Source organism: Dendrobates tinctorius, unplaced genomic scaffold, assembly GCF_039654945.1.
Source record: "Dendrobates tinctorius isolate UK_male_01 unplaced genomic scaffold, ASM3965494v1 ptg000032l, whole genome shotgun sequence".
In the NCBI taxonomy this organism is placed as follows: domain Eukaryota; kingdom Metazoa; phylum Chordata; class Amphibia; order Anura; family Dendrobatidae; genus Dendrobates; species Dendrobates tinctorius.
In genome coordinates this window covers 27,632,320-27,685,000 of record NW_027361700.1, presented here as the reverse complement: position 1 = coordinate 27,685,000, position 52,681 = coordinate 27,632,320, and the positions used below count along the sequence as shown (strand labels likewise).

The window sequence follows — 52,681 nt, the reverse complement described above, 5'->3', positions numbered from 1 at the left end:
GCTAGGAAGCATTCCTCATATACGGTCGTCAATAGTGTTCCCCATATACAGTGGCAGGAAGCATTCCCCATTTACAGCAGTCAACAGCATTCCCCATATACAGTGTCAGGAAGCATTCATCATATACACACATTAAAAAACATGAATTATAAAATAAAACTGATATATGTTAGAGGAATCAAAGAGGGAAATTAATCAAGTATGAGGAGGTGGAAAAGTGGGATAAGGTCAAGTTGCAAGTACTAATAGCATATATATATATATATATATATATATATATATATATAAACCCTACATACCATGGATGCAAAAATGGTAAATAGTTGCATATAAGTATAAGCAGAGTTTAGTAGGTCTACATGGGGAGGGATACAGTGTGCAGCTTACCTATAGTAACGCTCAAGGAGAAAGCGGATCGGCGAAACGCGCGTTGGGGCATTCATGGCATTGTGGGCAGTTGACTAACTGTACTATGGGTATGCTTGACCTCTTCATACATGATTAATTTCCCTCTTTGATCCCTCTAACATGTATCAGTTTTATTTTTTGATTCATGTTTTTTAATGTGTGTTAATTTGTATTAAAATATATACTTTATTTTAATATTCTATACCTCTTTGAGTGGTGATTTTTGGATACTTTGCATCCTTCTATTGGCTGCATTTACTTGTAACTCACCCAGCTACTCATTTGTCTATGATGGGGATACTTATTACATTCATATACGGTATCTATAACTCCTATCATTATGATGTTATGTTTTTGGATATCTTTTTAGCACTCTTTATACACTATACAGCACCAGTCAGTATGCTCTGTGTTAAAAAAAAAAAATTCACAGAAAAGTTTCACCATCTTGACATCAGTTTTGCATAGAGTGTAGTCAGTGACTGACCCAGTGACCACCCAATACAGATTCCAGCTGTATAAATGAATACTACCAGACAAGAAGTTTTCTATAATCTCACTGTTGTGAATTTGCTTTCTGACTTCTGCTTACTGCTGAAGGTGGTGGAGTTGGTCAAGTTGATGGAGAGATTGCGAGTTCTCTCTCTGGGCTCCCTCTGGTGGTTACTGGAGGTAATGGAGCTGATCTGATTAACAGAGGCTTGCCACCTGATAATGAGGATGACAATTGGAGATCTGGGGTTTCAGACTGGATTTAAGACAGCCGTCTCTCTCTATCCCTGCTGGTGATTATTTCCTGCCTCCTGAGGTCTTAGTTTCCAGCTCAGTCCCTGCATGCTCAGCTAAGTGTTCTTTTGCTATTCTATTCACATTTGATCTGGTTTTTTCTATTTCAGTTTTGTGTGGGTCAGCCAGCTCCGGCTGGGGCTGTGCTAAATCACCATCCATATGTTGCTGCTTGTGCCAGTTTGTTTTTGTCCCTTAATAGATTGGCCTCTTTTTGCTCTGCTTTCAGAATATACCAGAGTGCTGATATAGTGGGCGAAGTCATGCGACTTCAGTATTTTTGCATCAGACGTGTTGGACCTTTTTGCAGGGTTTTTTGCGTGATTGCAGACAGTGTCTTTCCTTTCCTGTCCTGTCTAGTCAGTGTGGGCCCCATCGTTTGCTCAGCCTATTTTCCTGCCTGCGTTTGTGTTTTCATCTTGTCTCACCAACAATATATGTTTGGGGGCTATCTATTCCTTTGGGGTCTGCTCTGGGGCAGTTTAGATTTCCTCCTTCTTGCTTTAGGCTTAGTTAGCTCTCTGGCTGTGCCGAGGTGTCTAGGATCATCGTAGGCACGCTCCACGGCTACTGCTAGTTGTGTGGATAGGATCAGGATCTGCAATCCGCTTAGTTACCAACCTCTCTGGTTTTCTGTGGCTTAGCTTGGGCTTGCTCTCCTCCTCGGTGACCCAATCATAACATCTCACTATAGATAGAGTAGATTCTATGACCACTATTCAAATGTTGAATCAAACGGCATATTCATCTGTGTCTATTATTGTACAATTCTGACACTTTTCACCAGGATCTATATTACTGGTATCAACTTTACAGCAATTAGGATCATAGTTTTAGAGGTATAAAGTCATAACAGGATTTTTTCCTTCAATACGACTTGAGACTTGACTTTTATCGCACGCCGGCTTGCTTGATATACATACAGTTTATGCATATAAAGCTATTACATGTGGTCCAGGGTTGCCAACCGTCATAGAAGTAGGTGACTTTTGGGACTTATGGCTTGTCCTGTGCTCTACTACAACTTCACAAGGCATGAGTCACGGAGCAGGCCTCATAGTCCCTCCATTGTGCGGTGATTAAGAATGTTTTAGGTCAACATCACAGTATGGTATACCTGAAGACCCATAGGTTGGAGAGGAGTGGACATCCATCTGAAATACAAACTACTACCCAGGAGCCATGTATCTAAGAAATTAAGGACTTTTAGACTTTAGATTAGAAAACTCAAAATTATCCAATAACCACCCACTTCAATAAATAAATTATGCAATCATCTCAAGCTAATCTGAGGCTGAGGACAATTAAAGGTGGTATCAACGCAGGCACACGCTTTCAGAAAGGAACTGCTGCTGTATCGTGATCAGGGAAATGTCATGGGTCTGGCGCCCAACATCCCTGACAAAAAACTGACATCCCTCCCCGCCATCCATATGCATTAATAAGGCATATAGATAATGACTATAATTTACCAGTTGTCACTTAATTGATTACTCTCTATGGAGAATATCTAACTTTGACATATCTGCCGTATGTGTTGAGAGCATCTCTAGGGTTATGAACTCACAGTCTTTGCCTCTAGTGATATCTACAGTATATTCTTTTCTTCGGAATTACACAGCTGTCAGTGGGCCAGATCTATTCAGATAAGACACTCTCACATATACAATGGCCATAAATAATGAACTAGTGTTTTTGAAGTCATAAATATAATTGCTATCATTAACATTGATGATATTTGTTCTAAATGCAATTAAAGCATAAGGCAACAATGATTATTCGATTTTTTATGATCTATGTTCTGGTGATGGGTGGTTTGGCTTCTTTTCCAGGACTTGGCAACACTAAGATCAATGAGTTGGAGACCTCTAGGCACTCCCTGGTTTATCAGGCACAAATAATACCCCTAAACATTATTATTAAGGGATGCCCAACCAGCTTACTTTTATTTCACAGTCACAATGGGCAATCTGGGCAGAGGGGCAATGCCCCCTGGGCTGCTCACCCAACAGCTCTACAGGGCACTTGCTGCATGATGTGAGTATACCAGACATGGCCGTGTTCCACGAACTACACTGTGTCTGCTGTACTATGATGAGGCTGGTGCGGCACACTGAAGTGCTGTATACAAGTACAGCAGACACGGCCCTGGACGAATGGGGGACCACTCGATGTCAGGGACACCGGCACGGTGTGGGTTCCTCCCCCTCAAATGCTCACTTCTCCTGCATGAGAAATGCACTTTTAATCTTTTATGCTATTGATATCTTCCAGGCCCCGGGGCGTGCAGTGCCTGGAAGAAATCCCTGCCTCCTCTCTTCATTACAATACCACCCCCCTGCTATGCCCGTCACACTGCCCTGTGATGTACAGTTGTGGCGCCATAATCCAACGCATGTGCCTTGCACTCGTGCTATTATCCGTACCTTAACCTTCTATGGGCAGTGTCTTCATCCTGCATCTGGACAGGTGCCGACAAAATACTGCTAATGCTCTCTTGGCCTCCACCATTTTCATTTTCCGAGTGCTAGGCAGATGCTTAGAAGAACCAATGGCTGCTGTTTTTTGCACAAGGTTAAAGGAGGCTGGGTTTTTATAAAGCTGGAAAATTTGCATTACCTGGCCTTTACTGAGAGTTATAGGGAACAAGCCATAACCGTAACAGGCTTATTAAGATCTGAAACCTTGGTCAAAGTTATCTGAGCACACAAATCTCCAAGGGTTCCCAATCTTTTTGCACTGGTCCATTTCCTGTGTCACCTGAAATACAAAGGAAATGTGTCATCTTTAACTTTAGGCCTTTTAGAGATCATTTCATCTTCCACTTGCTGCACTGTTCACAATAACAGTAATTTTGACCAGGGGTGCCTAAACGTTTACATGCCATTGTATATACAAAAGTCTCCTTCTCTAACAGATAGTCTTCTGGCCTATAAAAACCAATCAGTATCACTTCTTAGAAGATAGGAGTTCCATGAAAAGTTAATTGCTTTGTAGTATAAAGGCCCCGTCACACACGCGAGATCGCTGATTTTGTGACGCTGTGTGTGACGGGGATCAGCGACCGGCCCCCCCTGCCGGTTATCGCTGATCATGCAGCATCGGCCAGGGCCGTTTTTCGATCGCTGGTCTTCCACTGGCCAGTGCGCATCGCTGCGTGTGGCAGCGAGAGACCAATGATCAGCGATGCTGGACGCTGGCTTCTAATGTAAACGTCGGGTATCCAGGAGCCGAGGCTCCTGGATACCCGACGTTTACATTAGAAACCAGCGTCGCTGATCCTGATCGCTGGGGCTGTCTATGTGACAACTCACCAGCGATCAACCTAACGATGTCCCAGCGATCCCATCATGTCGTATCGTTGGTGGGATGGCTGGGACATCGTTATGTGTAACGGGGGCTTAAGGGTTCATCAAGCAAGTAACAATCTCTGTTTGGGTGAAGCAATATTCCTTCACAGACAAGTTGGGATAATATAGTGGTCCTTTTTACTTGAAAATATCCTGATAATAGTAATCACCTCTGACTAATGAGTGTGACAAGCGTGTGACAACAGAGCTTCTTTATTCAGGAATAAACAGGAACAATATACACTGCTCAAACAAATAAAGGGGACACTCAAATAACACATCCTAGATCTGAATGAATGAAATATTCTCATTGAATACTTTGTTCTGTACAAAGTTGAATGTGCTGACAACAAAATCACACAAAAAATCATCAATGGAAATCAAATTTATTAACCAATGGATGCCTGGATTTGGAGTCACACACAAAATTAAAGTGGAATTTAATGTCCTTAAAACAAGTCAAAATGAGACTCAGTATTGTGTGTGGCCTCCACGTGCCTGTATGACTTCCTACTGTATAACGCCTGGGCATGCACCTGATGAGGCGGCGGATGGTCTCCTGAGGGATCTCCTCCCAGACCTTGACTAATGCATCCACCAACTCCTGGACAGTCTGTGGTGCAACGTGACGTTGGTGGATGAAGCGAGACATGATGTCCCAGGTGTGGTCAATCGGATTCAGGTCTGGGGAACGGGCGGACCAGTCCATAGCTTCAATGCCTTCATCTTGCAGGAACTGCTGACACACTCCAGCTACATGAGGTCTGGCATTGTCCTGCATTAGGAGGAACCCAGGGCCAACCGCACGAGCATATGGTCTCACAAGGGGTCTGAGGATCTCATCTTGGTACCTAATAGCAATCAGGCTACCTCTGGCGAGCACATGGAGGGCTGTGCAGCCCTCCAAAGAAATGTCACCCCACACCATTACTGACCCACTGCCAAACCGGTCATGCTGAAGGATGTTGCAGGCAGCAGATTGCTCTCCATGGCGTCTACAGACTCTGTCACATCTGTCACGTGCTCAGTGTGAACCTGCTTTCATCTGTGAAGAGTACAGGGCGCCAGAGGCGAATTTGCCATTCCTGGTGTTCTATGGCATATGCCAAGCGTCCTTCCCGTTGTTGGGCTGTGAGCACAACACCCATCTGTGGATGTCGGGCCCTCAGACCATCCTCATGGAGTCGGTTTCTAACCGTTTGTGCAGACATATGCACATTTGTGGCCTTCTGGAGGTCATTTTGCAGGGTTCTGGCAGTGCTCCTCCTGTTCCTCCTTGCACAAAGGCGGAGGTAGTGGTCCTCCTGCTGGGTTGTTGCCCTCCTATGGCCCCCTCCACATCTCCTGGTGTACTGGCCTATCTCCTGGTAGCGCCTCTGGACACTACGCTGACAGACACAGCAAACCATCTTGCCACAGCTCACATTGATGTGCCATCCTGGATGAGCTGCACTACCTGAGCCACTTGTGTGGGTTGTAGAGTCCGTCTTATGCTACTACGAGTGTGAAAGCACAACCAACATTCAAAAGTGACCAAAATATCAGCCAGAAAGCATTGGTACTGAGATGTAGTCTGTGGTCCCCACCTGCAGAACCACTCCTTTATTGAGTGTGTCTTGATAATTGCCAATAATTTCCATCTGTTGTCTATTCCATTTGCACAACAGCATGTGAAATTGATTGTCAATCAGTGTTGCTTCCTAAGTGGACAGTTTGATTTCACAGAAGTTTGATTTACTTGGAGTTATATTCTGTTGTTTAAGTGTTCCCATTATTTTTTGAGCAGAGTATAATAAGCTTAAAAGATCAGAAATAAATCAGTTGTGTGTCTCTATCTGTGCAGCATCTACAGCAGACTGCTTCTCTCATACACAGACACAGGAAAAACAGGAACTAAAGTCACATGCTATCCCTGTGTGAGCCTCTGGGAGTTTATTTTTTGTTCTAAGTTTATGAACAGCATACAAATCTAGCAACTAAACACTCATAGACAGGAATGGAGTTTTTGCACCAAACATATTCCAACAGATTCTCTAGTATATTGATAGTGGTAAGTCCATGATAGTATCGAGATAGAGTTGTATGGAGATAAATTACTTGGTTTCAGTCTGAGTTCACTACAAATTGCAGATACTCCATACATGCAGTATTGATTCCCTCGTGAGACCTCTCACCAACTTTCCTGATCCGTCAGATACAACCTTATACGGACTTCCCCCTATACTTTGAATTAGACTGATATGGGCTTTCCCTTCTTCTTGCCATCGCTGCCTTTTTCTGCTGCTTGTCATCTGCTTTCTTTTCCTGCTGCTGTCATTGTCTTTTCCATTTTCCTCTTGCTTCCTGCCTCTTTTTCTGGCGGCAAGGTCACTTTCCTGCACTTTCAATTTGCCACTACTCTCTCTTAGAAAAATGCAGGGATCAAAATCTCCAAAGTCCAATAAACAGTCAATTATCCTGCCAGAGTCCAACCCCATCAAAGGTTTCCCTTGCATCCAACCTCAAAATGGCCTCTGAGACAGCAGCCAACTGCCACTTAGCAGCTTCTTCTTCCTATGTCCTCTCATTGATGCTTTGAACTGGTGCAAATAAAATGTCTTCATTTAGATATATGGGCCAATGTGCTCCACTTATTTTTAAAAGGGTATGTGTCATCAGAAAATAACCTATTGTAATCAGGTATTATTATTAAATTTATTTTTATGTATTTTTTTCAGACCACAATCTGTATTTAAAAAAAAAGAAATCTTGCAATTTTTGCACTGTTCACTGGGGCTATTTTTAAACTCATGCTGCCTATTCTTTTCAGAACACTTTTCAGAAGTCTCATTATCATCACAAGCAGGTTTACAGGTAACAAAGGTAACACATAATCCATAGTGATGAGCGAGTATACTTGTTACTCGAGATTTCCCAAGCATGCTTGGGTGAGTATTTTGGCGTGCTCGGAGATTTAGTTTCTGTCGCCGTAGCTGCATGATTTGTACAGTTGTGGACAAAAGTATTGACACCCCTGCAATTCTGTCAGCTAATACTCAGTTTCTTCCTGAAAATGATTGCAAACACAAATTCTTTGGTATTATCTTCATTTAATTTGTCTTAAATTAAAAAACACAAAAGAGAATGAAGCAAAAAGCTAAACATTGATCATTTCACACAAAACTCCAAAAATGGGCCAGACAAAAGTATTGACACCCTCAGCCTAATACTTGGTTGCACAACCTTTAGCCAAAATAACTGCGACCAACCACTTCCGGTAACCATCAATGAGTTTCTTACAATGCTCTGCTGGAATTTTAGACCATTCTTCTTTGGCAAACTGCTCCAGGTCCCTGATATTAGATGGGTGCCTTCTCCAAACTGCCACTTTTAGATCTCTCCACAGGTGTTCTATGGGATTCAGGTCTGGACTCATTGCTGGCCACCTTAGAAGTCTTCAGTGCTTTCTCTCAAACCATTTTCTAGTGCTTTTTGAAGTGTGTTTTGGGTCATTGTCCTGCTGGAAGACCCATGACCTCTGAGGGAGACCTAGCTTTCTCACACTGTGCCCAAAACTATGCTGCAAAATTTGTTAGTAGTCTTCTGACTTCATAATGCCATGCACACGGTCAAGCAGTCCAGTGCCAGAGGCAGCAAAGCAACCACAAAACATCAGGGAACCTCCGTCATGTTTGACTGTAGGGACCGTGTTCTTTTCTTTGAATGCCTCTTTTTTCTCCTGTAAACTCTATGTTGATGCCTTTGCCTAAAAAGCTCTACTTTTGTCTCATCTGACCAGAGAACATTCTTCCAAAATGTTTTAGGCTTTTTCAGGTAAGTTTTGGAAACTCCAGCCTGGCTTTTTTATGTCTCGGGGTAAGAAGTGGGGTCTTCCTGGGTCTCCTACCATACAGTCCCTTTTCATTCAGACGCCGACGGATAGTACGGGTTGACACTGTTGTAACCTCGGACTGCAGGGCAGCTTGAACTTGTTTGGATGTTTGTCGAGGCTCTTTATCCAACATCCGCACAATCTTGCGTTGAAATCTCTTGTCAATTTTTCTTTTCCATCCACATCTAGGGAGGTTAGCCACAGTGCCATGGGCTTTAAACTTCTTGATGACACTGCGCACGGTAGTCACAGAAACATTCAGGTCTTTGGAGATGGACTTGTAGCCTTGAGATTGCTTATGCTTCCTCACAATTTGTTTTCTCAAGTCCTCAGACAGTTCTTTGGTCTTCTTTCTTTTCTCCATGCTCAATGTGGTACACACAAGGACACAGGACAGAGGTTGAGTCAACTTTAATCCATGTCAACTGGCTGCAAGTGTGATTTAGTTATTGCCAACACCTGTTAGGTGCCACAGGTAAGTTACAGGTGCTGTTAATTACACAAATTAGAGAAGCATCACATGATTTTTCGAACAGTGCCAATACTTTTGTCCACCCTCTTTTTTATGTTTGGTGTGGAATTATATCCAATTTGGCTTTAGGACAATTCTTTTTGTGTTTTTTCATTTAAGACAAATTAAGTGACGATAATAATACCAAAGAATTTGTGTTTGCAATCATTTTCAGGAAGAAAATTGTAGGGGTGTCAATACTTTTGGCCACAACTGTAGCTGTTAGACAGCCTGAACACATGTGGGGATTGCCTGTTTGTTAGGAATTCCACACATCTATTCAGGCTGTCTAGCAGCCGCAAATCATGCAGCTATGGCGACAGAAGCTAAATCTCCGAGCACATCCAAATACTCGGAGATCACCCGAGCATGCTCGGGAAATCTAGAGTGACGAGTATACTCGCTAATCACTAATAATCATTCACAGTTCCCCCCTACCTTAGCATTGACTTTTGCACATGCCTTTTGGATGCTACAATACAAAAGATAGGGTCTGACTCAGTCTACTGCTGCTAATGTATATGTGGATTTCCAGAAAGAACATGAAGTAAGAGTGTAGACTAGCCCCAGTGGTGAGTGGGAAAATTGCAAGATTTCTTTTATCAATACATGAAAAAAAATGTTAAAAATACTTAAAAATCCGACTTAAACATTATGTGAATTTCTGATGACATATTCCTTTTATGTCCATTGTCTGGGCTCGCGTTACTGTATGATGATCTCTGTTCCTAATACTGGATGTGGTGTGGGCAGCTGGGAGCAGCTTGTTTCCGCTCTCTGGAAATTATGTGTAATAAAATGTTTTCTATTAACTAAAGAATCTGTTAGCTTAAAGTGAACCTGTCAGCAGGATTCTGCACAGTAACCTAAGACAGTGTCAGGTTGGCGTTATGCTGAATAAAATGATACCTTGGGTGATGAAATCCATCTTGTGGTTGTTGTTTAATCTTTATCTTCAGTTTTGAGTTAATGATATGCTCGTGCTCTGGGGCGGCCTGTGGGGGGTTTTCATGTCGTGCTCCGATTAGGTGCTCATCAGTATGGCTTCTGACAGGTCACTGATCCCTCACTGACCTGTCCCCTATTTTACATAATAAATATTATATTTATACAGTATATTGCAGCATGATTACATATCTAATGTGCAGTTCATTGGTTTTTTTATGGTATCCATAAATTCCCCCCCAAAAAAAATAATCAGTTTGAAAATGGCGCCGGCTGTGCCTGCGCAGAAGCAGTTATTGTTGATCTGATACATGCTCCTGCTCCGGGACGGCCTGTGAGGGGGAAGGCCTCATGTGGTGCTCTCCTTACTTATTCATTATACAGACTGCTGACTGGTCATTGTTCCTTCACTGACCTGCCCCTCAGTTTACATATTGAATATTATATGTTTATATATCTTGAGAAAAAAAATCCCCTTCTGCAGGCAGTTGCAGGCCATGGCCCCTGCGCTGTAGCATGATCGCATATGTAATGTGCATGTAATTCATTTCTTTTCTGTTATCTTTCAATTCATAAAAAAGTCTGTTTGAAAATGGCGCCAGTGATGCAATAGCTGCTATTGCACAGGTGGTGGCACCATCTAGTTAGAGAAAAAAATCCCTCCTCCAAGATGGCTCTGGTACCGCCGGAATTTTTTTTTCCGCTGATATACTGTGTAGGCGCCATCTCATAGAAGGACATTTTTTTCTCTATCAAGATGGTGCTGCCGACACCTGTGCAGTAGCAGCTATCGCATCATCATTTTCAAACTGATTTTAATTTCGTGAATTTAAGAATAACATGAAAGAAATGAATTACATACACATTACATATGCGATCATGCGGCAGCGCTGGGATCAGTGACCTGTCAGAAGCCATACAGATGAATACCTAATCAGGGCACCACATGAAGACCCCCACAGGCCGCCCTGGAGCACGAGCATATCATTAACTCAAAACTGAAAATAAATATTAAACAACAACCACAATATGGATTTCATCACCCAAGGTGTCAATGTAATCAGTATAACAGCGCCGACCTGACACTGTCTGTAGGTTACTCAGCACAATCCTACTGACAGGTTCTCTTTAACACATGAATTTGTGGCATTTAGATTTTTTCTATGGTAAAAATAAATATTAGGTCTTTGATTTTTGTTTTTATGCTACCCTGAAGGATCCCCCTTCCTTTGGCTCATTTCCCTCACTGAACGTACTGTACGTCAGTTCCCTGATAATCTTTTTTTCTCACTTCTGATTTATTTATCTATACCATTTTATCATAGATGTAAATGTAAAAACTCAGCATAGAACTAGATGAGCAATAAAGATGATTTATTAATATATTCCAAAAAAAGTGATGACATTTCAATCCTTTGCCTGGACCTTCATCAGATTAAAAGGCTTATTGAAATGAGGACATGGATGTGCCAGGTGTGGATAGCGCAATGGTAAGATGGTAAGATACTCATAAAAATGCATGTTACTCTTACCATTGCACTATCCACAACTTTCCATTCTGGCACATCGTTTCCTTCTGTGCAATCCGCCTTTTTTCTGATGAATGTCCAGACCAGGCCCGGATTGGCAATATAACCAACCGGGCATTTTCCCGCTGGGCCGCTGTCACGTGGGCCGCAGCGCCCGATCATCTGGCCGCTTGCCAGCTGCTGCGGCCACTGTTGCTCCTGCCGCCGGCCCTCTGCGGGCACAGCGGTGATAGTTTCCAAGCTCCTCCCACACTGCAGGGAGATAAGCCGCCACGCCCCCCATCCTCGCCGTAGCATGAGACCCCCCCCCCGCAGCCACTCACAGCGTCGCACTCGCTTGCCTGCTCGCTCTGTTCGCAGGACCTGTGATGAGGTCACAGGAGGGGAGGAGTCAGGGGGTCACATGATCAGGAGCCTTTGTCCAGACCCCCGATCATGTCACCCCTGACTCCGCCCCTCCTGTGACCTCATCACAGGTCCTGTGCGCTCAGCCTTGCCTCTACCGTCTGCAAGACTCTGCTACTTTGCTGTTGTCATGGTGCTGGTTGAGGTAAGTATGTGTGGGGTCAGGATTTACAGTGTGGATGTAGCAGAGCTGTGTGTGTACGAGGTGTACGGAGCGGAGCCGTGTGTGTACGAGGTGTACGGAGCGGAGCCGTGTGTGTACGAGGTGTACAGAGCGGAGCCGTGTGTGTACGAGGTGTACGGAGCGGAGCCGTGTGTGTACGAGGTGTACGGAGCAGAGCCGCGTGTGTACGAGGTGTACGGAGAGGAGCAGTGTGTACGAGGAGTACGGAGAGGAGCCGTGTGTACGAGGTGTACGGAGCGGAGCAGTGTGTGTATGAGGTGTACGGAGCGGAGCAGTGTGTACGAGGTGTACGGAGCGGAGCCGTGTGTGTACGAGGTGTACGGAGCGGAGCAGTGTGTGTACGAGGTGTACGGAGCGGAGCCATGTGTGTACGAGGTGTACGGAGCGGAGCAGTGTGTGCACGAGGTGTACGGAGCGGAGCCGTGTGTACGAGGTGTACGGAGCGGAGCCGTGTGTGTACGAGGTGTACGGAGCGGAGCAGTGTGTGTACGAGGTGTACGGAGCGGAGCCATGTGTGTACGAGGTGTACGGAGCGGAGCAGTGTGTGCACGAGGTGTACGGAGCGGAGCCGTGTGTACGAGGTGTACGGAGCGGAGCCGCATGTGTATGAGGTGTACGGAGAGGAGCAGTGTGTGTACGAGGTGTACGGAGCGGAGCCGTGTGTGTACGAGGTGTACGGAGCGGAGCCGTGTGTGTACGAGGTGTACGGAGAGGAGCAGTGTGTGTACGAGGTGTACGGAGCGGAGCCGCGTGTGTACGAGGTGTACGGAGAGGAGCAGTGTGTGTACGAGGTGTACGGAGCGGAGCCGTGTGTACGAGGTGTACGGAGCGGAGCCGTGTGTGTACGAGGTGTATGGAGCAGAGCCGTGTGTGTACGAGGTGTACGGAGCAGAGCCGCGTGTGTACGAGGTGTACGGAGCAGAGCCGCGTGTGTACGAGGTGTACGGAGCGGAGCAGTGTGTGTACGAGGTGTACGGAGCGGAGCCGTGTGTGTACGAGGTGTACGGAGCAGAGCCGCGTGTGTACGAGGTGTACGGAGAGGAGCAGTGTGTGTACGAGGTGTACGGAGCGGAGCCGTGTGTACGAGGTGTACGGAGCGGAGCCGTGTGTGTACGAGGTGTACGGAGCGGAGCCGTGTGTGTACGAGGTGTACGGAGAGGAGCAGTGTGTACAAGGTGTACGGAGAGGAGCCGCGTGTGTACGAGGTGTACGGAGAGGAGCAGTGTGTACAAGGTGTACGGAGCGGAGCCGCGTGTGTACGAGGTGTACGGAGCGGAGCCGCGTGTGTACGAGGTGTACGGAGCGGAGCCGCATGTGTACGAGGTGTACGGAGAGGAGCAGTGTGTACGAGGAGTACGGAGCGGAGCAGTGTGTACGAGGTGTACGGAGCAGAGCCGTGTGTGTATGAGGTGTACGGAGCGGAGCAGTGTGTACGAGGTGTACTGAGCGGAGCCGTGTGTGTACGAGGTGTACGGAGCGGAGCCGTGTGTGTACGAGGTGTACGGAGTGGAGCAGTGTGTGTACGAGGTGTACGGAGCGGAGCAGTGTGTGTACGAGGTGTACGGAGCGGAGCCGCGTGTACGAGGAGTACGGAGCGGAGCAGTGTGTACGAGGTGTACGGAGAGGAGCAGTGTGTGTACGAGGTGTACGGAGCGGAGCCGTGTGTGTACGAGGTGTACGGAGCGGAGCCGTGTGTGTACGAGGTGTACGGAGCGGAGCCGTGTGTACGAGGTGTACGGAGAGGAGCCGTGTGTACGAGGCGGAGCCGCGTGTGTACGAGGTGTACGGAGCGGAGCCGCGCGTGTACGAGGTGTACGGAGCGGAGCCGCGTGTGTACGAGGTGTACGGAGCAGAGCCGCGTGTGTACAAGGTGTACGGAGCAGAGCCGCGTGTGTACGAGGTGTACGGAGAGGAGCAGCGTGTGTACGAGGTGTACGGAGCGGAGCCGTGTGTGTACGAGGTGTACGGAGCGGAGCCGTGTGTGTACGAGGTGTACGGAGAGGAGCAGTGTGTACAAGGTGTACGGAGAGGAGCCGCGTGTGTACGAGGTGTACGGAGAGGAGCAGTGTGTACAAGGTGTACGGAGCGGAGCCGCGTGTGTACGAGGTGTACGGAGCGGAGCCGCATGTGTACGAGGTGTACGGAGCGGAGCAGTGTGTGTACGAGGTGTACGGAGCGGAGCCGCGTGTACGAGGAGTACGGAGCGGAGCAGTGTGTACGAGGTGTACAGAGCGGAGCCGTGTGTGTACGAGGTGTACTGAGCAGAGCCGTGTGTGTACGAGGTGTACTGAGCGGAGCCGTGTGTGTACGAGGTGTACGGAGCGGAGCCGTGTGTGTACGAGGTGTACGGAGCGGAGCCGTGTGTGTACGAGGTGTACGGAGCAGAGCAGTGTGTGTACGAGGTGTACGGAGCGGAGCTGCGTGTACGAGGAGTACGGAGTGGAGCAGTGTGTACGAGGTGTGCGGAGCCGTGTGTGTATGAGGTGTATGGAGCGGAGCCGCGCGTGTACGAGGTGTACGGAGAGGAGCCGTGTGTACGAGGTGTACGGAGCGGAGCAGTGTGTACGAGGTGTACGGAGCGGAGCAGTGTGTACGAGGTGTACGGAGCGGAGCCGTGTGTGTACGAGGTGTACGGAGCGGAGCAGTGTATACGAGGTGTATGGAGAGGAGCCGCGCGTGTACGAGGTGTACGGAGAGGAGCCGCGCGTGTACGAGGTGGACGGAGAGGAGCCGTGTGTGTATGGAGTGGAGCCGTGTGTGTACAAAGCATACAAAGCGGGCTTTTCCCACGGACACAGGAGTACACGGCGGAGCCCCGAGGAGCATTTTAAAACACACACATGACGTTCCACCTGAAGTGATGTGCTGGAAGCTGACCGGAAATTAGATAATTTCTTGAGGAGATTGTGACGGAACCAGGAATGCTTCAGATCTATCACCGTGTCCTCCTCCGACAGCGCAGACAGCAGGATCGCCTTTGAATCGGGGATGCCGGCCATGTGAGCGGATCATGATAGGTCCTGCACCGGGAGGCTCAGGTGGGCACTACAATGGGAGCCGGGCTGCTATAGTATCTTTGTAGAATCTTTCTTTATTTCTTTCTCTCTTTTTCTTTCTTTCTCTGTTCTTTCATTCTCTGTTCTGTCTTTCCCTCATTTTCTTTCTCTCTCTGTTCTTTCTTTCTCTCTCTGTTCTTTCTTTTTTCTCTCTCTGTTCTTTCTTCCCCTCTTTCTTTCTTTTTCTTTCCTCTCTTTCTCTCTGTTCTTTCTTTCTTTTCTTTACTTCTTTCTTTCTCTCTCTGTTCTTTCTCTGTCTCTCTCTGTTCTTTCTTTCCCCTCTTTCTTTCTCTCTGTGTTCTTTCTTTGTCTCTCACTGTTCTTTCTTTCTTTCCCCTTTCTTTCTCGCTCTCTCTGTTTTCTTTTTTCTCTCTCTCTCTGTTTTCTCTCTTCCTTAGTGCCAGTCAGTGTGCCCATAATGCCAGCCACTGTGCCCTCAGTACCAGTCAGTGTGATCAGCAGTGCTAAATGGGTGCGATTAGGTGTGGACATGGGTGTGACTAGTTGTGAAATGGGTGTGGCCAAAATTTGCAGCACCGCGCTGCGCGCGCTGCAGTCTTTGTCCATCTTTCCCTTCTTCAAAAGTTGGGAGGTATGATAGAGGTGGCTATGACCAGGGAGTCTGGTTGCCCAATAGAGAGCAGTTCTGCCAGGAATTCTGTAATCATGCGTACAAAAGGGGACAGAGATTTGGGAGGAGTACTGTACCTAAAAGCAATAAATAGGACTGAGCTGAAATACTGGGCACAGCTCTGACTACATGCTATATAGTCGTGTTAATCTCCTCTCACTTCTTGTAAACTACAAGTGTACAAAGATATTATATAGTCACCATGTGACTAGTGGGCCTGTGTAAGTTCAAATGCCAGGGCTGAATTTTAGTCCCAGTCCGGCCCTGGTCCAGACAAAGGACTGAAACGTCATCCCTTTTTTGGATTGTATTAATAACGCAACTTTATTGCTTATCTAGTTGAGTGCAGAGTTTTTGCGATATTACTGATTACATCTTGTCATTGATGTGATGGAAATCAGCTCTCTGTGGATTGACATCCTGATGAGCCTATGATATGCATGTATTTATTATGCACAGCAGCCTACCAGAGGAAGCAGAGCAGCAGTGGGAAAGGGAATTGGACCAATGATGAGAAAGTAGATGTGTCTGAGATTACTTCAGATATCCTGTAAACTCTTTATTTATCCTGTAGGCATAAATCATAGTGCTGCCCTATTGGAGCAGAGCTAAAAAGCTGCCAAGCAACAAGTACTGAGAATAAATAAGTTAGCATTCCATCCTCTGATAAGCAATGTTGTACTTACTTTAATTTTTGAGCTCATGACAGCAGAGTGACTTTAAAGGCTTGGACAACCTCCTCTTCAATGAAACAGTGCACCATGTTAAAAATTAAAGGGCATACACTCACCTTCTAAACCAGCGCTGCTTCAGAGATGTCATTGCTGTTTTTGTAGGCACTCACATGACATTGTTATATCACATGAGTGCTGGAGCCTAAGGGTTTCATCACTCACACTTCCCTCATTCAAAACTATTTCGCTGCAATGCTCATGTGGCATAACAATGTCATGTGTGCACTGGAACGTTGTCAGCCTGGAAGGGGAATATCTGCTGTTTTTATTTAACACTAGCTGAAGAGCCTGGCGCTGCCCAGGCATAGTAACGAACTGTGGTTAGTTATAACAAATTATAATTATCCACTATCCCATAGTCCCGTGCCCATATACCCATCATACATATCCACCATCCCAAAGGCCCGTGCCCATATACCCATCATACATATTCGCCATCCCATAGTCGAGTGCCCATATACCCATCATACATCCTTCATCTCATAGTGCCGTGCCCATATACACATGATACATATTCGCCATCCCATAGTCGAGTGCCCATATACCCATCACACATCCTTCATCTCATAGTGCCGTGCCCATATACCCATCATACATATTCGCCATCCCATAGTCGAGTGCCCATATACCCATCACACATTCTTCATCTCATAGCCCCATGCCCATATACCCATCATACATATCCACGATCCCATAGGCCCGTGCCCATATACCCATCATACATATCCTCCATCCCATAGTCGAGTGCCCATATACCCATCACACATCATCCATCCCATAGTCCCATGCCCAAATACCCATCACACATCCTCCATCTCATAGTCCCATGCCCATATACCCATCATACATACTCCATCCCATAGTAGAGTGCCCATATACCCATCATACACATCCTCCATCCCATAGTCCCGTGCCCATATATACCCATCATACATATCCTCCATCCCATAGTAGAGCGCCCATATACCCATCACACATCCTCCATCCCATAGTCCAGTGCCCATATACCCATCACACATCCTCCATCCCATAGTCCCGTGCCCATATATCCGTCATACATATCCTCCATCCCATAGTCCAGTGCCCATATACCCATCACACATCCTCCATCCCATAGTCAACCATTATGACATCATGATGAGCGGCGGGGCTTGCAACCTATGATGACATCAGCGTCGCCATGGCAACCATTATGACATCATAATGAGGGGTGGGGCTTGATGCGCACACACTGTTTCCCCATTATGTAGATAGGGGCATTATGACATCATAATGAGGGGCGGGGCTTGACACGCACACACTTTTTCCCTATTATGTAGATAGGGGCAAAATTGTTTGATAATTTGGAACGTGCGGGGTTAAAATTTTGCCTCACAACATAGCTTAGGACGCTCTCGGGGTCCAGACGTGTGACTGTGCCAAATTTTGTGGCTGTAGCTGCGACGGTGCGGATGCCTATCCCGGACATACACACATACACACATACATACACACATACATACACAATTTGAGCTTTATATATTAGATGTCTGATAGGCCATAGAAAACGACCTCCTGTGTCTACATAGAGCTAAGAAGGATTAAGCTAGTCAGTTTTTAATTATGTGATGTAATATGTCTAAAAGAAAAGAGAAGAATTAACTAATTAACTGGATAGGTAAAATGAGCAATTGAAAGAATATATTGCTATATAATATGATGACTGCTATATATTAATAGTTTAAAAACCGTGATGGGAGTGCTTCTTTAATATGAGCAAAGACCCCTAAACACATTAGGATAAAGTGTGCCGAACCCTTTGATATTAGCAGTCTCAGCTTGCAGTCTAATGTGCATAGGGGCCTCATGAATCTCCCTTGAAAGATGATGTCAGGGGAGAGGAAGTTCCAGCATGTTGGATTTCCAACAGCTGATCATTTTGTTCTTTGAGTGATAAGCTGTCATCAGAGGAGTCTGGAAGTAGCTGTCATTCATAGAGTGCACAAGTTTGCTCAACCGAACAAAAAGAGTTGGGAGAGATCAATGTTAGATGACCGTTTGGCCGAAAGCTTAAGACTACAAAGAGCAGAGCAACACTTGACTATAGCCACCACATCTGCCCTCTATGTAGGGAAGGAAGTACAGAAGCCCTCTTCTGCCTAGATATGGGGATCATAAATGTGGCAGGCTACACAAAGTACACAATATCCTTATTGTCCTTTCAGCTGCCCATGCACCAATCATCTTTGACATGTCTGTGACCAGAAGGGCGGTATCAACACAGAATAGCATTGGAATCTACATATCTCCCCTGGCCACAGATTCTATAACCCTGATTTAAAGTAAAGGGTTCAGTTTAACAGTAAAAGAGCGTAGAAAAAGAAGGTTGCTTTCTTCCGGAAATAGGCTGCGTTTGGCACTGCATCATTAATCTGAATAGAGCTGATCTGCATCACCGGTCAGAGCCAATGGACACTGATTTGTATAAGATTAGCTAAATAATTCTGTTTTATAACAAAAACAGCTTAGCTCTTTTGCATAGGCTCTGTCCTGTTTTGCAATTCTGTCCCAATCCAGTGAACAGTGAAATACCAAACATGACCTATGGTCTATTGATGCTATTTTTGTAAAAACAGTCACATTAAAGACTTGATAGTAAAGAAATCCTAACTTCATCCTTAAACCAAACTTAGTAGGTATATAAGAGGTTGTGAGCCATGACAGCTGGTCAAAACCTTATTGATGTATGTGTTTGTTGAGCAAACGATAGTAACTTGCATTGACTTCTGTGTTTGCATTTGGTCACTTCCCTCGGAATTTCCATTTTAAGCAATACACAATGAAGGGCATAGCCTATGCCAAGCAGGAACGAAGCCAGATTTATGTAACTAGTATGGATGGTCACTTGTACAGATCTGTAGATATACAACAAAGTGTAATGACTTTTTAATGTCTGTGTATGAAACTGAAAACTAGGCTTGGACTTTATGGGATTCAAAGGTTTTATTTGCTCAGCTTTTCATGCCTCACTTATCAGCAGTTGAGGTATATTGCACTTTTATGGAGGAGGAGGAGCTGTAGTTCTTGGATATAAGGTGTTCCATGAACAGTAATTCTTTTCCAGGCTTCAGTCATTTCTCAAGTTCATTCACACTAACTGGCACGTCTAACCTCACCATGTCTTACAGCATAGTCGGCTACAAGAGATCAGGTTCTGTAGATAGAGCTCCAACATTTTCTGGAGGAAGCTATAGCAAATCTGTATCAAGATATGCCGGAAGTGTTTACGGCGGAGCTGGTGGGTATGGGACCAAAATCTCAACTGGTTCAGGTTTCGGTGGTTCCTTCGGTAGCAGTCTCCAGATTGCCACCAACAGTGATGTCCTCCTGGCTGGAAATGAGAAGGAAACGATGCAAAACCTGAACGATCGTCTTGCTACTTACCTGGATAAAGTACGATCCCTGGAGAGGGCCAATGGAGAGATAGAGCTGAGGATCAAGGAGTGGTACAGCAAAAACTCTGGCATTGTGGAGGCCGACTATAAAGATTATTACCAAACAATTGAACAGCTGAAGAACAAGGTGAGATATTAAAATTGTATATAATTAAATTTGTAGAATATATTAAAATGGATTAAATTATTCTAAGTTTGCTTAAAATGATCATTGAGACTCATTAAATGCAAACATGTACCACCCACTCACTTCTACGTACATGAACGACAAAATGTACATAGGGTGTAACAAAGGCTTCATGTCTGTCATGTTGACTTTGGCATAATGCTGTCAGTAGTTCCTGAGCAAACATCATTAATTATTACTCAAGTGATTTATCACTGAAAATGTAATAGGCATGTCAGCAACAGAATAAGGTTTAAAATATTACTGTAACTAGTAAAGATCTGCTCTGGAAAAAAAAGGGCCAGGTGGCTTATGGAAGGCTAGTATTAGAAAAGACAGTCTGTTATTTTTCCAGAAAGTGTGTCCTTCTTGTCCGTTGGCTGTGTCTGGTAATGCAGACACTTGAATTTTGTTCCATTGCCAACTACCTGATATCAACTGTTTTATATACCCGCTAAGTATGTCCGTAACCATCAATGGTATTTTTATGTAAGGAAATGGGTCAGATTTGTCTATATGGGCAACAGTTTTGCAGGCTATCCCAATAGCATGGTAGCACAATCAGAGTGAATATCTGCAATAAAAAGGGCAAGTATGCACTGAGGTTTTTGAGCGCTTACCTGAAACATATGTATCAATAATCACTTTAAAAAACTTTACGTACTCTTCCTGTTAAGTTTTATTGTAAATCCTCCTTTCTGTTAATATTTTCAGTGCTTTGAGTGTTTTTTTTTCACTTTCTGTTATTAAAAACGGCTGATGGAATAAGAGAAAGTGCAGGACACTTCTTCAAAGCGACTTCAGATGGAATCTGCTCCATTAAAGCTCCAAAAATGAAATCAGGGAGAAAAATCCCACACCAGAAAACCGAAAAATTTCTCAAAGAAGCATTTCTTCATGTGGTTTACACATGTGTTGCTTTTGACAACCTCAAAAAATTCTGAGCACACACAGTGTAATTGTGGTGGGTGTTAGATATCAGCCATAATACTGGAAATCATAGAAATCATAGAATCGTAGAGTTGGAAGGGACCTCCTGGGCCATCTGGTCCAACCCCCTGCTCAAAGCAGGATTCGCTAAATCATCCCAGTCAGATGTCTGTCCAGCCTCTGTTTGAAGACTTCCATTGAAGGAGAACTCACCACTTCTCGTGGCAGCCTGTTCCACTCATTGATCACTCTAACTGTCAAAAAGTTTTTTCTAATATCTAATCTGTGTCTCCTCCCATTCAGTTTCATCCCATTGCTTCTAGTCTTTCCTTGTGCAAATGAGAATAAAGTTGATCCTTCTACAATGTGACAGCCCTTTAGATATTTGTAGACAGCTATTAAGTCTCCTCTCAGTCTTCTCTTTTGCAAACTAAACATTCCCAAATCCTGCAACCTTTCCTCATAAGACAGGGTTTGCAGACCGGTCACCATTCTGGTCGCTCTTTTCTGAACTTGCTCCAGTTTGTTGATGTCTTTTTTAAAATGTGGTGCCCAAAACTGGACACAATATTCCAGATGAGGTCTGACCAAAGAGGAGTAGAGGGAAATAATGACTTCACGTGATCTAGACTGTATGCTTCTGTTAATACATCCTAGAATTGCATTTGCCTTTTTTGCTGCTGCATCACACTGTTGACTCATATTCAGTCTGTGATCTATTAGTATACCCAAGTCTTTTTCACATGTGCTGTCACTTAGCCCTTTTCCTCCCATTCTATATATGCTTTTTTCATTTTTATTGCCCAGATGTAGTACTTTGCAATATGGAAGATGAGGGTATTAAAGCTTATACAGTATATAATGAAGGCAATGTTTTGAGACATTAGCAGAGCTAAAGAAAAAGGTTCTCAGCCTCCAAGTAGGCTATTCAGCCATTACCTAGTTGGACCAAATGAGTCCTTACCAGCTTTAGGGCATCATATCTTGACCAAGCCAAATGCATGTGTGAGCTACATAATTCATGTGATTTAGGCTCTGTTTACCCTGGCATCACAGCTTCTTTTATAAAAGAAGCCATGTTGGATATTACAGACCCAATTGTCTCAGGATTTTAAGGATCTTGCCAAGTTATACTCTAAGAATATTTTCCCTTCAGTTAGCAGTAGACAGAATGAATCCAATGGTCATCAACATATGAATATACCTTCATTCACAGCAATATAATGTTATTTTTTCATCCCCGGGGGAAATTTTTTCCCAAAATGTTCTGAATTTTGAAGAAAGTATTCAGCCATATTTAGAGCCAAATAAAAATATTTCCCCATACCTAAGGCCTACCACCAACTATCTCTCAAGTTTTCACCTCACCTGGACCATGGCTACTAACTAATTAGTTGAACAAAAAATAGTATTACCTATGTCCCTTTTTTAACTGTACTATGCATAAATTACTAGGGGTTAATCTATGTTTTCCTCCTCTCCATCACCTTGGTCAAAGAATGTCCTTGAGTGATACTGGTCTCTGCAATTTCCCAAACTAGAGGTTCCGCCTTTGTATACGGCTGAAAGATTTTAGCAATGCATAGCAACATTTTATACAAAATCTGAGTGGGGGCAATTTACATTATCACACTAAACAAATATCGAAAATACCCATTAGGTGACATTAGGTCTAAGTCTTGGCACAGACCAGTGTTATAAATGACGAATTTTTGCTGTAATATTTGAGAACAATTATTTATTAGTCATAAACAGTTGGCTACGAGTAATATTTTCTAATCAGAACAGATTAGATGGTTATGACAGTCACACGACCCAAACGAAAGCAATCTGCCATAAAGCTTTACCAATAATATGGGTCATATTAATGCCTGGCTGTCACAAAAACTCCATTATGCTAGAATATGGGATTATATGATTTAGCAGATGAGAAAAGCAAAAGTACAGTACTGCACTACATTAGTAATTAAAGAATATATCTAGAATTACTCATCTCTTTACTGGTAGATCCCAAGCCTAATGTCACCAATAAAGGTGTCAACATTATGGGCAACTTCTTAAAAAGTTGAGAAAAATTACAGTTTTAGATTTTTAACATCTATGACCTATCATTGTATATACAGTGGGTGTAGAGCAACCAGAGACCTTTTTAATAGGGGTAGGCCCAATGCTCATAGGAGTGTCATAGCCCGTAATGTTTTTGACACACTATTATCCTTGTTGCTCCATCTGGTACTGCAGATCAGCTAAATTCTAGTGTATGGGTATAACTATGGCTAGAGATAACCGCTAAAAAGTATCCACACATTTGCTAACTTTTTTATTTTCGTTCATTAGGTTTATATAATAATTGAAGAGCTAAAAACTAGTTGGAAAATAATGAAATCTGTACCTTGCTGAATATTGAGAAGTCTTAAATATTCCTAGACAAGAAATGTTTATATACCTGATCAGTTTCGGACTAGAGTGCCAAGGGCCTACCAGTAACATCGGCTCTGGGGGCATGCTGTTCAGCTGCGTGGAATCATTATACACAAGTTTACCTCTGCTTCTACAAAGTGAACCAAGTGCCGCTTATACAGGGCGTGGCAGGGGCCGTTTCCTGCACAGTGACCCCCTGGGCGCCAGTCCGTGCCTGTACCCAACCTATACCAGAATATTGCACACTAACATTTTGGGTTCACCTTCATTACAGTCTACAGTTAAGGGCTCATTCAGAAATTCAACTTTTGTGTATGAGTGCTATTGGTGATTTTCATGGATAGTACTTGTACCTGTGATAGTCTGTGGGGCAATTCACTTGTCCAATTGTTTCTTCAGACCGAGGGGTCAGAGGAAAATCTTGGAGGAATGTATGACTTTGATCCGAGAGTCAGATCAAAATCGGCAATGCAATTCAATGGGTTACTGAAAATATTTTACCACACTCGGATGATATCAACTTTCATGGACTGTCAGAATGGAGAAGATGGATTACATTTTTTTTTTATTTCTCCACATACGTCTAGAATCATAGAATCATAGAATCATAGAATCGTAGAGTTGGAAGGGACCTCCTGGGCCATCTGGTCCAACCCCCTGCTCAAAGCAGGATTCGCTAAATCATCCCAGTCAGATGTCTGTCCAGCCTCTGTTTGAAGACTTCCATTGAAGGAGAACTCACCACTTCTCGTGGCAGCCTGTTCCACTCATTGATCACTCTAACTGTCAAAAAGTTTTTTCTAATATCTAATCTGTGTCTCCTCCCATTCAGTTTCATCCCATTGCTTCTAGTCTTTCCTTGTGCAAATGAGAATAAAGTTGATCCTTCTACAATGTGACAGCCCTTTAGATATTTGTAGACAGCTATTAAGTCTCCTCTCAGTCTTCTATTTTGCAAACTAAACATTCCCAAATCCTGCAACCTTTCCTCATAAGACAGGGTTTGCAGACCGGTCACCATTCTGGTCGCTCTTTTCTGAACTTGCTCCAGTTTGTTGATGTCTTTTTTAAAATGTGGTGCCCAAAACTGGACACAATATTCCAGATGAGGTCTGACCAAAGAGGAGTAGAGGGAAATAATGACTTCACGTGATCTAGACTGTATGCTTCTGTTAATACATCCTAGAATTGCATTTGCCTTTTTTGCTGCTGCATCACACTGTTGACTCATATTCAGTCTGTGATCTATTAGTATACCCAAGTCTTTTTCACATGTGCTGTCACTTAGCCCTATTCCTCCCATTCTATATATGCTTTTTCCATTTTTATTGCCCAGATGTAGTACTTTGCATTTCTCCCTGTTAAAAACCATTCTGTTAGTTGCTGCCCACTTCTCCAGTTTATTTAAATCTTTTTGAATCCTCTCTCTCTCTTCTCTAGTATTAGCTATCCCTCCTAGCTTTGTGTCATCAGCAAATTTAATCAGTTTACCCTCAATTCCTTCATCTAAATCGTTGATAAAGATGTTGAACAATACAGGGCCCAGGACAGAGCCCTGTGGTACCCCACTTGAGACATTCTTCCAACTGGATGTGCAGCCATTTACGACCACTCTTTGGGTCCGATCACTAAGCCAGTTATGAATCCACCTAACAGTTGCCTTGTCCATTCCATACTTAATCATTTTTTCAATAAGGATTGTATGAGAGACTTTGTCAAATGCTTTGCTGAAGTCAAGATATACTATATCTACAGCATTTCCTTGATCCAACCAATCAGTGATACCGTCATAGAAGGAAATTAAGTTAGTCTGACATGACTTATTAGTTACAAACCCATGCTGACTCTGTTTAATCACTTCATTCTTATCCAGGTATTGACATACATGTTGTTTAATAATTTGTTCAAAGATCTTTCCTGGTATAGAAGTCAGACTCACCGGCCTATAGTTACCTGGGTCCACCTTCTTCCCCTTTTTGAAGATAGGAACAACATTTGCTCTTCTCCAGTCTTCTGGCACTTCTCCTGTTCTCCAAGAATTTTCAAAGATTATAGAGAGGGGTTCAAAAATTTCTTCTGCTATCTCCTTCAGTACTCTGGGGTGTAATTCATCTGGACCTGGAGACTTGAATTCATTTAGGCTAGCTAAGTGTTTCCTCACTATCTTTCTGTTTATAGATATCCTGGATTCTTCTATTCCCTTAATAGGACAGTGAATAACAGTTGATGTTACATTTCCTTTCTGAGAGAAAACAGATGCAAAATAGGAATTTAAAAGTTCAGCCTTCTCAACATCCTGTCTTACCATTTCATCATTTTCATCCTGTAAAAATCCTATAGCATCTTTGACTTTTCTTTTACTTTTGACATATCCCCAAAATCCTTTATTATTGCTTTTGACATCTCTTGCAAGCCTCAATTCATTTTCAGCTTTAGATAATCTGATTTGTGCCCTGCAGGTTCTGCAGACAGCATTATATTCTTCTTTAGATATGCCTCCCTCTTTCCATTTTATAAACATTTTTTTCTTCCTTTTTAGCATGTGCTTAAGTTCTGTGTTCATCCATCCTGGTTTCCTTAACTGCTTCCTATTCTTCCCTCTTTTCGGAATTGTTAACAACTGTGCTTTGAGAATTTCATTTTTCAAGATTTCCCATCCTTCCTGGACATTTTTGTCTTTAAGGATATCCAGCCATTGGATCCCTCCAATTCTCTTTCTGAATCCCTTAAAATCTGCCTTTCTGAAATCTAACCTTGACGTCTGAGTCTTCACAGGTCTTCCGCCTCTAGTTATCCAAAATTCTAAAATAGCATGGTCGCTACCTCCTAGGGTCCCAGCCACTTTTACCTCCTCAACCATTTCCTCCCTGTTTATAAGGATTAGATCCAAGGTAGCAGTTCCCCTTGTTTTCTCCCTTACCTTTTGGAAGATAAAGTTGTCAGCAAGAGAGGATAAGAATTTCCTTGACCTGTTAGTTTTGCCTGAGAGAGATTCCCAACAAATGTCTGGATAGTTGAAATCTCCCATGACAACTATGTCATATTTTTTGGAGAACTTGGCCATTTGATGCATAAGGAGTTCATCCATATCTTCAGCTTGCACAGGCGGCCTGTAGTAAATGCCTACAATGGTGTCCTTTCCATTGTTCTGTCCTTGTATTCTTACCCAAACAGTTTCCACAGAACTCCCAGTCTCTGAAGCTTCAATCTCTGTGCAGATATACGCGTTTCTAACATACAATGCGACACCCCCTCCTCGTTTATCAAGTCTGTTTCTAATTTGGATGACACTTGTACCGCACTCTGATCAAACTCTTATCTTCTCATACATGAAAAAATCGGACGTCTGAATGAGCCCTAATTCACTCTGTTTGCAATATTTATTTTTCCACTACAATCTGTTTATATGTGTTTGCCTCTTGTCTCTTAGTTCGCGTCTGTGTGCTGGGTTTAGGGCTTCTAGATGTTTGTTTGTTTTTTTTACCTGATTCATCATTTCGAACTTTTCAAAAGAGGCTCAAATTTTGTTGCAAATGTACTCCAGTACGTCCATTAGAATAATATAATATATATAGACAGGTATGGACTGGGGCTGAAATTCAGTCATGGCATTTGAAATCACACAGGCCCATATTTTCCCCGTCCCCATGAACCAGATGGGATATATTACTAATATTGCCCTGGATGGAGGAAAGGAAGATTTTCTTCAAGATCAATATTTCTACTGATAAACGTAGCCTGCTGGGGTAAGTGAGAGAGTCAGCAACTTTGTGCTCCATCACAACTCTTACAGTATGGGTATATTGAGAAAACCGATTCTGTTAACAACATAGGAGGCAAGGCAACCCATGACCAGACAGGCCCTTCTGGCATTTGCCATAATTGCCAAATGGCCCGTCCGGCCCTGTATATACTGTAGACATTACTCCAGTGGAGGGACTATTTTTGTGTCTTTTTTGAAAAGTTCTAAATGATAGATCAGGTAAAAACATCTAAGAAACAACAAAAACAGGCTAACTTTATATATATATATATATATATATATATATATATATATATATATATATATATAAAAGTGGTAAAAAGTGTTGCACAATTAAACGTGTGACTTTTGGCACTAAAATGTTTCAAAAATGGTTAGAGACAAACAAAAAATACCTTTTTTTGCCCTCGCGCAATTCATGAATTGTGTGTGCCATTTTGATGAATTTATAGCAAAACATATCAGCGAAAACCACAAGACAAAAAAAAGAAGTGACTTAAGAAAGTGATGAATTTGGTTTTCTATCCTTTCACACAAATTAGTTGCAATATGGATTCTGATACATACTCTCCCAGAGGTGTTACCTGGATGAAATATATTTGTGAGTAAATCATGACCTATGTCCCTGAACACCTGGGAGTTCCACCCTCTTCTTCAATCTTCTGTAGCCTTATATGGTTAGTAAAGCTACTGATGAAGTCACCTGCTCTGTATAACTAACCATCCACACCTATATAAACCTTTGACCCAGAATAGTGTAGACCGGGGCATGGCACGCTTATCTTAATATACATGCTCTTAGCTAGAAACTATGCAATGCAGACCTTGAGACATTCAACACCATTAGATCAATTTTATGTATGTTTTATTCCAACATGGAAACTTATTACTTTCACACAACTTGCACTTCGATCTATCTACTAAACCAGTCATTGCTACAAACTACCACATAGGCTAGTAATGCTGAAGCTCTTTCCAATAAATGTTCTTAAGTCATATACATTTAACTCTCCAGAAAGGACGCCGTCTTTGAGTAAACAAGCACCTTTATATAGACCAGATTTCCAATAACAGACACTATATCATTTGGCCACTGATTACCTTCATTAAGAATAATCATTAATAATAATGATGAAGGTCCCATTAAATGGTGGACCTACATAACATCTAGAGCATTTGGATTCATTTCATGGTCATAAAATTTTCAGAATTTACTGTGTCTTTTACGGTTTCAGACTGAGCTTTGAGTTGAGTATGACTCTCCTTAAGGACACCAGTCGAGTATGTGGAGTAATGCTATATGGGAAAAACATGCAAATTACCACTCTTCTGAAAGGAAACTGCCTCACTGGTGCCACCTATGAATAGCTACCTACATAGATGACACCAGTAAGAGAATATTGGACTGAAAAACTAATTCATTTTAATAATGTGGATTTGTACATAAAATCTCAGGAATCCCCCCATAATTTGGTGCTAAGTATAGATATCAGCACAATACAGTGTGTAGACATCATCCTCCTCAATAATGGAAACAAGATCAGGACCACCAAGACATCGATACTAAGGGTGCTTTGACATTGCATTTCTGCCCCGTTCAGTTGCCCTGTCGGAGTTTCAGTCTACTACGTCTGAGTGTCCGCCTCTTGTAGGTGTACATTTCCGAAAATGAAGCAAGTCAGAGTGCACGTTCACTCTGCCATCACCATTATAGTCTATAGCCCCATTGGCGCACACATCTTAACCCTGTTTTGCTGGGGGTTTGGATGTAACCTTCGACAGGGCCACTGAACGGGTGCAATGTGCAATTGAGAACGCAATATGAAAGCACTGTAAGCAAGACATGCTTTATTATATTGGGTTCTACTAATGTCCTTCCAGTTTAGTGACTTTCTGTTTTTAGTAATCATTCTTTATAGCGATATAAAGAGAATAAAGAAGAATGCCCATACAAAGAGATCACCTAAAATGAGTCACTGTTTATTTATTCATGTACAGACAAAAATACACCACATGGTAAAAACAATGAAAATGTATTTATATTGGCTATTGCTCATTTTTACTGATACTGAGCTCCAAATCCAGTACACAACCCTAGAGATTATTCAGTTCTTACTGTATACAGTTTTTATTTTTGGTTCAATATATAATCCTTATGCATTAAGCTCCTAAGCTCCCACTAGTGGTGGCTGCAGGGAAAAATAATTTTGACATTAATTTTATAGGAAAAATTAGCTGGGTCGATATTCACATTAAATGCTTAACACATGATGCTTGTGTCCTCCAGAAAAGGAAAGCTACACCAGTTGCAGCCCTGACTTATTTTATTATTAAGCATTGCTTATACAGTATAGTGCTATCTTATTCCACAGCGCTTTACATACATCATCACTGTCCTCAATGGGGCTCACAATCTGGATCCCCTATCAGTATGTCTTTGCAGTGTGGGAGGAAACCCACGCAAACACGAGGAGAACATACAATCTCCTTGCAGATGTTGTCCTTGGTGGGATTTGAAGCCAGGACCCCAGCGCTGCAAAGCTGCAGTGCTAACCACTGAGCCATCATGCTGCCTTACATAAGAAATGAATGGTTACGTCAATGGCATTCCGTTTTCAACATGTTTTTGCATATACAATATGTGGAAATAATTCCCTGATGACTATGGTATTTTCCCATATAGAATGACATGGTATAGGAGCATCACTACATGAGTAACACCGGGCGGATATACAGCACTTTGATATGTGATCAAACACAGTCAAATAACAAGAAAGCAGAATTCAAAGTGCGGAGCGATTAAGGGAGGGAACCGTCTAAGTGAAAAGATCATTGTTTGAGGAAACCTTTCAGCCGGAGGAAAATTAGAGAAATATTATCGCACCCGTCTACATCACACCTGCCACAAATAGCTCAATGAGAGAGTAACAATGCATCATTGTCAGTAGCCGCTCGGTTTTATTTCCATACATCATCTGTGTCGTAATTAGGCGTCTGCCAATATATTCAATATTACACAAATATTTATTTTTGGCAGCGGTTGTCTTCATATTGCCTCTGCGCTTTCCAATGCACTTTCTCCAGCTTCATCAATTTACACCTGACACCATGTTTTAGGATGCTATTTCTTGGCAGACTTTCTGGCCTTGATTAACGAAACTGTTCTGAGAAGTTGTAAGGGATTATAATTAATTAAGTCTACAGAAGCACAATTATACATAAAGAATGCAAACAGTAGTTGTCTTCGTGTGTGTTGCTATCATTCTCTTCTAGTAAGAGGTTGGGCATGATTACGAGAGATTTTTTCACAAACAGCGCACCACTTTTGTGAGCTGGCCACCCCTCATCCAAGTAGCTATATAGGTAGAGAAAAGTAGAACAGCAGGCTGGCTGGCCTCAATTGTAGAATTAATATAAAATTCCAGACCAAGCAAAAGAATATCTCTGTATTTCTCATTCATTACAAGCAACGTTTCAGGTGACTAGACCCTTCATCAGACTGTACAAAATACAAAATAGATAGTGAGTATATATATATATATATATATATATATATATATATATATATATGTGTGTGTGTGTGTGTGTGTGTGTGTAAATCAGCAAAAAAACAAATTAAATTAAAAAAATATATTATAACTTATAATCAAAATCAGTATCGTAGCTCATACAAATGCTTTACTGGGATGTAGGAAGTAGAACAAGATACTTGGGCAGGATGGCAATAAAAATGTAAATTTACAAGTTGCAGAGTAAAGAGGTAATGAGCTCCTAAAGAATACAAACCTCAGGCGCACAAGGAAAAAGGATTATGAATGGATGTGCAGGTAATGAAAAGTGTCATGGAGATTTAGCATTTCTACTAGTTTGCTAACAGATTTATTAAAACTAGGGAAATTAGGATAAAATATGTATTCCAGGTTGCTTCTAAAGGTCACGAGTGTCCTGTTGAGAAGGTACTGAGAGTGCTGTCCTTTGCATTATGAACCTGTGGATTAAAGGCATAAATTAGTAATTTTGCACTAACAAACTGCCTATAACATTGAGACCTCTACAACTGAAAGCATCCTAATGATCAGCCAAGCCTCCATCAAATGCTGCTCACTGGAGATTTCTGCAACCACAACTGGCCATAGCTTTTATCTCCAGCGACATCTAGAATAGTAAAGTAGTATTACATGGCACCTATTCTTATAGATTACCAACCATATTACAAGAAGGGCCAGGGGCTGCCAGAGAGCCAGACCCTTCCAATGTGCCTGCTTCTTCCTTCCCAACACTTCATAAAATGGAGCAGAGTCAGGCGGACATCATACTCTTTATATAGAAGGGCGTCCTAAGTGGTGGATCCTCCCCAACAATGTCCATTTGCCCTAACATGTAATATGGTTGGATATTGTCTTCAAGAGTTAATCCATTTGAGTGTCATCAAAGGAGGAATTCCATTTGAATTTACAAATCTAGCTACATTTTGTTAATCACTTGACTCAACACAACTATATATAACATCAAGAGTCTACTTCTGGGTAATATGACTCATTGTCTCTCATTACATCATTAAAAGTTGTGATTTGCTATATTTGACCAAACCCAAGTGTCGACAATGTTCAAGAAAAATGTTATGGCTACAAGAAAATGACTGTTTTGTGTTCTTCTAGATACTGACTGCTACCTTGGACAATGCTCGAGTTTTGTTGCAGATCGACAATGCTAAATTGGCAGCTGATGACTTCAGACTCAAGTAAGGAAATCTTTTCTTCTTCTGATGAAATTGTGCTAGCTGCAGCTTAAACAGGTTTTCCTTTGGGAGTTTTGGCCTCCTCAATCATTATTCTAATGGGTGACATAGTCAGGAAGTTATGGAAACAGCTTGGTAGGCATGTTTTCCATGCATTTGACTCCCACAAATCAGACACGCTGACCAACACTTGTTCAGCCGGCACTTATTCCTTCTGACCCACCTGTACACAAGTACTTTGAAGTTGAGTGCCCATACATATCTTAATACAGGAAAGATATATATCTTTGTACCGTGTTAGCCAGTAGATAGAAGAATATTTAGAATTGAGAGTCCTCAATGGTTGATACCTTTTAATGGCTAACTGAAAAGATGGTAACAAGTTGCAAGCTTTCGAGACTACGCAGGTCTCTTCATCAGGCTAGACTAATACAAAATCTGAAGGATAACATATTTATACAAAAGACAGCGCAGAAATAACCCAATAGCTAAGACAAGTGCATCTACAAAAAGATGCCCGATTACAATCCATATTTCCAGACCCCCCACTGCTGTATTTTAGGCAGCCCCCAAATTTAAGAAGCATAACAGTCAGAAGCTCCCTGTCCTCTCCAACAGCTGCAGGAACCTTTCCTTGCAACCAGAAAAAATGTAAAACCTGTCCATTTATAATGACCACGGACAAGATAAAGATCCCCAACTCACATCAGGACTACAAGATCCCAGGTACTTTGACCTGCATTACATCTAATGTGGTGTACTTAATTATTTGTACTAAATGTCCAACTGGGGGTCTGTATGTGGGGCAGACAGGGCAAAAACTGAGAACAAGGATGAATTCTCATCGTCACACAATAAGAGAAAAAAGAATGGATCTACCTGTGGCAAAACATTTTTGTATCCCTGGCCATAGCATGATGGACATTAAATTACTTGCATTAAAAGGTAACTTCAAGTCTCAGAGAGAAAGAAGAATCTCAGAGTACAAATATATGAAAACTTTCCAAACATTCAGTGCAGGAATGAATGTGTCGCATGGATTTATGTCGTTTTACATCAATTAAGGAATTTGCACTTTAGACCTTCTGGGGTCATCACAACACAGAACCAGACAGAGGGCAATAAAACCTTCACACTGCTTATCTATGAACTGTTCCAATATTTATGCTTATCACTCCCCCATAATGACTATTCCACTTCACATCACTTATCTTAGCTATTGGGTTATTTCTGTGCTGTCTCTTGTATAAATATGTTATCTTTCAGATTTTGTATTAGTCTAGCCTGATGAAGAGACCTGCGTAGTCTCGAAAGCTTGCAACTTGTTACCGTCTTTTCAGTTAGCCATTCAAAGGTATCAACCACTGAGGACTCTCAATTCTAAATATTCTTCATACATATCTTATGAATGGAGTAAGTAAGTATTCTGTTGCCAGATTATACCCTATGATATCAGCCATTGAGAAAAAGTAAGGCCACCTCCATAATTAAAACGTAAAGTGCTGCGGAATATGTTGGCACTATAGAAATAAAAATTATTATTACTAATCGATGGTGGGCTTGTCCTAACTAAATCGAAAGGTTAAACTACTTTGCATGCGCTTCTTAAGGCACACAGAAGTTCCTCTATTTGCCTCTACTTACAGTCAGAAGCATACAAAAGTATGAACCCATAACAGGTTGTTGGCACCATATGATGTATCTGTACAACACATTAATCCATTAGTGAAGAAATGTCCAAGATGTGATGTTACATCTAACCCTACAGAATTCAGCACATTATAGCTAAAAACATAAATATAATCATTATTCTAAAGATGATGGTAATTACACAAAACTAAAAATGCCTGCCAAATCATGAGCTCAACAAGCCATAAATAAATAATGAGGAGCCTAGTCCAACAAATGGTTGCCTAATTACAGCGTACAACAAAGGTCAGATTACACTACAGCTGACACCTGAAGTTCCAGCTCACCTTATGTCACCGGTTAAAGTCTCAGCCATTCCATGCCCCAATGAAGCAATCTAATCTTAAAAATAAAGGAAAACACCTATAAAGTACTCAGGACAATCAGCTGATGGTGTGGCTTATTTGCTTGATGTATTAAAGTCACCTAAACCAGTGGCTACTTCCCACTTTATGCACAGATCAGCCTTTGTTCTATCAGTTCATCGTAGAGCAAACCAACAAATATGTCTTTCAAAGAGTGAATCCATTTATCTTCCAATGGTGTTAACTTGCCAGCAGCCCTCTATACATGTAACTGCTCAGCTTGACCAAATGTGCAGGTATTTTTAATAAAAAGAGGGGGTTAAGACGCTGTCAGATCCAGTGTTGAAATCCAAGGTTGCTTTTATTCTTCCTCAAATTTATCCATTGTGGCTAAGTAAGGAGGCTCCTAAACATCTTAGATAGAAGCCCGGTCCAATAAAAATCAGGAGGTTCATCTTCCTTTGTTCTAATGTTTATTAACACCTTTTTGTTTTGCTTACTATGTATATGAATTATGTCATGGTAGAATTTCTGTCTGCCTTTGCCGACTAGCTAACCATCTGTATATAGTTATAACTTTGTAGGTTCTCCACAAAAACCCAAAGCTATAACCTTGTCATGTAAGTAAGATAGCCTATAATCAAATTTGGAATGCAGCCTTAATCCACCATGGTCAATCAAGAGAACTTAAGTTCAAGACATGAAAAGGCTATGATCATTATGGTCTTTTTTTCTGAAGTCCTTCTCCCATTTTCTTAACATCCTGGTGCTCAAATCCTACATGTGTAACAGTTTGAGCTTCTCCCTCTCCCCTCAGCATTCTGATGCCTCAATATTTTCAGCATCAGTAGATTGGGAATCTCCAACTACCCATCCTGGTAAGTTTCAGTTATGTTGGGTGCTGATGGGCCCCTTCAGGTGTCAAACATCATAAAAGCTGCTAATTTAACATTCAACTACACACTAAAGTGTGATGTTAATGACTGTTTTGTTTAGCCTATAATTTTTTTTAACTATAGTTTTTTTTTTTACCTATCAATGCATTGTAGGTTTGAAACTGAACAGGCTCTGAGATATGGGGTGGAAAAAGATATAATGGGACTCCGTAAAGTCATTGATGACCTCAGTTTGACCAGAGCTGACCTTGAACTTCAGATTGAAGCTCTGCAAGAAGAACTGGCCTATCTCAAGAAGAACCATGAAGAAGTAAGCTGATAGTTGTTAAACCCATTTGGCACCTTTGACATCACTGTATTTGGCACCATGTGTAACATATGAATTGTATGCACTACACTATCAGGCATGGGTGTCTGTGTGTGAACTTGGGCAACACATGGGTTCTGTGAGCTATAAAGTTCCGTAGGCATTGCACAACTTACCATCAGCACACACCATGACCTTCATACATGACTTTAAGTAGTCATAACACAATCTTTGTATAAGCTGCTTGATTTTTTGCATATTCTGAAGTAATATCATCTAATATAACATGTTTTTTGGCATTCAGGAGGTTTTAGTACTCCGCAAGCAAGTTGGTGGAACAGTAAACGTTGAAGTGGATGCAGCACCTCCTGTGGATCTGGCCAAGATATTGGCTGACATGAGAGTCCAATGTGAAACTGTAGTGGAAAAGATAAGGAACGAGGCAAAGGAACAATATGAAAGCAAGGTAAGTTTATGAACAAAACACAATAAGTCATTAATACCGTAAGAGGGCGTAAGCATAAAAAGAAAAAAACAATTTCGGCTTGTTCTTGCCATAATGTGGACAAAAGGATTCTCCTATAGACTAAGACTCAACATATTCCGAAGAGTTCATAAACTACTCAAGGACAAATACTTTGCTGAATGGGGTCTGTCACATTTTTTTTAATCAATTTTTTTTTCCTAGATGTATAAGTAGTGTGTGCAACCACTATTTCAATAAATAGTAACCTAAACTGGATTGATGACAGATGAGGCATCAGAATAGGTTACTGTAGTGGATCCAAGTATTTTATGGCAGCTTCTTCTATGCACACTGGCAATTATCAATATTCAGCTCATAATAAATTAGAATGAGCAGTTACTTAATATAAATTATTCCCAGCAGGTGTGAGACAATTAGCCATATGGACTTCATATGCTGAATGAGGAACAGGTCCTAGAAGATGAGAACATGAAGAAGTTTTGTAAATTTTGCTTTTACTCTGTTTTACTGAATTTGCAACAAATTTACAATAGTTTACCACTCTCCACCAACTCTCGTTGTGACTAATTGCCCAAAGTCTGAATGAAGGTGGGCCCATTTATTATCTGGGCACCGTATGAACAGCAATTCCCATTACATAGTAACATAGTATTTAAGGTTGAAGGGAGACTTTAAGCCCATCTAGTTCAACCCATAGCCTAACATATTGATCCAGAGTAAGGCAAAAAAAAAGAACCCATGCAGCAAACAGCAAGCTCCACATTGGGGAAAAAAATTCCTTCCCAACTCCACATACGGCAATCAGACTAGCTCCCTCGATCAACGCCCTATCAAGTAATCTAGTATATATACCCTTTAACATTATATTTTTCAAGAAAGGCATCCAGTCCCTTCTTAAATTTTAATAGTGAATCACTCATTACAACATCATACAGCAGAGAGATCCATAGTCTCACTGCTCTTACAGTAAAGAATCCGCGTCTGTGAGTATGCTTAAACCTTCTTTCCTCCAGACATAGAGGATGCCCCCTTGTCCCCATCACAGGTCTAAGAGTAAAAAGATCATTAGAAAGGTCTTTGTACTGTCCCCGCATATATTTATACATTGCAATAAGATCACCCCTAAGCCTTCGTTTTTCCAAACTAAATAACCCCAAGTGTAATAACCTGTCTTGGTATTGCAGACCCCCCAGTGCTCTAATAACCTTGGTCGCTCTTCTCTGCACCCACTCTAGTTCAGCTTTGTCTTTCTTATACACCGGAGACCATGAACTGTACACAGTATTCTAAGTGTGGTCGCACTAGTGACTTATATTGAGGTAAAATTATATTCTCCTCATGAGCATCTATTCCTCTTTTAATGCATCCCATTATTTTATTTGCTTTTCAGCAGCTGCCTGACACTGGCCACTAAATGTGAGTTTGTCGTCCACCCATACACCCAGGTCTTTTTCAGTGACAGTTTTGCCCAGTGTTCTACAATTAAGCACATAATTATACATCTTATTTGCTCTACCCAAGTGCATGACCTTACATTTATCCCCATTAAAGCTCATTTGCCATTTATCAGCCCAAGCTTCTAGTTTACATAAATACTCCTGTAATATAAAATTGTCCTCCTCTGTATTGATTACCATGCAGAATTTAGTGTCATCTGCAAATATTGAAATTCTACTCTCTATGCCCCCTACAAGGTCATTAATAAATATGTTAAAAAGAAGTGGGCCCAGTACTGACCCCTGTGGTACCCCACTGCTAACCGTGACCCAGCCTGAGTGTGCTCCATTAATAACCTCCTTTTGTTTCCTATCCCTGAGCCAGCTCATAACCCACTTACACATATTTTCCACTATCCCCACTGTTTTCGTTTTATGTATCAACCTTTTGCGTGGCACCGTATCAAAAGCTTTTGAAAAGTCCATGTATATCACGTCCACTGCATTTCCTTGGTCCAGTCCGGAACTTACCTCTTCATAGAAGATTATCAGATTAGTCTGACAGGAACGGTCTCTCGTAAACCCATGTTGATATTGGGTTATGAGGTTGTTCTTCTTCAGATACTCCAGTATGGCATCTCTTAGAAAACCCTCCTGGATTTTACCCACAGTAGAGGTTAAGCTCACTGGCCTATAATTTCCAAGTTCAGTTTTTGTCTCCTTTTTGAATATTGGCACCACATTTGCTATACGGACCCGGTTATTACGGAATCTTTTAAGATGAAAAATAATGGTCTATCAATGACTACTTAATTCCTGCAGTGCTCAGGGGTTGTATCCCATGGTAGTTACTTTACATTTACATCCTACTTCACCCATATCTGTTTGGAATTACTGTAGTGTTTACACAAAGTAAGATATCCTATCTGGGTCTATATAGTTTGAGGAGGTGGGGGGATGGAGAGGTAACCCCTTATGGACACTAGGGAAAACATCCACTACTAACACTAGTGGAAAACATCTGGAAATCCATTCTTAAATATAAAAAATAAACAAATTAATACTGAGGCTACTCACAAGGCAAATTTTCAACACTAATATTTTCTTGAGTTATTTTACATTTTTTATCTTTGGCTGAATCCTGTATATTCTCTCTCGTTTACTTTCCACATTTGTCACACTGGTGTATAGTATGATGAAGCTTCTAGTTTATTTCTAGATTGTTTGCTAAAAACAATAAAGTTTATGTGACCAAGCAGGTCCTCTTGTCCTCAGTGGCTACAGCTCGTCCACAGAGAACACTGGACCTAGGGACAGAGGCACCATCTGAATACAGGAGGACAGATCCATGTTTCCTATCAACTTTATCCAGGATGTATTGTCGAGAATTTTTCTACCACCTCTCTTATGTGCATTGTTTTTTTGCTTCTTTTTAGATAGAAACTGTAAACGTTCAGATAGTAACGGAAACGAATGAGCTGGAGAATTCCAAGGTCATAATTAAAGAGTTGAAACGCAGTTTACAAAGTCTGGAAATCGAGTATCAAGCGGAACTGAGCACGGTATGGATTGCAGCATTTATGATTCTCAGTTGATCCAATATCTGAATGGTCACATATATATGGTTGGATATTTCTTCAAATCGTTTAGCTTTTTTTAACATTATTCAGTTTGTAGCCAAGTCTCTTGTCCTCTCTGCTATGTAATGTCATTTTGATATTTGAGATTCAGGATTTGCAACTTCTTTCAGAGTCTCTGTTAGGGTAAAAGTACTTGACGTACGGCTGATGATTGGCTAAGCGAACATTAAAAGGATGTTGCAGATCATCTCATTTGTCAGCTGATCACATCTTTTAAGCGGACCTAAAAATCCTCACTGACTAGCAGCCCAATCTCGTGTGTGAACAGGGATGTGTTAACAAGAATTTGCAAATTGTATGGGGATGGCTTTTGTAGCAATTGTCTATTTCTATGCAGCTTGCACATGCAGATGATTAGTGGCTTGCGAAAGTATTCACCGCTCTTGTATTTTCTATCTATTTCGTTTCATTGCAACCTGTTTAAATATTTTTGAGTTCCGATTTTATGTGAGATGCATCAGCACTAAATAGTCTAAGATGGTAACGTGAAGTGAGAAAAATATAGGAATAAATTACATTTATGGGATGAAATAACTAAAAATTGTCATGTGCATATCTATTCACCCTTTTGCTATGAAGCCCCTAAAAATGTCTGGTGCAAGCAATTACCTTCATTACTTACATACATAGTGAAATGTAGTTCACTGGAGTTGGTGTTTATGGAAAAGTGGGCAGAAAAATTGTAAGGCCTGTTGTGAGTTTGCCGAAAGACGTGGGAGACTCTCTAAATGTATGGAGGAAGGTGCTGTAGTCAGATGAGACCAAAATTGAACTTTTTGGCCTCCAAGTTACTGTAAATGCTATGTCTGGCGCCAAACCAACACAGCTCATCACTCCAAGAACATCATCCCCACAGTGAAATGTGGTGATGGCAGCATTATGCTCTGGGGATTTTTTTCGGCAGCAGGAACAACAAAAATGGTTTGAAGCGAGGGGAGGATGGATGGTGTGAAATACAGGGATATTCTCAAGCAAAACCTGTTTCAGTCTGTCAGTGATCTGAGATTGGGATGGAAGTTCACCTTCCAACAAGACAATGACCCAAGGCAAACTATTAAAACAACGCTCGAGTGGTTTAAGGGTAAATGGGTAAATGTTTTGGAGTGGCCTAGTCAATGCCCAGACCTTAATCCAATGGAGAATCTGTGGTCAGACTTGAAGATTGCTGTTCACCAGAGGAAACCATCTAGGTTGAAGGAGCTGGAGCAGTTTTGCTTAGAGGAATGAGCAAAAATCCCAGTGTCAAGATGTGGAAAGCTCATAGAGACAGATACAAAGCGACTTGCAGCTGTATTTGCAACAAAAAAGAAGCTTTATAATGTACTGACTTTAGGGGGTGAATAGTTATGCACACTGAAGTTTTCAGTTATTTTGTACTATTTTTTATTTGCTTCACAATAACAACAACAAAGAAAACCAAATGTTCACAGTTGTAGTCATGTTCTCTACCTGATCTGATCCAAACCTTCAAAAAACCCCTGTGAAATTCCAGGTTGTGAGGTAATAAAACATGAAAAATGCAAAGGGAGGTGAATACTTTTGCAAGCCACTGCATTGGTAATGAACTGTATCAGTGCTTGTTATATTAATGATTAGGTCAGGATATAAAGGCCTCCATAGACATTAGACTAAAATCTGCCAAGCTCAATGAAATTCACCAACATGTGAAGATCGGAGGAGAAGAATCCAGTTGTTAGAACTTCAATGACCAATCCTTTTTTTCAACTGGGTGATACGCTGCTGACAGTCATTTAGGAGCTCTCTCAAAGAGAACACAAGAAAGTTACACCAAAACAAGCATTCTTGTATGGGGGAGCCAAGAGGATGTAATGAACAGAGAAATTGGCCATTCTTTCAGCTAGCCTGTTGTGGTGCCCAGCATACACCTTGTAAGACAGAACAAGGGTGGAAGTCCTTTGTTCTTGACAATAGTGCATGTCCCATTCATCAAATAGTTATGGCATGTCATAAATGTTTAAGATGGCAAACAACAATCCTATGTAGTCATGTTGTTGTTAGGACAATTTCTTTTCGAAAAGCCTATCTCTTTCTGGACCGAATTTTTAAAAAATTAATCGCTACTGAAATTAAAATCTTTTGGCTTTCCATTATTAAAATCTGTTATCTTCCTTCTACAGAAAAATGCTCTAAGTGACACACTTCAAAGCATTAATGCTCAGTATGCTGCTAAGCTGTCCCATATACAGGAAAGGATCAGCAGTATTGAAGCTCAGTTGCTACAGATCCGGTCAGACATAGGACGCCAATCTCATGAGTATGAGCTTCTTCTGAACATCAAGATCCGCCTGGAAATGGAGATCGCCACTTACCGTCGTCTGCTTGAGGGAGAGGAAGTGTCGTGAGTTATAATTGTTAAACTTTAGTGTTGAAATTCATCCAATGTCATGTAATGAATGATAGGAAAGTTTACAACCAGCATATGGTTCCCATGAGTCTAGAGCTGGTTTCTCAATATCTTGAATTTTACATACTGAATGGTACCAGAACATCACAAAAATACATCTGAAAAACCAGAATAATATTACATGTCTTTTTCATATTTTTTTTTAGCATCATGACGTTGGAGGAAGAAGAGAGACAAAGAGGTAATAAATAATACAAATATCTTTACCAAGAAACAACTTAAAGACTGCAGAGAACGGTGGGAGGGGAGCATATTAAAATAAAATACAATGAAGATTTATATTAGAAAGATTATAAAGGTTGGGGGATGACTCCTTTGCTGAGAATTAGGAGTCTCAAATCCTCATTCTCTGTTGGAGAGCAAGACGGGCAAGCAATGTCTCTTTCTATAGAGCTGAATGGGATTGCCTGAAACAGCTGCAAACATATTTGGCTTTTTCCCAAGTCCTGACACCAGATCAAAAGCGGGCAGTTTTTGCTCTTATTTTATTACTGCTGCTTTGCCAATTATTACATTTCTATATCTTGGAGAAGTCCATGTTTGGGGGTGCATGAAGAGAATGTGTTTGGTACGGATCCTGAACTTTACTGTTGGGGTCCGGTCATCACTACTTGTAGGTAATTATAATTCGCATATTTACCTTTAACTATGTTTTTCCTTCCAGAGCTCCTCAGAAGCCGAAAAATTAAGACAATTGTAGAAGAGGTGATTGACGGGAAGGTGGTGGCTACTGAAGTTAGGGAGGTTGAAGAAAAGCTACCAAGTATAAAGCAATGAGAAGAATTACTTCTCTCCTAATAAACATGTCTTTACTTGTTGAGGATTTCCAATAAATAGATAAAAACATTCTAAACAAGTCTCAAGTAATTTTGCACTGGTAAAAACTGAACATTGCAGTTCTCAAAAAAGTGCTTTGAAATAGATTGAGTTGTGAAACTAAAAAAAAATATTTCATGATTGTCACTAAGGATATAAAACTATAGTACCCAGGGACTTGAATCCAGGATGTAAAGGCTTGTAGACCACACTAAGCACCAGGATTGGCCCAATAAACTATTAGGCACTAAGATTTGAGTCACTAAGCCTTTGGAGGATTTCTTGGAAAGCCCATCTATGTGAAAGAAGCTTATCGGCAGTAACAGACACAATCCTGCTGAAAATACATTGCTCAAACACCACTGAACCAACAATAGTGTGAAATCCTGGGAGCCCTCCTTAATGACTGAACACAAAGGTTTGGGTACAAAATCTTTAGACACCTGCTAGTGAAAATGCCATGTTTGAGCTCCAAAGAAGCTGGTACTATCAATACAAGCAGGAACTACCTGCAGTGGTCAACTAATGATGTTATGCCAACACAAATCAGGATCAGCTGCAATGTGATGCATAAACCAGCAGTAAGTTTTCAATTTCCTGGCAGCACCAACACCTAGCCATTTCGCCGAGCTCTGGGCAATAAATGAAACTCCTAAACAGAGGACATTTTTTTTATTCAAGGGCACTTATTCAATATACCGTATATACTCGAGTATAAGTCGATCCGAGTATAAGTCGACCCCCCTAATTTTGCCACAAAAAACTGGGAGAACTTATTGACTAGAGTATAAGTCTAGGGTGGGAAATGCTCCATAGATTATTCCCCCATATGGTGTCCTCAGAAGAAGCTCCATAGATTGTTCCCCCATATGCTGCCCCACAAGAAGCTCCATAGATTGTTCCCTCATATGCTGCCCCCATAAATAGCTCCATAGATTGTTCCCTCATATGCTGCCCCCATGCTGCTGCTGCATGTAAAAATAAAAAAAATGACATACTCACCTCTCCGTCGCTGGGTGTCAGATTCTCACCTGTCTTGCGTCCATGGCTGCTCACCGCTATCTGCCACGTCATCAGTCAGTGACGTTCAGACTGCAGGGGGCGCGGCGCGCACTAACCACGTCACCGCGCCCTCTGCTGTCTGAAGTCACTGACCGATGACAGACAGCAGCAAGCAGCCATGGACGCAGGACAGGTGAGTATCGCTATACTTACCCGTCCTGACGCTGTCGCTTGAGTCCCCAGCTTCTCCACGCTCTCTCTTCCTGCATTCAGCGGTCTTGTGATACCGCTCATTAATATGCGCATATTCATGAGTTTTAATGAGCGGCACCACGTGACCGCTGAAGGCAGGAAGAGAGGGCACGGGGAGAAGCTGGGGGCTCAAGAGACAGCGTCAGGGCGGGTAAGTATGACCTGACACCCCCGCCCCCCCTCCCCCTCTGACCCCCTTTGTATATGACTCGAATATAAGACGAGAGGGGGACTTTCAGCCCAATTTTTTGGGCTGAAAATCTCGACTTATATTCGAGTATATACGGTAATTAGACCATACAACTGCTATGTGTCCCTTGGAGTTTGGGTGTTTCAGCTTTGGTTTTACATGTACTCTTTGCTAAAGGGTGCTAGGAATCAGGGTCATAACTGTAATAGGAGCAGGGGATGCAGTTGCACCTGGGCCGTGGAGCCTAAGGAGCCCAAATGGCCACTTTAGCCTATATTAGAAGACCAATACTACTATAAACCTGTGAATGTTAGAGTCCTTGTTGGAGATTTTGCTTTGGGGCCCATGAGCTTCAAGTTATACTACTGATAGGAACTTATTCAGGACATTACTTTCCAGAAATGCTGTATTTTTAGTAAATAAAGTTGTGGCAAAAAGGGCCAAACATCATGGAAAGGAACATGAAGGGGAAAAAAATCAAATATTTATGTGGCCAAATCCAGCACAATAATTGCTAAGTGGATCTCTCACATTTATATGCCATTGCTTTTCTTGACACATAATTTGGAGATGGGATTACTTCCCGACATTTGCAGTATATATACATCATGGTCAGGAAGTATTTCCTGACCGATGCAGTATGCATATGTCAGGAGACTGTGCACGTGTGATCACCATTGGGTACCAGCTGATTATGACAGCTGACACCCAGCACTCAGTGCCAGGAGCAGTGATCACCCCAATATCGATCACAGCATTTAGCAGGCATGCTCTCCAATTGGCGTCCCCGAGACGTCATCTCGAGTGGCCGATCATTGCAATGGTGACCCAATGTTGTCATGACGACAACCGGGTCACCAGAGCTACCAAACATGCTAGATCATGCTCAGAGCATGATGTAGGATGTTTTTCTGTCAGTACAGCGCTGACAGTTTGTAAAGCATTAGCTCCTGCTTTGCTATACTTTATAAGCGATCAGACTGCAAAAAGTGAAACTCCCCCGAAATTTTTTTTAAAAATCACAAAATAATATTATATATATATATGCATATATATACATATATATATATACACACCGCATATACTCGAGTATAAGCCCATTTTTTAAGGCTGAAAGTGCCCTCTCCGCTTATACATGAGTCATTGTGCTGGGGGTTGGCGGGGGAGGGGAAGCGCAGCTGTCAGATCATACCCTCTCCTGGCGTGGTTTCTGCAGCCCCTGCTTCTCAGATGGTCTCCGGCGCCGCAGCTCTTCCTGTGTTCAGCGGTCACGTGGTACCGCTCATTAAAGTAATGAATATGCGCATATTCATTACTTTAATGAGCGGTACCACCTGACCGCTGCACACAGGAAGAGCTGCCGGAGACCATCGGAGAAGCAGGGACTGCAGAGATGCACCAGGAGGGGGTGAGTTTCACGGGGGGAGCATATGCGATATTCACCTGTCCCCATTCCGCCGCCATGTGCTGCTCTGTCTTCCGCATCCTCTAGCTGTGACGTTCAGGTCAGAGGGCGCGATGATGTGGTTAGTGCGTGCCCTCTGCCTGAACAGTCACTGAAGAGACCCGGAAGACAGAGCGGTGAGCGGCGGTGGAATGGCGACAGGTGAATATCGCAGGTGCCAGGGGCCTGAGCCAGCAGCGACACAGGCACCTGGCCTTAATAGCACGCCGGTGTCCCCATCTTCTGAGGAGACTGGCACCTGCCCCCAGCAACAAGAGGTGAGTATTTATTTTTTTTTTATTCGCAGCAGCAGCATTATATGGGGCATATTACTCTATGGAGCATCTTATGGGGCCATAACCTTTAAAGAGCAACATATGGGGCATATTCTATGGAGCATCTTATAGGTCCATAACTTTTATGCATTAGATGTGGCATCTTATTGGGCCATCAACCATTATGGAGCAGCATATGGGGCATATTATAGTATGGAGCATCTATTGGGGCCCATCAACCTTTATGGAGCAGCATATGGGGCATATTATTCTATGGAGCATCTTATGGGGCCATTATTAGCCTTTGTGCAGCATTATATGGGGCGTATTTTGTATGGAGCATCTTATGGGGCCCATCATGAATTATATAGAGCAATATATGGGGCGTATATTGTATGGAGCATCTTATGGGGCCATCATGAACTATATGGAGCATTATATGGGGCTCCTGATTCAATATGGATATTCAAAAACATTTAACCTACTGATGTCTCAATTAATTTTACTTTTATTGGTATCTATGTTTATTTTTTAAATTTGCCAGTAGCTGCTGCATTTTCCACCCTAGGCTTATACTCAAGTCAATAAGTTTTCCTAGTTTTTTGTGGCAAAATTAGGGTCCTCGGCTTATACTCTCAAGTCTCAAAGTATTCAGGGTCGCGGAGCGGTGTTGGAAGAAAACACACTTGCCAGATGACTTCACTGCTCTCAAACAAGCTACACTTGCCTTCAAATTAGCCCTCACCTCTGCTAAACAGATTTATTTCACAAACCTTGTATCTTCATTATCCCACAACCCAAAACAACTGTTCAGCACATTTAACTCTCTCCTCCACCCACCACTGCCACCTCCAACTCCCCTCATCTCTGCTGAGAACTTTGCCACCTACTTCAAAAACAAAATCGACCACACAAGGCAAACTATTACTGTTCCACCACCCCAACCACTCCACATACCAGACCTCTGCCCGTCCCTACTAACCTCCCTCTCCAACATCACTGAATGAGAGCTTACTTATCTCCTTTCCAAATCACACCTCACCAGCTGTGCACTTGACTGCATCCCTTCGGACCTACTCCCCAACCTCTCTAACATGCTCATCCCAGCCCTAACTCATCTCTTCAACCTATCGCTATCATCTGGTACCTTCCCCTCTGCCTTCAAACATGCCACCATTACACCCATCCTCAAAAGCAACAAACCTTGACCCAACTGCTATGCCCAGCTATTGCCCCATATCACTGCACCCATTTGCTTCCAAACTCCTTGAACAGCATGTCCATGCTCAACTTTCCTCCCACCTCTCATTTAACGCCCTCCTTGACATCCTCCAATCTGGCTTCCACCCCCACCACTCCACTGAAACTGCCCTGACCAAAATTACTAATGTCTTACAGTTAAAGCTAACAGACAGTTCTCTATCTTCCTCCTTCTCGACCTGTCCTCTGCCTTTGACACAGTCGACCACTGCCTACTGCTACAGATTCTTTTTTCTCTAGGCATCAAAGACCTTGCCCTGTCCAGGATTGCCTCATACCTTTCTGACCGCACATTCAGCGTTTCGCACTCCCACACTACCTCCTCATCCTGCACTCTCTCTGTTGGAGTCCCCCAAGGCTCTGTCCTGGGGCCCCTACTTTTTTCCATCTATACCCTTGGCCTAGGACAACTCATAATGTCCCATGGCTTCCAGTACCACCTGCATGCGAACGACACTCAGATCTTCCTCTCTGGCCCAGATGTCACCTCTCTGCTGTCCTGAATCCCAGAGTGTTTTTATCAGCCATATCTTCCTTTTTCACCTCTCCCTTCATAAAACTCAATGTAGACAAAACTGAACTCATCTTTCCTCCATCTCGCGTAATTTCCCTACCCGATCTATCTATTATGGTAAACGGCATCACGCTCTCTCCTGCACCTGAAATCCGCTGCCTCGGAGTAACTCTCAACTCTGCCCTGTCCTTCAAGCCACAAGTCCAAACTCTTGCCACCTCCTGGCGCCTCCAACTCAAAAATATTTCCAGAATCCGTCCCTCAGCCCTCAATCTACTAAAACTCTTGTACATGCCCTCATCATCTCCCGCCTTGACTACTGCAACACTCTCTTCTGTGGCTTCTCTGCCAACACTCTTGCACCACTCCAGTCTGTCCTCAACTCTGCTGCCTGACTAATCCACCTCTCTCCCCTCTGCAAATCCCTTCACTCGCTCCCAATTCCCCAACGAATCCAGTTCAAACTACTAACACTGACCTACAAAGCCATCCACAACCTGTCCCCTCCCTATATCTCTGAACTAATCTCCCAACATCTTCCCTCACGTAATCTTCGATTGTCCCAAGACCTCCTACTCTCCTCCACACTTACTCATTCCTCACACAACCGCCTCCAAGACTTCTCCTGAATATCCCCCATCCTCTGGAATTCCATGCCTCAACATGTCCGATTATCCACCACCCTCGGATCCTTCAAACGGAACCCAAAAACCCATCTCCTCAGGAAAGCTAAGAGCCTGCAATAACCATTCTGCCGCCTCACTACCACCTGAGCTGCTGCACCCCCGACCTTTTGTCTCTTCCACACTATCCCACAGAATGTAAGTCCGCAAGGACAGGGTCCTCTCCCCTCTGTACCAGTGTGTCATTGTAAATTTGTTTACTGTTGATGATATCTATAACTTTGTATGTAACCCCCCCTTCTCATGTACAGCACCATGGAATTAATGGTGCTATATAAATAAGTAATAATAATAATTATACTTGGGTCGGCTTATACTAGAGTATATACGGTGTATATATATATATAGCTCTGGCAAAAATTAAGAGATCACTGCATGCACAGTTTTATAAAAATCAGCTTCTCTACACGTCTGACAGCCATTCCATTCCAGTGTCAGTTGAATTCCAACCAGAGTACACTTCATTCTAGTTAATATAATATGCTTCTGATTAGGTGATAACCTGAACCAAATCTTATTTAACGAAGGAAAATATACAAAACCCTGCTGTGGTGTTAACAATACTCTTGCAATAGGACAAGCTGGATGGAAAAATAAGTGCTAGTATTATGCCAAAAGTAATAGGATTGAAAAGAGAACTTTTAACTATGTCAAAGGAGTTGAAAAGACAAGTCTTGAGTGAGGGAAAAAAAGGGCTCAATTCGGACTTTACTAGCAGAGTGATACAGTGAGCATCATGTTGCCTCCATCCTTAAAAGTTCTAAGACAGCAGTCCATTACAACAAGCAGCAGACACTGACGACAACCAAGCTACAGACCGGCAGAGGGTGAAAACCACTTTCCCCTGACCGTCATGTTATTCGAATGTCACTCAGCAACCGCAGGATGACATCAAGTGACTGACAAAAGGAATGGCAAATGGCAGCTGGGGTGAAGTGCACGGCAAGAACAGTTTGTTACAGCCTTCTAGAGGCAGGGCTCAATTCATATAAAGCTAAAAAAAAGCCTTTCATCAATGAGAAGAAAAGGAGAGCCAGGCTGAAGTTTGCTAAAGACCGTAAGGATTGGACCATAGAGGACTGGAGTAAATTAATTTTCTTCTCTGATGAGTCTAATTTTCAGCTTTGCCCAACACCTGGTCGTCTAATGTTTAGACGGAGACCTGGAGAGGCGTACAAGCCACAGTGTCTTGCACCCACTGTGAAATTTAGAGGATCGGTGATGATCTGGGGATGCTTCAGCAAGGCTGGAATTGGGCAGGTTAATCTTTGCGAAGGACGTATGAATCAAGCCGCATACAGGGTTATCCTGGAAAAACAGTTGATTCTTTCTGGTCAGGCAATGTTCCCCAACTCTGAGGACTGGATTTTCCAGCAGGACAATGCGCCATGCCACACAGCTAGGTCAATCAATGTGTGGATGAAGGACCACCACATCAAATCCCTGTCATGGCCAGCCCAATCTCCAGACCTGAACCCCATTGAAAACCTCTGGAATGTAATCAAGAGGAAGATGGATAGTCACAAGCCATCAAGCAAAGAAGAACTACTTACATGTTTGTACCAGGAGTGGCATAAGGTCACCCAAAAGCAGTGTGAAGACTGGTGGAAAGCATGCCAAGACGAATGAAAGCTGTGAGTAAAAATCATGGATATTCCACAAAATATTAATTTCTGTACTATTCCTGAGTTAAAACATTAGTATTGTTGTTTCTAAATGATTATGAACTTGTTTTCTTAGCATTATTTGAGGTCTGCAAGCACTGTTTTTTTTTTGTTCTTTTGACCATTTCTCATTTTCTGAAAATAAATACAAAATTTAGTGCTTGGAAATTCGAAGACATGTTGTCAGTAGTTTATAGAATAAAAGGGCAATTTACATTTTACTCAAAAATATACCTATAAAGAGAAAAATCAGACAAACTGAAAATTTTGCAGTGGTCTTTTAATTTTTGGCAGAGCTGTATATACACAGTATATCTAATATATAAAGCTCAGTGTGGGTGTGTATGTGTGTGTGTGTATGTATGTATGTCCGGGATTGGCATCCGCACTGTCGCAGCCACAAAATTTGGCACAGTCACACGTCTGGACCCCGAGAGCGTCATAGGCTATGTTGTGAGGCGAAATTTTAACCCCGCGCGTTCCAATTCACCACACAATTTTGCCCATATCTACATAATGGGGAAAAAGTGAAAGGAAAAGTGTTGGAGGCAAATTGACAGCTGCCAGATGTGAACAAGGGGGACTTAAAGAATGAGAGCGATGGCGCCAAACCGTATATACCGTACAGTTGCTAAGGTGGGGCCCTGACATGGAATACTCACCACTAGAGTTGAGCGATACCGTCCGATACTTCAAAGTATCGGATCGGAATGGATCGGCCGATCTTAAAAAAAAGTATCGGTATCGCCGATTCCGATACCGGAAGTCCCATTCAAGTCTATGGGACTTCCGGTATCGGAATAAGAAAAACCCTGTTTTTGCCTTGTACAGCCTCTCTGGGGTCTGTACGGGCCTTTCGGGGGGCTGTGCCGGCCTGCCAGGGGGTCTGTGCAGGCTCCGGTGGTCTGTGCCGGCCTGCCGGGGGGCTGTGCCGGCCTGCCGGTGGGCTGTGCCGGCCTGCCGGGGGGCTGTGCCGGCCTGCCGGGGGGCTGTGCAGGCCTGCCGGGGGGCTGTGCAGGCATCGTCCGATGGGACTACAAGTCCCATCAGGCGATGCCTGCTACCATGACAGTGATTGACACATTAGCCAATGATGGGACAGTAGTAGTCCCATCATCCGGCTAATGTGTTGAATGTAAAAAAAAAAAAAAAAAAAAAATTACATGCTACATACATGCTACATACATACAACATGCATACTACATACATGCTACATTCATACTACATATATACTACATGCAACATACATACTACATATATACTACATGCATGCAACATGCATACTACATATATACTACATGCAACATACATACTACATATATACTACATGCATGCAACATGCATACTACATATATACTACATGCAACATACATACTACATATATACTACATGCATGCAACATGCATACTACATATATACTACATGCTACATACATACTACATATATGCTACATATATACTACATGCATGCTACATACATACCGCATGCTACATACATACTACATGCTACATACATACTACATATATGCTACATACATACTACATATATACTACATGCATGCAACATGCATACTACATATATACTACATGCTACATACATACTACATATATGCTACATATATACTACATGCATGCTACATACATACTGCATGCTACATACATACTACATGCTACATACATACTACATATATGCTACATACATACTACATATATACTACATACATACTACATACATACTACATGAAATTCCCACACAGCAATGGCATAAAGTGAGACTAGGGACTTTTTTTTTTTTAAGTGGCGGAGGAATACAGTGCGGAAGGATACCTACCTTCCGTCATTGGATTCCTGCAGCCCGTAGAGAACGGCAGCATCAGCTGATGCTGCTGTTCTCTACCCAAGATCGTCGTTGGACACACTCGTGGACTGCTTCGGATCGTGGGTGAGTATTTTTGTGGTTTGTTGTGTTAATATTTATTCCGTAAAAGACAATGGCTTCGGGGAACAATGTGACAAGTATTGGTAAGTATGTTACTCTATGTTATATGTACTGTATGTCTATGTATGTATTGTATGAATGTATTGTATGTAGTATGTATGTAGTATATACGTGGTATGTATGTAGCATGTAGTATGTATGTAGTATGTATGTAGCATGCATGTAGCATGCAGTATGTATGTAGCATGCATGTAGTATATATGTAGTATGTATGTAGCATGTAGTATGTATGTAGTATGTATGTGGTATGTATGTAGCATGTAGTATGTATGTAGCATGCATGTAGTATGTATGTAGTATGTATGTAGTATATATGTAGTATGTATGTAGCATGTAGTATGTATGTAGTATATATCTAGTATGTATGTAGCATGTAGTATGTATGTAGCATGCATGTAGTATGTATGTAGCATGCATGTAGTATATATGTGGTATGTATGTAGCATGTAGTATGTATGTAGCATGCATGTAGTATATATGTGTTATGTATGTAGCATGTATGTAGTATGTATGTAGTATGTATGTAGTATGTATGTGGTATGTATGTAGCATGCATGTAGTATGTATGTAGTATATATGTGGTATGTATGTAGTATGTATGTAGTATGTATGTAGTATGTATGTAGCATGCAGTATGTATGTAGCATGTATGTAGTATGTATGTAGTATGTATGTAGTATGTATGTAGTATGTATGTAGCATGTAGTATGTATGTAGTATGTATGTGGTATGTATGTAGCATGTAGTATGTATGTAGCATGCATGTAGTATATATGTGGTATGTATGTAGCATGTAGTATGTATGTAGCATGCATGTAGTATATATGTGTTATGTATGTAGCATGTATGTATGTAGTATGTATGTAGTATGTATGTGGTATGTATGTAGCATGCATGTAGTATGTATGTAGTATATATGTGGTATGTATGTAGTATGTATGTAGTATGTATGTAGTATGTATGTAGCATGCAGTATGTATGTAACATGTATGTAGTATGTATGTAGTATGTATGTAGTATATATGTAGTATGTATGTAGCATGTAGTATGTATGTAGTATGTATGTGGTATGTATGTAGCATGTAGTATGTATGTAGCATGCATGTAGTATGTATGTAGTATGTATGTAGTATATATGTAGTATGTATGTAGCATGTAGTATGTATGTAGTATATATCTAGTATGTATGTAGCATGTAGTATGTATGTAGCATGCATGTAGTATGTATGTAGCATGCATGTAGTATATATGTGGTATGTATGTAGCATGTAGTATGTATGTAGCATGCATGTAGTATATATGTGTTATGTATGTAGCATGTATGTAGTATGTATGTAGTATGTATGTAGTATGTATGTGGTATGTATGTAGCATGCATGTAGTATGTATGTAGTATATATGTGGTATGTATGTAGTATGTATGTAGTATGTATGTAGTATGTATGTAGCATGCAGTATGTATGTAGCATGTATGTAGTATGTATGTAGTATGTATGTAGTATATATGTAGTATGTATGTAGCATGTAGTATGTATG

General features: G+C 42.1%; 1 protein-coding gene across 1 annotated transcript; it reads left to right on the top strand.

Annotated features, from left to right (window-relative positions):
- Positions 1-19,471: 19,471 nt before the first annotated feature.
- LOC141086532 (keratin, type I cytoskeletal 19-like) lies at positions 19,472-41,903 on the top strand. The gene is made up of 8 exons (XM_073572670.1): positions 19,472-19,971; positions 31,783-31,865; positions 34,906-35,062; positions 35,364-35,525; positions 38,419-38,544; positions 40,761-40,981; positions 41,194-41,228; positions 41,712-41,903. The coding sequence occupies exons 1-8, from the start codon at positions 19,492-19,494 to the stop codon at positions 41,822-41,824; spliced, it is 1,377 nt and encodes a 458-aa protein (XP_073428771.1). The 5' UTR covers positions 19,472-19,491; the 3' UTR covers positions 41,825-41,903.
- Positions 41,904-52,681: the final 10,778 nt, after the last annotated feature.

Coding starts and splice junctions, on each gene's coding strand:
- LOC141086532 (XM_073572670.1), top strand. CDS start 19,492: ATGAACAGTAATTCTTTTCCAGGCTTCAGTCATTTCTCAAGTTCATTC. Junction 31,866..34,905: donor GCTGATGACTTCAGACTCAA/GTAAGGAAATCT, acceptor AATGCATTGTAG/GTTTGAAACTGAACAGGCTC. Junction 38,545..40,760: donor ATCAAGCGGAACTGAGCACG/GTATGGATTGCA, acceptor TTCCTTCTACAG/AAAAATGCTCTAAGTGACAC.